Below are 71,150 nucleotides of genomic sequence, written 5' to 3'. Positions count from 1 at the left end.
ACATTAAGTTATGTCACCCGGGTGTGAATTAGCCACTCCCCTGAGCAAGATAATTGATGCCGATTTAAGTGCCAGCATGGACAGCGCGCAGTCTGCAGGAGAGCTTCTCCCAACAACATAGCTACTACCGCTCGCGGGGGCTGGAGTAGTTAAGCCAACAGCAAAGCTCTCTCCTGTCGGCTTAGCGCATCTACACAAGAGCATTACACTGCTGTAAGCTCTCTAGGGTAGCCGTAGCTGCAGGCACAGGGTCCGGAGGTGGAAAATCTGCCTGCTGCAATCTCTCCTCCACTGAGGGGCCAGTGCTGATGCAAATGCATGTGGCGTTAGTCAGGAGGAGAGGCAGGTAATGCATTGCTAATTCAGAGTATCCCCTCTGCCGTCCTGGCTCCAAAGAACGGTGGTGGGCATCGACAGCTGCAGTCTCCTGTGGAATCTCAGCTGGAGGACAGGCAATGGAGCACTGCCGCCCCCCGCCCCTCTTTGGAGGAATTCTCCACTCCTGCGACACATGGGGCCAGGCTGGCTCAGGGAGGTGTAACTGACACCTTCCTAAGCCAAGGTCAGTGAGCCGGGCCCTCAGGCTGCCGGTAACCTGATTCTCTTTACTCATACCCTAGTACTCATACGCTAGTCAAACTTCACTCCATTGGCTTCAGTGGAGTTACTCTGTCAGCACTGTGTGAGTGAGAGCAGAGTAGGCCCACCACCATGTCTGTCCCTTCCTAAGCAATTTGTCTAGCGTGCGGGTCATGCTCTAAGAACACCTGGGCTTAGAGGGATGAACTTTTCAGTCTGTTGCACAGATGCATTGTTTGTGCTGGGAGACGGGCAAGCGAGGGGGATCCTGGTGAAAATTCTCTGCAGAAATGGCAAATTCATAAATACGGACGGTTTGGCCCAGGATCAAAGTTTCTTCCCTAAAATCTGCCTTCGACTGAGGGAGAGACGGCATCTCACCTTCCCCAGCTCAACTCAGGAGAGGAAAGACTTTGTTCAGATGAAGTTTTAATTAATCCAATTTTAATTCCTCTGCCTGGAATTCTTCCTTGTTCTGGTGTGCCATGCACCCGCCCATAAAAGACCAGCTATTGACACGGGGGTGCATGTGGGGACGGAGTAGCTAAAATATCTGTGGTGTTTCCCTTTCTTAGAACAGGGAATATCCTCAGACCCACAGGAAGGGTAAGCCCCTGAGTGCACTACACACCTTTCAGTGCTGGTCTCCTCTCAGTTTATGGCATCACAACCCTGCAACAGCTGTAGCTCGGTTCACTCACAACACATATCAGTGCAGCTCAGAATTAATGGCCTGAACTTGGTCCCACTGCAGTAAATGAGAAAAGCCCAGGCTATTTCTGAGTAATTGTCAATATTCTTTCTTTTAGACCTGTGGCCAGGAGGCCAAATCAGAGGCGATGTTAAGATGGATTCTTTCCTTACATAGATAGAAAGCTCCTTGGGCCAGGGACCGTGTGTGTGTGTGTCTGTGTGTGTGTGGCCTAGTGCAACAGGGCCCCCACTCGCTGACTGGGCTCTGAGAAGGTAGCACAATACAAATGTCAATAGATATAGGTTAATGAAACTCACTTTACGTGGACCAAATGTTGCTCTCATTGCTGAGAATGGCAAAACTCCCCTTGACAGCAATGGGCCCAGGACTTAGCGTAGTGTGCAATGAATCCGTGTGCTACAGACAAGAGACATGCAATCAAATTCTGATCTCAATTCCACTGGGGTCATTCTGGTGTAGCATTTGGATTTACATTGGTATAACTAAGATAAAAATCTGTCCACCCCTCAATGAACAGATAAATGGCACACTCAGGGGAAGCCAGAGTTAGACCTTGCTCCTTCTGTGTTTGAAAAGAGACAGGGCTCCACCATTTGTCCCATAGTTCCCTTATCCTCACTTTGTGGCAACACCACAAGGTGATTTGACATACGCATGTACAACTGGAACATTACAACTTGGGCTGAATTTAAATGCTATGAGTTGGAAGTTTGTAGGCTACAAGTTGTAGCAAGAAAACCAGCCAAAGGGAGGGTGTAAGAAAATGGGTATGAACTGGCCATGAATGAATGTAAGATGGAAATTAGGAGAAGATTTCTAAGCATCAGAGGAGAGAAGTTCTGGAACAGCCTCCCAATAAGGCAAACCACCTAACTAATTTTAAGGTGGAGCTTGATAACTTTGTGAACAGGCCTATATGACAGGGCTGCCTGCAATAGCAGGGGACTGGACTCAGTGACCCAGGAGGTCCCTTCCAGTCCTGTATTCTGTGCTCCTTCGTCAAATGCTGCATGCCTTCTCTCTGCATTGACCCGTACATCTACACACTCACTCAGGGGCGGCTCCAGGCCCCAGCACGCCAAGCGCGTGCTTGGGGCGGCATGCCGCGGAGGGCGCTCTGCTGGTCGCCGGGAGGGCGGCAGGTGGTTCTGATGGACATCCCGCAGGCGTCCCTGCGGAGGGTCCGCTGGTCCCGCGGCTTCAGTGGAGCATCCACAGGCACGCCTGCAGGAGGTCCACCGGAGCCGCGGGACCGGCGACCGGCAGAGCACCCCCCGCGGCGTGCCGCCGTGCTTGGGGCAGCAAAATGGCTAGAGCCGCCCCTGCACTCACCTCAGCTTCTACTCACCTATAGGCTCATCAGTGCAGAAGCTGCACGGTTATTTATGTTACTGGGGTATTTGTCCCCAGGGATCTTAACATTCCTGCAAAGCTGTCGAAAACTCTCCATCGGTAATTACATGGAAACCAGTTAAGGAGCTGTTAAAAATGTCAGTGAGATTTTGCAACATCAAATATCAAATCACGTGCTTTAATATAATGAAATCACTTGCCTGCAGAGTGGATGATGTCATCAGTGACCTAAATAGTGATTGCCTACCACTCTATGGTGTAATACAGGAGCTTTTGGTGTACCCAGAAGGAAAAGGTCAATACATGGAGAGAGATGGACAGAGAAATTGCACATCCCCTCAACTTTCATTGTCCATCCTTTTCATTTGTTTGCCAGAAGCTGGAAATGAGCGACAGGGGATGGATCACTTGATAATTACCTGTTCTGTTCATTCCCTCTGGGGCACCTGGCATTGGCCACTGTCGGAAGACAGGATGCTGGGTTAGATGGACCATTGGTCTGACTCAGTAGGGCCGTTCTTATGTTCTTATTATGTTCATTCTCTTTTTTTATAAGGTGTCAAGTTAAACCCTCCATACTTAGCAAGAGCCTGCTTATGACAACTTTCCAATAAAACCGCATCCTTTCTCGCAGCACAGTGTCAGCTGCACAAAGGAAACACACAAGTGCAGTTCTGGGAATGCACAAGGGGAAAAGTCAGGTCTGGAAATACAATTAAGGGAGAAGCTGTAAATATATAAATAAATATAGTAGCTGTGCAAAAAGAGAGGAGAAAATGCACAAACTGATTCTTTTTTCACATGTCATTAGAGGTGGTTTGATGGGCTTTTAAAAAAGGCTGTTCACGGCAGGCTTGAGAATTCCTTGTAATTAGTGATGGTAAAGACCTGACAGCCTTTCCTCTTGCCAGTGCAGGATTATTCCCTAGGATATGTTTTTAATAGTTTGCCCAGTCCAGCAAGAAACGACTCATTCTAAAGGACGTCCACCATGTCCCTTGGGAGATTACTCCACAGGCTATCATCATTAGGACATTTTTCCAACCTCATTTTTCCTTTGCTCATTTCAACCCATAACTCTTAGTTATAGGATCAGGTGCCACCCTCAACAATTCTCTTCTATCCCCGGCGTCTCCACTGCTTCGCCATTTGCCCAAGGTTATCAGGCTCCTCTTCCACACTTAGCTGTTGGTTTGCTGGGCTGTAGGTATTTAGTTCAATAACCTTCGTGTGCCAAGCCTAGTGATTGGCATCTCTATATTTACACTCTGCTGAACAGGGTTGGCTTCTATTAAATGTAATTACTTTCTCCTGCCGCTTTCATGGAAAAGGTGTGGCTATGGAACAAGGATGGCTTCTAGTCAACTCTGCATGGAAAAGGTGCAGCAGCTAAACAAGGGCAGATACTAATCAAGGGTGACATAAACAAAGATATATATATATATAGTAGTTTATTAGTTTAGTATCCACCCTTGATTTAAAGCCACAGGGGAAGTAATTAAATTTAATAGAAGCCATGCTGTCTAAACAAAAATATATATGTGTCTGTGTATACACATACACACTCATATATACATGTTTTGGGAGGGTGTGTATATGTATATATAAATCAGTGAGTGCAATTAAGAAGTTCCTATCACTTTGAGAAATATTACTAAATGTACTGGCATTCCCTATTTTAAGTACAGCTAATCTCTCTCAAACCAGTAGAATCTTTTAAAAGCCAAGAAACCTTTTAAGCATTACAGTAGAACCTCAGAGTTACGAACACCTTGGGAATGGAGGTTGTGGGCGTGTCTACGCTACGCAGTTTTTAGTGACAAGGCTGTGTCGGCACAGCCTTGTCACTAAAAGTCAGCTTGTGTAAACGCTCTATGTTGTTACTTTGTCAGCACTTTTGCCGACAAAATACTTTCAGCCCCGCGAGTGGCGTTAACTTTGTCGGCAGGAGAGCGCTTTTTAAAGTACCTGTGAAGGCCAAAAGTTTGTTGACAATGTTGCAGTGTAGACAAGCCCTGTGTGTAACTCTGAAATGTTCAAAAATCTGAATAAAACATTCTGGTGGTTCTTTCAAAAGTTTACAACTGAATATTGACAATACAGCTTTGAAACTTTACTATGCAGAAGAAAAATGCTGCTTTCCTTTTTTTTTTTTTAAAGTAGTTTACATTTCACACAGTACTGTACTGTATTTGCTGCTGCTGCTGCTGCTTCTATTTTTTGGTCTCTGCTGCTGTCTGATTGTGAACTTCCGGTTCCAAATGAGGTGTGGGGTTGACTGGTCAGTTCCTAACTCTGGTGTTCATAATTCAGAGGTTCTACTGTACAATAATGGGTGTGTCTGTGTGTGTGTGTGTGTGTGTGTGTATGTATACTTACATATTACATGTACTTGTATATTTGTATAAAATAAAAACACATGCTTTTCTGTTTTATATATCTGTGATATATATATATCTATATCTCAATACCATAGCATCTTTGGATGTCTTTGAACTTTAAAGTTCACTCTGAATTTCCTGTTTGGGGAATAACCGTGATGTATATTTACCCTAAATTTCTGATATATACTCTCAAACTGAGTTTTTCTCTAGGAACTATAAGGGTGGCTGGTAGCACTGCCTATCATTAAGATTGCCTGACATGTCCTTCTACAAGACTCTGTTTTTATTTGCTTATAACTTTGCCAAACTTCAACCATTTGGCTGAAATTTTCCATTCTGTTTGTCTGCCATAGGGTGATTTTTTGTGGGGAGGGGATCATGCGTGGGGGGAATTTCAACTGAAAGGGTTCAGCCATTTCCAGAACTGAGGAAAAATACATTGTTTTGCCCAGGTTAAAAAAATTCTGGTGATCTTTTCTTTGAAAAGCTATCCCGCCCCTCCCCCCCCCCAATACTTTGCAACGGGGACTTGAGATTTGGCAGGAGATGGGCTTTGTTTCAGAGATGTGCCCTTAGCCACCCCTGTGAAAATATGTCCAAAATATCGGCTTTTGAAAAATCCTTCCAGGGCAGCCAGGGATTCTCTGATGTAAGGAGAATTCCCAGGGGGTGTAAAGCAGACCTAGCGTGCTCCGTGCCACCTGCTCTCCCCCACCCCCATAGGTGCGGGAGGTATTGCTGCACAGGTCTGAGTTGTAGCCAAGCCATGAGCAAGTAAAGCCAGAGTACACCAGGCTCCGGCAATCCCCAGCCAGCATCCCAGTTAGTAGAGGTCTGCCATGGCCAGCCTAGCTTAGAGCAGCCCTTAAGATGCTCTATGTTAGGAGTGGGCCAGTTCAACTCTTGATTAGGCTGAGTATCAGAGGAACAGAAAGGTGGCTTAGCCTTCTCCCTTGCCAACACCCTAGGTCCTGCACTGAGATCAGGTAAGCGGGACCAGAGGTGAGGCTCTAGATTTTGTGTACCAGGCCCAAGGGGAAGCATGCTTTTCGTCTTATGAACCCAAATTCATTTTATCTGGAAGCATAAAATCCCCCCTCACTCTTCTCTTCTGCAGACTAAACAATCCCAATTCCCTCAGCCTCTCCTCATAAGTCATGTGCTCCAGCCCCCTGATCATTTTTGTTGCCCTCTACTGGACTCTCTCCAATTTGTCCACATCCTTTCTGTAGTGGGGGGCCCAAAACTGGACGCAATACTCCAAATGTGGCCTCACCAGTGCCGAATAGAGGGGAATAATCACTTCCCTCGATCTGCTGGAAATGCTCCTACTAATGCAGCCCAATATGCCGTTAGCCTTCTTGGGAAGAAGGTCACACTGCTGACTCATATCCAGCTTCTTGTCCACTGTAATCCCCAGGTCCTTTTCTGCAGAACTGACGCTTAGCCAGTCAGTCCCCAGCCTGTAGCGGTGCATGGGATTCTTCCATCCTAACTGAAGGACTCTGAACTTGTCCTTGTCGAACCTCATCAGATTTCTTTTGGCCCAATCCTCCAATTTGTCTAGGTCACTATGGACCCTATCCCTACCCTCCAGCATATCTACCTCTCCCCACAGTTTAGTGTCATCCAGAACTTGCTGAGGGTGCAATCCATCCCATCATCCAGATCTTAATGAATATATTGAACAAAACCAGCCTCAAGACCAACCTGTGAGGGACTTTGCTTGATGCCGGCTGCCAACTAGACATTGAGCTGTTGATCACTACCCATCGAGACTGACAGTCTAGCCAGCTTTCTATCCATCTTATAGTCCATTCATCCAGCCCATTCTTTTTTAACTTGCTGGCAAGAATACTGTGAGGAACCATATCAAAAGCTTTGCTAAAGTTAAGATAGATCATGTTCACCGCTTTTCCCATATCAACAGAGCCAATTATCTCATCATAGAAGGCAATCAGGTTGGTCAGACATGACTTGCCCTTGGTGAATCCATAGTGACTGTTCCTCATCACCTTCCTCTCCTCTCCTGATTACCTTCCTCTCCTCCAAGTGTTTCAAAATGGATTCCTTGAGGATGCTTTTTCCAGGGTCTGAGGTGAGGCTGACCAGTCTGTAGTTCCCCGGATTCTCCTTCTTCCCTTTTTTAAAGATGGACACTATATTTGCCTTTTTCCAACTGTCCGGGACTTCCCCCAATCACCACAAGTTTTCAGAGCCAGCTCTCCTGGACTCCTGTCCCCCAACATATTAGCCTCCCAGGGATCCTGCCCATCAGTTCCCTGGGGAGTCAAAGTCTGCTTTTCTGAAGCACACAAAAATGAAGACTATATGTCAAGGTTGTAAGATATCTGGCATTTTAGAATAGAAATGTGCACGTTCCTACCATTAACTAACTAAAGGGTTTTAATAGAGGTATACTATTTAACCTTCCTTAGCAATCATCAAGTGTTCCATGACATCATCAGCATAAAATGACATCCATTCATGTGAAACTGGAACTTAAGCTGGTGTAATGGAATGATTTCCCATCCTTATTAGGGAACCAGCAATGTCATTTTTCATTCATGTGTGATACAGCCATGAAAACCTCCTCCTTTTAATGACTGGGTCTCGGTGGGAGGGAGACCCTACTGTATTGAAGACTTTGGGACAGATCTGGTTTTTACCTTGTTCAAAGAAAAAAAAAACTGTCAACATTATTGAAAAGAAACATTCTGATGTTTCCAAATCAGTCTTTGGGGAAATTCTATTCCACAAGCAATTTTTGAAATTTTGGCTTTTTGGAATTAAATTCCATATTCCAACCAGCTCTCATGAAAAGAGTCCCATTTGCTTCAGTAAGAGTTGGATCGGTTACCTAGAATTATGGCTCCTTTGCTCAGTCAAATTAACCTTTCTAGTCACAAAAAGACTGGCTATCTCTGCTGTAGCTGGAATTTTCAAAAGAAACTAAGGATTTAGGTGCCCAACTCTCAGTGAATTTCAATGGGGTTTAGGCACGAACCTCCCTTTGTTTGGTTCCTTTTTTAATCTGAATTTTGAATTCAGTCTGCCTTAGGAAGGAAATTGTTTTAGTCAGACGGAATATATTGTTCCTTGATAATGTGTTTTCCAACATTTGAAAAAATATGCAAAAGTAGAAAAGAGTCCAGTTGGTAGAAAAGAAATGAAATCTGCCCCATGTGTCACTGTAATTTATATACAGCCTTTGTAACTATTGTTTCCCATTTGAATATGCTATTTTTTCTCTTTTTCATCTGTTTAGTCCTCTATTCTCAGAGCTGTCTCTCTTACATTCTTCAGGGATGGAGTAAGATTATGAATTCCAATGAAGCACAGCTGAAAAGGGGTTAGACAGCAAACTAGCCTTTTATGGGACAAAAGAAATAAAACTTGAAGACAGCAGCTCAGTAGGGATATGAAGCAAGGTGAGTCACGGGACTAGGGTATAGACGGGAAACATTCTAACTGGCATCTCTGTCTCTCCTGGTGTGTCCGCAGTAAGACTGAGATGTGATTGTGTGCATTTGTCTGGTTTTCTTTTTAGCATGGGTGTGCATTCATGAGTGAAATGATACAGATAAATGGGGCTAGGAGAAATGCTGTATGTGCAGCCCCCCCTCACCACTCGAGTTTTAGAGAACATATAGTGTTGGAAGAATACAGAGACCGAGGGAAAAGAGGGTGTCAGATTCCACCATTCTGATTTGCCTCACTTTGTAGTTGGGTCAGTGTCTTCATGGGGTACAGGACAATGGAGAACCAGACTCACAAAGTAGAGAAGAAAGATCCCAGGGAAAATGTTTCTTTCCCTTTTCCTCTCTAATGATGTCAGTTTGTTCTCCTTGGTTGACAAAATAGTGGACAAAGGAGGCCTGGCTGATATAATTTGCTTGGACTTTCATTGATCTTCTGACAAAGTCCCTTACAAGAGATTATTAAGGATACTAAGTAGTCATGGCTGAGAGATAAGTACTGACTAATAGGCAGAATCAATTTTCAATATGGCTAAAGAATAACAGCGGGAGCCCCGAAGTTCTATGCTAGGACCACGGTTGTTTCACTTATTTATTAATAATGTGGGTGAGAGCGTGAATGGGAAGGTTGCAAAATCTGCAGATTTCGGTTACATGTATTTCAGTTAGTCATGCCTGGAAAAGACGGTGGGGGATGTCAGAGCGCTCCAGTCAAGCCATGGGAATGGGCTGTACTACGGCAGATGCAATTCGATGTGTGTGGAGTTTAATGAGTGCTATTCATCACATACGTGACTGGGTACGTTTTACTGGTTTTCACTCAATAATTTCCTTGTTGAAGTCCTCAGCCAGCGGTAGTGTGTGTGTGGGTGTGTGTGTGTGAGAGAGAGAGAGAGACGCAGAGGTTTTACTGGTATAGACCACTGCCCCTAATGCCTAAAGGGATAAGAGAATCAAATGTCGTCTCTTCTATATTTTGAAACAATTAAACCCTTTTCCAGCCCATTCACTCTGTTTTCATGGGATCCCATCCTGGAGCCCTATTCTCTCCTATTCTATCAGTAGTTCCTATTCAGGCCAATGGGAGCTGGGTCTGTGTAAGTGGGAGCGAAACTTGGCTCACTCTAACAGCAGTGTAAACAACTTATTTTATGTGAGGGGTTGGCTTGTGTGCCAAACCCAGGGGTCCCTTTATTTATGAATGTAATCCCTTAGCCCTCCCAAATAATAAAGACTTTCCAACACCCCCATTTGCCTTTGCCCAGGCCTAACTATGCTTACATACATTCTAAGGGAATGTCTACACTCCAGTGTAAGCCCAGGGTTCAAACTCAGGCTCAAGCCTAACTTCCCTTCTATCTACACACAAATTGTGCTAACTCAGGGCTCAGACCCAGGGTCCCAGGACCCCAGGGGCGGTGGAGGGTCCAAGCCTGAGTCTAGGGGGACCCAGGATTCAAGCTCTCTTGCTTTGCACTGTAGATGCAGCCCCACTGGGCTCATGTGGTTGGAGTCTGCCAGAAGTATCCCACAATCCTATGAGCTGACTTTTTTTGTTCCCTGGACCATCAAGTTTGGTGGACATTCAAGTTTTCCCACACTGCACCATGAAGAAAGGGCTAGAGCAGGCACATTTCAGGAAGATGCCAGGAAGTTAGAAAATTCTGCCATTCTCCCCCACTCTCCTATCCCATTTCAGAGGCTCCCTGTCCCTCCACTTTCACCATGCCAGTGGCTCTCTGTGCTCTCTCCTTCCCCCTGTGCCATGGTCCTCCATTCTCTTCTCCTCTCTCAAAGTCTCTGTCTGCCCCAGACAGTGGGCTCTTATTTTCTCCATGTCCCTCTCCCTGTATCAATGAGCCCCATTTCATTGCCCCCCACATTCCCACTTCCCCACAATGACCCTCTATTCCTATTCCCCTTATTCCTCCCTCTTCCCATGTCTGCGAGATAAAACATTAAACTGATTGGGAAGACAGGCAGAGCTCAGATGGGGGAGTGTTGTTAGCTGGAAGGTGTTAATTGCTTCCATCAACCAGTTCTTTGCTCCATAGACAATTACAGAGGTTGTTGAAGGGGCTGGGTCTGATATCCAGATGGAAGGGGCTCTAGTCATCCCTCCTTTGTCCCTTCCGGTGTTCCGATTTGCACCAGAAGCAATAGGGTGCTGTCCATTGCTGCCTAGAAGATTTCCTGCAATTGTGGAACTGATCGCATGCAGTGTTCAAAAGGTATCAGACAAACACAGAAATGCCACCGAGACGAGCGTAAGACTTCGCTTCATTTGGCCAACAAGAAGAGAAGCAACACTCCCTGCATGTCATCTTTATGGTAGTCCCAATTTCAGCCCCTTGTGTAAATGGACAAAATCCTGTTCATTTCAGTAAGGCTTATTTTTGTTCTTTATATCTTGGTTTAATCAATTTAGTATTAAATGACCAGTGCTCAGAATTTCTCCCCTATTTATCATCTGATCAAACTACTTGTGCTCTTACTACTGGCAGGTCACATCCCCCTTAAGTGGAATTCTTGCTAATCCCATCTAGATTAAGCATCAGTCATTACCACTTACATCCATTACATCCAATGCATTTCCCTTGACAGTATCTGCATTTGGTAGCTTCCTTGATTAGGCACATCCTGACCAAGTGGAGTTGATACCTGCTTTCCCATGCTGGGATCCAATGGAAGGATGGACCAAGTGGAGTTGATACCTGCTTTTCCAATGGAAGGATGGACTGGGCTGGAGGAGAACACTGGTTATTGAAAATGGGGTTGGAGAGTGATATTGCTCTATGCTGTCTGGGCCACATTCATCCTTGGATTTTATTGGCTTCCAGTGGTATCAGGGACTCAGCTATCACAATGATGGGCAGGATATAAAAACCCAAACTGGAGTGCATGGAGCCCCGGCAATGTAATGCCACTGAGGTGAGAAGTAGCGACGGCACAAACAGGCTGCAACCCACCATCCTCCCAGGGGTCAGCAGCGCAGTCCAAAAAGTGGGTGTCACTGCCTGTAGCGGGGTGGTCACCCCGCTCCTGCCCGGAGGGGTTAAAAACAGCCCTGGGGAGGGTTGTCGCTGGGGAAAGGCTGATTGGGGAAGCAGCCTCAGCTGGGGCAACGCCTGACCCAATCAGGGCCTAGCTGGCCCTTGTAAGAGGGCAGTGGGCCAGGAGCAGAGAGTCTCTCTCTGTCTCTAGAGGGAGAAGAGCCTGGCTGTTGGGAAGCTGATCCAAGTACCTAGAGTGGCACAGGGCTGGGGAAAGGCTGGACGAGCTGGGGAGCTCCAGCCTGGAAACCCCGCAGGTTGCAAAGGCAGGAAAGGTACTGGGGTTGCAGGGGGCAGCCCGAGGTAGGCAGAGGCAGCAGGTCCAAACCCCCCTTGCCAATGATGAGTGGCCATTACAGAATGCAGTCTGCCCCGGTGAGCGGGGGCTAGATGTGACCGGCAGTAGCCAAAGGCTGAGGTGAGGTGGAGATAGAGGGTTGGGGATTCCTGGGGGAGGGGAGACCGAGAGAGACTGTGGGGTACTGCAGGGGGCAGAATACTGCAGGGGGCAGTTATTCCCGTAGCTGAAGTTGTGTAACTTAGATCGACCCCCACCCCAATGTAGACCAGGCCTCAGTGTTAGTTTCTCAGAGATGTTAACATTTCCCAGTATTTAGCTACAGCATGTCGATCTATGGAGCATCCTACTACTGGTTTTGGACAATGATTTATGTGGCTGTATTCTGATCTCATCCTGGTTTTACACCCGACTAAGTTCTTTGACTTCAGTGAAATTGTTTCTGATTTACACCAGTGTGCATGGCAGCAAAATCAAGTGCTAAGACCTCTCCCACCACACGCCGTTGGAGCTGCCGTCCCAAATAACGGTATCTGTTTACACCAGGGTGTTTGGAAAGTACAGTGATGCACAGCTCATACTGCCATGTTTAAAACCTGCTCCCCCTGTCAGGAACATGCACAATAAGTACGAGGTGCCTCCCTGAAGCAGTACCCTGAAATAGCTCCACGTGTGCAGGACGTTCTAGGCATGTGAACCAGCTTCTTAGAAAACTTGACAGTGAATATTAAACAACCCCCTGAAGCTGTCAGGGCATCAGCCCAGAACCCAAGCAGCCGGACCACCTTGATGACGTGTGTCTCGGAGATGCAGATTTTTAATTAAAATCTTCTCATATAATAATAAGCGTTGTTTAGTCTATGGGATGTCTCACCTTTTAAAATTTCAGTTAGCTTTTCAGCAGAAAATGGGATGTAGTTTGTCTTTTTATGTATCTATTTGCACCTCATACACATTTTATGAGGGTTTGCAGCACTTTGTTAAATTGCTATAATATTGCAATCTCCGATGTTTATTCACACAGCACCTATTAAACTAATGGAACTAGCCAGAATGCCTTAGGTTTTTTCCCCTAAGACTGGTCATATATTTATTTTATTGCCAGATTAATGTTCTTGTAGATGAATCGGAGTGGACTCATTCAATTAAGCACAGATGTTTATTCCCTGAGGTGATGTCAGAGAGCATGTATGTTAGATATGTGCACATTTGTCAGGAGCAAACCAATGGTTAAAGGGATTCGACCACCGCTATGTCTCTCTTCTTCTGGGGCTGCAGCCAAAACTCTGCTTTCTGTTTAGAGATGCTGGCCTGAACTCAAACTCAGTCCTACAAGCAATTTACCTGGCCACGTCAATTGAGCTCCCATCAAAGCCCTGACTTAAAGAGTTAAATCTCCAGAACAGTGTTCCCTAGGACACAATTTAGGGCATAGCTCCATTAAAGATCTGCAGCTGGTGTACGTTGGCCAAGCTCCATTGAAGTCAATGGACCAGATGCTCAGCTGATGTAAATCAGTGCAGTTCCATTGATTGGTTGTAATTCCATTAATTTCAATGGAATTATAGTAGTTTACACCCGTTTGGAATTTGCCCAGGGAACCTGATTCTCCTCTTCTAACTCCTACCAGTCTTATCCTGTTGTTGCTCTGTTGAATCAGACTCTGATCTCAGCTACATCACGTAAATCCAGAGCGAACTCCACTGAAGTCTGTGAAGTTGCTACAAGCTAATGTCGCTATTGAAGCACTTAGCTCTGGAGTGGCCTTTCCAGCCAGTCTCAGCACATTCATAGTCTTGTCCCCTATGTTGCATACCAGCAATATGAGAGATCTGCTGCAGGTGTAATATTTCAGTGACATAGCTTATAATGGCTCCTTTTGGTCAGCCATGCTATCTCTCTTCTGTACATGGAGTTTCCCTGATGTGCAACATCCAGAACACATTAGTGCTGAAGCAGAAGAACTGGATTGCTTTGGAAAGCATTCAGCAAAGCGATGGAAAAGGGAAGGCTGGAGGAGATATACCTTCACCTTGCAATGATGGTGCACCAATTTTCCCTCCTTCCCATGGAAAGCCAGATTAAGATCTTTCTCCTCTGTTACATCTTGCTTTTTGGCTAGATGTCTTGTGTCTGTTCTTAGGCATCCCGTTATAAATCCAAAATAATGCCTTTGACGTCAATAGCCCACATCTGCAGCTGGTGTGAATCACTGGTGCTCCATTGACTCAGGTGATTACACCAGCTAAGGGGCTGGCCCAACAGAGTTATAATGGGTAAAAGTAATGGCCTAGCTCTTCAGATGGTGTAAATTGGCATCGTTACAGTGGCAGATCTGGCCCTGTGACTGTGAGATCAGACTCAGGAGTCAAGGTCACAAAGCCAATGATTTTGCATAGTCACCAAAGAAACATGTCCATAATACATACCAGGTTAATGTAACTGTTCATGACTATGTCCACACTTGTAACCTGCTAGCATGTTAACACTGTTGAGCCATATTCTGCTCTGACCTGGAATAACTCCATTGATTTCAGTAGTGTTGCTCTGGATTTTCATTAGTGCTGATGACATTTTGGCCCATTGTTCACAATTCTGAGGGCTACAGGGTCCACATGGACAATGCTGAAGCGACTAAATTTGGACCTGGGGTAAGCAAGGGCAGAACATGTGTGTCAGTCATAACTGACATTCGGTGGATGTGCAAAAGGACTGTAACTTCCATGCCAATGAGCCAGGAGATGAGGTATCAGAAAACGGTATTCACTGGGGGGTGTAGGAAGTGTATGTGTCTGAGCCAGAATCTCATTTATACTAGTGTTACTCCAGTACCTGTGTAACTCCACTGGCCAGAATGGAGTTACGATAGATTCTCACCATTGTGAGATCACTGGTGCAAATCAACATAGCTCCATTGAAGTGATTGAAGATGAGTATCTGGGGTGCTTTTTCTTACCCTTGGTTGCTGGGTGCGTTTCCTAGGCCGTGGCCTCGCTCAGTTTCTGCCCTGTCAGCCTGACTTTGGATGGCCCTGTTATCGACCGGCCATAGCATGTGACGGAGATAAGAGTGATTCACAGGTGCATGCAATCCAGCAAGCTACCAGTGTCAGTCCACTACGTACCTCCTGCCTGGGCACTATTCTATACATCACTAGTAACATGGAACCTCCACCTCTCCTCTTGCCATCAGCTTTTACTGCCCGGCTGTAATCACGGACTGCCTGTGAGTTGTTCAGCAAAGAGCACTCTCTCTCTCCTTCTCCTTTGTGTGTGGATGCTGTTAGTTCAGAGAGTGAAGGGAATGTGTTAATATCTCTGGAACCGGAGGGGGGATTTTTCATGGCAATTCACCTGAAAAAGCAGTTCTTGCTTCCAGAGTTTCTCTGATGACCATTTCTGCGCTTTTAAATTATTATTTTTTTCTCAGAAGAGGCTGGTACATACAAAGAAAAGTTGGACTCAAGCAGTCCCTGGCACCAGACTGTATTTTCCACAGCTTGTGCTTGGAATACAGCTAGCTCTTGTGTCCATATTCATTTGTTTATCCTTTCTCTTCCCCTCTTCCTCCTCTTCCCGGTCAGTTGTTAGAACCCTCTTTCCCTGATAAACATTACTTTTTTCAGGTAAGTCATTAAATCATTTCTGAAGAAATATTTAAAAAACCCAAATAAAATTAACTTTGTCCATTTGGATTCCTTAGCTGAGAAGAGACAAGATCAGACACCTGAGAGACCAAGGTACTTGTCAGATCCGCAAGGCAGCTGGCAAACACCAAGTCTGGGATCCTTTGCTGCTAGGAGAAGGGTTTTCAAAATAATTCTATCTGCTCATTAGTGCATAAGTATCATGGCCGTAAAAATATGCCAATCTTCTAGGGCTCCCGCTGTAAGAGGGGGGCCTCTCCAGAATGTTGTTCCAACTCTCTCGCTCTCTATCACTGCTACAATAGCCCTGATTGCCAATGATTCCCATGTCAAGGGGCGCATACCAGGAGCTACATACTCCAGCCACAGTTCCTGGATCTGGGACCGTTTATAGCTCATTGCTGTCTCTCTAGCTGCCACCTCTGCTCTAGGGTGACATAAGGGACTGATGCTGTGAGGTTCTGAGCTCCCTCTTCAAAATGTTTTGAGCTTTCAACATCCATTGATGTCAGTGGAGTCATTCCTGATTTGCACTGGCGAGTGTTCAGAATCAGGCCTTGCGCCTTTCTCATCTAGGCTGCTGGTTCAAATCTATCTCCGCCAGCAGTGACCAACAGTCATTACCATTAGGTAGCTAGCTGGTGTCTTCTGGAAGATCAGATGGAGATCCCAGCCCAGTTTCAGTGGGAAGTTGATCGTGTCGCACCCCCCAAATACCATTCTAGCTGGTACTGGGGTGGGGGTCCCTATCAGGGTGTGTCTATGGCACCAGGACACTCCAATCTGGCCCTGCTGCAGCACACATCCCTGTGCAAAGGAAGAAACCTACGGTGGAACTGCAACCAGCAAAGAGTTATTGCCGCTGGGAAGCAATCCTGCTTGGGAGTAAGAACAATGAAGAGAGTGGGGGCAATGCTGAGTCTACTGCAGTCGTGCTGCAAAAGAAATGTCAATGTAAAAATAGACTAATTCAGAAATAACCATCTTCCCTTGACTAGATCTCATGGCAGCGAAAGCCCCAAAGCAGAACAACGCCCGGAGCCAGGGGTTACTTCGAAACCACTTGTAATTCGTGGAAACCAATTTGCAAACTTTTGGGTGGTTTGGGAATAAGAAAAATCACTTTACAAATCATCGTCCACTGCAGGAAAAGCAATTGTCCTAGCCCCAGATTAAAAAAAAACATGCCGTGGGACTTTTTAAGCCTCCAGTCATGTGACAAATTAGAGGGACACCAAATAACATAATTTCAACACAGTCAAGCCGTGCACGCTCTGCCGGCGTGGCGATTATCCTCTCAGTTTACACAGATCTTTGCACTCCTGCGGTGCTTTAATAACATCACTTTCAAACCCTGACATTTTGGTAACAGGAGGAGCAGCGAGTGCTCACTGCACCTACAGCAATAAGTCACTGTCAGTTCCCGTCGCTGAGGTTTCTTTGCTTTCTAACTATGAAGCTGCCTGTGCAGCTTGAACTCCTTTCTCTGACACGGAATATTTCACCCGAAAGAGTAACTCAGAGAGTCATTAGCTACAGCACTTGCCTGCTTGAAGCTGTGGGAGCCTCTGCAGATTATCTTGTAAGAGAGAGGTTTGCATTTAAACCCAGGAAATGGGGAGAGCAGCCCCCTAAGGGTGGTCATAGCTCTACTGTATTGTTTGCATTACAGTAGTGCCTACAAGACCCCATCAAGGCTGGGGTTAAGCGCTGGACATACAGATAGTAAGAGACAGCCACTGCTCTGAAGAATTCACAATCTAAACAGCAAGTTGGGCAAAGGGGAAGAACGGAAGGATTATTATCCTCAATTTAGAGATGGGCAAATGAGGCAGGAAGAAGTTAAGAGACTTGCCCAGGGAATGCATTAGCAGAGTCGGGAACTGTACCCAGCTTCCCTGAATCTTTGTGCAGGGCCTTCCCCCAGGACTATCCCTCCATGCAGCCGGGGGTGCCTTGATTATAGAGGTGTAAATCAGGAATACACCCCTGACGTAAGTAGGGTTACTCAGCTGGAAATCAGCGTGAGTGTAGAACCAGGCTCCAGTTCTAATCCCTGCTTCAACCTGGATCCCATGGGGGTGAGAACATAAAAAGAATGAGGGGTGGAGGGATAAATAACGGAGCATTTTTAAATCTCCAGAGGGGTTTGTTTGTGGTTCAGTTTAAGTTTAGAATGACATTTGGGGGGGCTTATTTTTTTAGACCTGACTGCCCATCCCTACTGCCTATCTAACCAGCCCACCTGGGCTCCTGATTGTATCCAGTGAGGTGCTTACTCCCACTGAAATCAGTGGTCAAGCTACCACTAATGCCGATTACAGCAGTTTTGTGTGATGGTGTATCTGCCAGGGTGGAACATGGGACAGATTCTCCTCTCTGTTACTCCAGTGTAAGATCTACTGAGCCTTATTTTGATCTCATTCATACTGGTGTAAATCAGGAGTAACTCCACTGAAGTCAGTGAAGTGACACCAATGTAAAATCAGTGTAAGTGTGATGAGACATAGACTCATAGAATACTAGGGTTGGAAGGGCCCTCAGGAGGTCATCTCAGGGCCGCCCAAAGGGGGGGGGAGGGGGCAAGGAGGGGGGCAGGGCCCCCCCCCCCGGCCCAGCCCCCCCCCCCCTGAGGGGGGCCCCTTCTCCCCCTCGCGCCCGCCCCGGGCCCCCCCAGCCCCCCCTCCCCCCCCCGGCCTTCGGCTGGCGTCTCTCCGTCCTTCCTCTCCGGGACAGACCCTCTCCCCGCAAATTACCTGCCGGACGCGCGCGCGCGCAGCCCGCCGGGCCGGGCCGGTGGGTCGCGGTGGCGGGGGGTCCGGGACTCCGGCCCTGCCCCTGAGCCCCCGCCCCCGTGGGGGGCGGGGGGGCGCACTGGGGGCGCGGGCGGGGGGGTCGGGTGGGGGGGGTGGGCACTTTGGCGGGCGGGTCCGGAACGGACCCCCCGCCCGCCGCCGACCGCCAAAAGGGGGGGGCGCGCCGAAGACCCTGGGCCCCCGGAATCCTCTGGCCGGCCCTGGGTCATCTAGTCCAACCCCCTGCTCAAAGCAGGACCAACCCCGACTAAATCATCCCAGCCGGGGCTTTGTCAAGCCAGGCCTTAAAAACCTCCAAGGAAGGAGATTCCACCACCTCCCTAGGTAACCCATTCCAGTGCTTCACCACCCTCCTAGTGAAATAGTTTTTCCTAATATCCAATCTAAACCTCCCCCACTGCAACTTGAGACCATTGCTCCTTGTTCTGTCATCTGCCACCACTGAGAACAGCCGAGCTCCATCCTCTCAGGAACCCCATTCAGGTAGTTGAAGGCTGCTATCAAATCCCCCCTCACTCTTCTCTTCTGCAGACTAAACAAGCCCAGTTTCCTCAGACTCTCCTCATAAGTCATGTGCCCCAGCCCCCTGATCATTTTCATTGCCCTCTACTGGACTCTCTCCAATTTGTCCACATCCTTTCTGTAGTGGGGGGCCCAAAACTGGACGCAATACTCCAGATGCAGCCTCAGCAGTGCTGAATAGAGGGGAATAATCACTTCCTTTGATCTGCTGGCAGTGCTCCTACTAATACAGCCCAATTTGCTGTTGGCTTTCTTGGCAACAAGGGCACACTGCTGCCTCATGTCCAGCTTCTCGTCCACTGTAATCCCCAGGTCCTTTTCTGCAGAACTGCCACTTAGCCAGTCAGTCCCCAGCCTGTAACAGAGACCCATTGATTTACTTCAGTGTTACACCCAGTAACTCCAAACAGATTTGGTCCTATGAGCATATTGTGAGTAGGAGGAAGGAGACTGCCTGATCTGTGTACATATTTCCGAACTGCTAGCTCTCTGCTTGATCCTGTGTGCTGCCAAATGCCCCAGCAGTACAGTGCATGCTTGCTGCTCCCAGCAATACCACAGGGTGCTTAGCATTTTGCAGAATCCGGCCATAAATTAGGAATATTAAAGCATGTCAGAGAAGTGCCTATGTGCAAAATGGCCCCTTCTTGCTCAGCATGCCTGCTTCTCATGGGCCTTTGAGGGTCAACTCACTCTACAGACCAAAGCAAGGTTTCACTCCTGTCAGTCCTGCAGAGCTTATTTAGCTATGGACAGGGCCGGCTCCAGGATTTCTGCCGCCCCAAGCGGCCAAAAAAAAAAAAAAAAGAAGAAGAAGCCGATTGGTGGCACTTCGGTGGCAGCTCGATTGCGTCCCTTCACTGAGGGACCCGCTGCCGAAGACCTGGCTGGGCTGCCCCAATAGCGGACGGAGTGCCGCCCCTTTGCATTGGCCGCCCCAAAAACCTGCTTCCTTCGCTGGTGCCTGGAGCCGGCCCTGGCTATGGAAGCATGAGCTGGATTCTGTTCTGCCTTGTGCACCAGTGGCAGTGTTGTCAGCCAAGTTCTTTTCGAAGAATATCTATCTATCAATCTATCTATCTATCTATCTATATTACGAAGCACCTAAGAGCCCCAGTTGTGGAGCAGGACCCCCAGCGTGCTAGGTGCTGTACAAACAAGAACAACAAGAAGGTCCCTGCCCCAAGCAGCTTACATTCTAAGTATTACTAGTGTGGCTTGATCAGTCGTGTAGGTACTTCTATGACACCCATCGCAGCTGTAGCTGGGTGCAGTAGTATCTAAGATGGGATGGGGGGAATCCTAGACCCACAGCTGTATTTCCACATCCCAGCTTCCCAGTTTGCATTTGCAAAACTATCGGTTAGGAAAATCCATCATCTTCTTGGAAGTCACTGACGGAGAATAAGAAGTGAACCTCACAATGTTATTTTTCTGACTGCAGCTTTGCTATATGGCAAGGTTCTCCTTCTGTTCAGATTCCTGAATTGAGTCCATACGGGGCCATATGTCAGGTAGCATCTACACTACCATATTGCATGACAAGATGCAGTTTAAGAGCCTGGCCCTGCCCTTCCTGATATGCGGATTCTTTACTTACATGAATTGTTCCCTTGACGGCAACTTGCTTGAATATGGGCTGCAAGATTGGGTACACAATGCTTAGTCAGCATTATCTGCTCTCTGTTTCATTCCAATGGTGGATGGTTGGTTTTAAATATATCTTGGATGCCTAATAATTCCAATAAGAACTTTCTAAAAGAAGATCAGAAAAGCCGTCTGCAGTATTTAATCACTATGTTAATGCGACTGAGGTCATGCGGCTCAAACATTACAAATCATTTTCAGATGCCGTCAGCGTATTTTTTTGCGCTTGTCTAGGTCTTCCTGTGACCATTGCTTGGAGAGCCATGTACACACCCAGAGGATTTGCTGTTTGGGGAGGGCTCAAATATCAAAGTGGAAAAAAGCACTTTGAAACCTAAAAGCTGACCATAAAGCCCAGCACATCATTTTCAGCAGCAGAACATTATTGTTACTCTGCTGACAAACTTCTTTTGAGGGCAGCAGAGCTGTCCAGCACCATTTTAGATTTGTCTTGAAGCCGCACGTAACCAAAATAAATATATGGTTACATGAGAAACTCCATTACATTTTTGCGTCTGGGTTCCAAGCCTAATTGTAAAGTAAGCACAACGCCAGTACATCTGCACTTATGGAGGGCCAGATTCCTCCCCGGTGTAATCCAGTTGACTCACACCTGGGATAACTTTGGCCAAGAGTGTGGAAGGAAGAGGTGTACGCTTCTAGGGCCTTGTGTGAAATGTGCGTTCCTACATAAGGAAGTGAGCTGATGTGATGAATGAGAGCAGGACAGGTAGACAGATGCACATCAAGGGTGTACTCAGGCAAAGAGCGGCAGAGACAGTGTGAATACTGAACCCTGAGACGTCTGTGTCTTCATGGAAGTGTTACAGGGTTTAAGCAAAGGAAGGTATCTGCTGAATTTTAAAGATGATGTTATATGGTCTTTCGTGTACCACAGCTTGGTTTGAGTAACTGATGCCCAGAGGATTACATTCCCAGTGCTGATTACTAAGTACTTCTTTAGCTCTATAGTATTCTAGCTGCTGTATTTTATGTAGGCAGAGATGATAGCAATACCTACAGTTAAGATTGCCTAACACTTCTTATCATAATACCATGTTGTCAGTGGGTTTGTAACTTTGCTAAACTTTAACGGTTTGGGCTGAAATGTTTCATGCCAGGTGTCTGTCTCAGGCTAATTTTCTTTGTTTTGAAAGTTTCAGCAAAACTGGTTCCGCCATTTTGCAGAACAAGGTTAGGGGGAAATATGTTTTCTCCTTGTGGTAAAAAAAAATTGTGCAAGAATTTCACTGAGAAACTTTAGCAAGGCAGGTCTTTTGGAGTAGGGGGTTTGATGTTTGGCAAAGAGGCCACCCTTTTGCCTTCCCCAAGAAAATCCACCAAATCTGGCTAATTTATGAGCTACTGAAAATCTCAGTTCACAGAGATTTAGCAGAGACTTGTTAGAATTGACCAGCTAAATTCTCCAAATTATGCTCCATTCTGGGACTGTGAGGACTGAGCAAGCTTTTCTGTGGGGCTGCGGTGATGGTGGACACAGAAACAGAGCAAGGTGTCTGGCTCAGCTTTGCTGTCCTGGTGCTCAGGCAGTGTGGAGGAGAAGCAGCAAACCTCCTGGCTGGAATGCAGAGGGATGAGGATCACGGGGAAGAGCACAGGTGGTGGGAGAGCAGCAGAGATCGTGCCAGAGACAAGCTGCATGGGAGGACTAGGGGCAGTGGAGTAGAGGAGATGTACTTCTGTAGTGGGGGAGGAACAGGGACAGAGGGAGAATGGGGACAAGCTCTGGGGTTTATGAGACTTGCTGTTTTAGTCGAACAAAGACAGTGAGCTCAATACACAAGTAATGAATGAAATTCTGTGGCTTGTGTTATCCAGAAGGTCCGACTAGATGATCTAATGGTTCCATCTGGCCTAAAAATCTTTGACTCTCTGCAAGGGGCAAAGGCAGAAGGGGGCAGGCAGGGGAAGAAGAGTTTATAACCACTAGAATATTTTCCCTTCAAGTGGCAGAGTCTGTGCTCTGGATCTAAAGGTGCCAATCTTGCTGATGTTGCATATGCAACTCATAGAATCATAGAATATCAGGGTTGGAAGAGACCTCAGGAGGTCATCTAGTCCAACCCCCTGCTCAAAGCAGGACCAACACCAACTAAATCACCCAAGCCAAGGTTTCTCAAGCCGGGCCTTAAAAACCTCTAAGGAAGGAGATTCCACCACCTCCCTAGGGAACCCATTCCAGTGCTTCACCACCCTCCTAGTGAAATAGTGTTTCCTAATATCCAACCAAGATCTCCCCCACTGCAACCCATGTGGAACTCACTATGGTTACACATGATTCCACATTTTTTTTCAGTGTTTTCCCCCCCACCCAAAAAAACCCTTGGAAATTGCACCCAATAAGCATGCATTGAAAGAACATTCTTAATGTTGCAAAGTCAAGCATTCAAAAATTAGGAAATGCCAGAATTAAGGTCGCCTGCATCCCTTTGTGATTAAGCTTTATGACCCAGATTGTAATTACATGATCACATACTATTTTTTCCACGTGACCCCTGCCTCACTCAGTGCACAGAAAGGACCTGCTCTGGGGATGAATCAGGGTTATGCAGAGAAGGGACTGTTGTCTGTAGGACCCAGTCTCAATTGTTGCTGATGCAGGACGGTTTGTAGGCAATGACATAGGGGATTGCTGGAAGAGAATTACCTTGTTTCTTAGTTGACTGGTGCCCTGGTAAATTGGATTCTATCCCTGCCTCTACCATAGAGTTCCTGTGTGTTGCTGGGCAAATCACTTAACCCAAAATGTTCACAGGTGGTAACTCACTAACTGAGTGCCTCATTTTCCGGGTGCCTGACTTGAGACCCGGGGTCTGATTTGCTGAGCGCTCACAGCTGCAACCGATGTCAACGGGAGCTGTGCTCTGAGCAAATAAAGTGCTCTAATGCGAACTACTCTGAAATATCAGGCCATAGGTGTCTCAGATTGGGCACCCCAAGTTAGTGGAGACTTTTGACCTTAGTCTCTCTGTGCCTCCCCATCAAGACCACTCAGACGCTATAGCAATTAGCACGAGAGACAAGCTCACGAGGAAATGGATATTTCTCTCTTCAGAGCAGAGTTTGAATAGTGTGCAATAAATAAGGTCTGGGGCCACGCTTTGAATGATGGGGATAAAAATAAATATTCTCTAGCTAACTATAAGAAGTTAGCACAGGCCATCGTGTGCACTGAAAGAGGCCAGGGCTCTCTGGAAGAACTACGGTGTGATCATGTAACTGAAGACTGTACCATAATGTGTGCACACAAGGGGCTGTATTACAGATGAACAGGCAGCTCTTAATTCCGGCACTTCCTACTTTTGAGAGTTTGACTGTGAAACTTCAGCATTCTTTTAATGTAACTTTTTTGTAGGTCATTATGAGCAGAGCAGCTTTCATCACAAAGCACTTTACAGACCGTAGCCTGATCCTGGTCCCACAGAACTCAAAAGGTAAAGACTAGCCTTGACCTGGGTGGGAGAAGGATTGGCCCTCTACGGGATATAAGGTACCATCCATTGCTGGAATTAGGTACTTGTACAGAGAGACAGTAAAAACAACAAGGAGTCCTTGTGGCACCTTAGAGTCTAACAAATTTATTTGGGCATAAGCTTTCGTGGGCTAAAACCCACTTCATCAGATGCATGGAGTAGAAAATACAGTATGGAGGTATAAATACACAGCATATGAAAAGATGTGGTTGCTTTACCGAGTGGGGGGTCAGTGCTAACGAGCCAATTCAATTAAGGTAGAAGTGGGCTATTCTCAACAGTTGACAAAAAAGGAGGAAAAATCACTTTTGTGGTACTAATGAGTTCAATGTAATCAAGGTGGCCCATTTCAAACAGTTGACAAGAAGGTGTGAGTATCAGCGGGGGCGGGGGGATTCGTTTTTGTAGTGTTGTAGTGTTCACAGTGAGCACTCATTGGGGTTCAAGACAGCTGTTCAGGTCAATCATGTTCTGCCCCTCTCTATCTACTATTTGTGAACATCCATGACAATAGTACTTTTGTTTGGAGAATGATTGTTCTTTGTGGGTGAAATTCACCCCTATGCAAAGAGCCAGCCTAAGGCCTATGTGAAATTTCAGTCCCACTTGAGCCCTACAAGTCCTTGTGCTGAACCTCGGCACAGGGATGAGTTTCATGATGTACAAATACCCATCTGTGCATGCAAAGCAGCTATTCCTGCATAAACCACAGGATCCGTTATTTGCTATTGGTTACTTGTCATTCCTCATTCTTTATATTTCTCTTTAAACCTCTGGGCCATGCAACCAGTGAAAAGAAAGAATCTTACATAGCATTGGCTACACTTAAAATGTTGCCAGCATTGTTCTTCCCGTATAGCTACACCGACAAACCCTTCTAATGTAGAGGCAGCTCGTACTGCCAAAAAGGTCCTTTTGCCAGTATAGTTTACGCCGGTTCCCTGAGAGAAATAAGTGATAAGTGCATCCTCACGAGGGCTTTTCCTGTCACTGCTGTGTCAGGAAAAAAGCACCAACCAAAACCCAAATGAAAACAAAACAAAAACACACACCACCCCTAACTAATCTAACGATGCCAGCCAAACTTTTACATGTAGACCAGGCTTGTGACTTAGATGTCTAATCACATAACAGAAACAATGAACAATTGTAAGGAGCAAATAAATTCACAATGTTCCAATGCTGAAGATAAAAGGTCTCAGTTCATCAGATAATTTCATTTGTAATGAAGATCCAATTAGTGCTAGATGAGATGCAGCCACCTCTAGGGGGAGTTAATTGGCTGATTAACGTTTGCAAAGAAAATTGAAGATGAGGAGCATTATGCAATTTATCATTTTTGTTGTTGCTCTTTGTTATAATGCAGCAGCTGTTTAGCAGATTACAGCATCACTACACAATGGTTTAATTATGATGGGGCATCATCACTGAATGGGTATGTTTCTAGTGGGGTCCCACGGGGATATGTTCTTGGCTCTACGCTATTGGACAATTTTATTAATGCCTTGGAAGAAAATATAAAATCCTTACTGAAAAAGTTTGCAGATGACACAAAAATTGGAGGAGTAGGAAATACTGAAGAGAACAGGTCATTGATGCAAGGCTATCTGGATCACTTGGTAAACTGGGCGCAAGAAAATAATGCACATTTTAATATGGTTAAATGTATAATACATCTAGGAACAAAGAATGTAGACCATACTTACACAATGGGAGACTCTACCCTGGGAAGCAGTGACTCTGGAAACGATTGAAAAAGAGAGTAGATAATCAGCTGATCATGAGCTCCTGCTCTGGCCAAAAAGGCTAATGCGATACTTGGATGCATGAACAGGGGAAACTTGAGTACGAGCAGAGAGGTTATTTTACCTTTGTATTTGACACTGGTGTGAGCTGCTGGAATCCTGTGTCAGGTTTTGGTATCCACAGTTCAAGAAGGATGTTGATAAATTGCAGAGGGTTCAGAGAAGAGCCATGAGAATGATTAAAGGATTAGAAAACCTGCCTTACAGTGATAGACTTAAAGAGCTGAATCGATTTCACTTAATAAAGAGAGATTAGGGGGTGACTTGATCACAGTCTATAAGAATCTACACGGGGAACAAATATTTTATAATGGGCTCTTCAGTCTAGCAGAGGAAGGTCTAATATGATCCAATGGCTGAAGTTGAAGCTAGACAAACTCAGACTGGAAATTAGGTGTAAATTTGTACCAGTGAGAGTAATTAACCATTGGAACAGCTTACCAAGGGTTGTGGTGGATTCTCCATGACTGACAATTTTTAAATCAAGACTGGCTGTTTTTCTAAAAGCCCTGCTCTAGGAATTATGTTGGGGCAGTTCTCTGGCCTGTGTAGGACATCAGACTAGATGATCACAGTAGTTCCTCCTGGCCTTCAAATCTATGAATCTCCAGATTAGTAAGTGAAGAAAATGTTGGTGTCCATTTGAAGTAACAGGAATGTTGGAATTTGGCCAGAATACCAGAGCAAATTTATTAAGTGTCATGGGATCTTTAATAATCACAAGTGGCCAAAGGCTTTGGTTTTACATCTCAGCTATAAACACAGCAGGTGTGTTTTTGAAGTAACTTCTATGGGTTAAATTGGGAGTAACTCTCCTGAAGCCAGGGCATTTGTACCAGAGCAAAACAAACATAAATAAGATCAGAATCAGGCCCCGCAGCCCCAACTCCACAGCACCATACTGAGGATTGGTTCAATATTGACTAAGAGGGAAGAATGTGGCCTGCTCGTTATTATTATTTATTACTATTATTGTAGTAGTGTCTAGCGGCCACCAATCAAGGAACAGGGCTCTGTTGTGCTCGGCGCTGTACATACATATATAACAAAAAGATGGTCTCTGGTTCCATTTCCTCCAGCACCAAGCGTTGGTTGGAGACTCCCATCCAGGCCCATCTGGACTCCCTTTATTAGTATTGACGGGGTCCAAGCCCAGAGTAGGATGACTAAGGGTAATCATGTGCCCCAGTCCTTTTTCGCCAGACCTTTGCCATCACACTCTGCCTCATCATAGTAAAACCAAAGTGAATTCCACTTTCTTAATTCTGTGGATGTGACTAAAAAGCTGTGAGGGGGTGTAGAAGAGGGTAGGAGCCCAGCCCTGTGAGGAAAGGTACTGCCTGGAACTGCAAAAGCTGTGAGGTCAGTGTGGAGCGCTGATGATTTTTTCACATAACCACATATCTTTCATTTTGGCAGTTCTGTGCCACAAAGCTAAACTCTAACCTTGCATTCAATTTCATGCTTCTATAGCCACATTTGTAATTAGCTTTAAGAGGAAAGTATGTGTTTCACTGCAAAGGCATATACTTTGCTACACTTTGGCGGGTCAGTGGCTCCTTAAAAATGTTTGGCTGGATGGATCGAAAAGAGTTTATTTCAGGTAATGAACAACATCAGCACAAATGGCTACACTGGACAAAAGAGTCAGTGTAAAAAAAAAATGGACCCCCTTGTTTTTTTCCTTACCTAAACCTGGAAGACTAAGCTGGTTCAATCCATGTCATCTTACATTTAGTCAGAAACCTGCTCACAGTTACATGTCTCAGTGGACTGGGAATAGGCTCTACTACCTTTCATTTCTAGGTTGCCAGTTTGACTCCACACCAGGTTGATAGAGACTAAAAATTGCCACCATGTGATGGTTTTTTTGGTGATCCATTTGAAATGAGCTGGTGTACTGTCTGTCCAGGCCCTAGAGGACAACTGTCCATATCACAGAAGCCACCATAGAATCATAGAATCTCAGGGTTGGAAGGGACTTCAGGAGGTCATCTAGTCCAACCCCCTGCTCAAAGCAGGACCAAACCCAACTAAATCATCCCAGCCAGGGCTTTGTCAAGCCTGACCTTAAAAACCTCTAAGGAAGGAGATTCCACCACATCCCTAGGTAACCCATTCCAGTGCTTCACCACCCTACTAGTGAAAAAGTTTTTCCTAATGTCCAGCCATCACCATGGGTAAAGCTCTTGGTTGTCTTGGCAGTGGGGCCACGGATTTGGGCATGTAGGATAGACTGTATTTTTCACTCCAAGACATGTCCTTTCCCCCCATAGTTGGGGAGGTCAGAGGAAAGCCTGCCTTGCAATCAACTCTCCTGGATTATTTATTTTCAATTAAGGTCCCCAGGATGCTTCTGATTTGGCTTCTCCCACAAGTACTTAATTTAGACAAAATGGCATTTTAGACATTGGAAACTATTAATAGAAAGTCTCTTATTGACTTTGATTTTGTAAATTAACTTCACTTTGTGGGTTTTGCCCTTTCATAGTCTGTGTAGCTGCAAGGAGTCACCTTAAGTGGAAGTGACACAACAGAAAGCTACGTTTGACAGCTCGCAGGTTTAATAATAGAGATCCTAGGATGATTCTTTCCCTCTGGAGCAAAATGTATCTTTATTCAGAAAACATGTGTGCACATTGTTAATGCACAATGTATGCATTACGTCTTTTTCGGGGGTGGGGTGTGTGTAAAGAGACATTCTTATAGTCATCTGCTCTCTGGCAATATCCACACACAGGAAAAAAAAAAGAGGTGATTTAACAATGATTAGTCCCATTCTGTACCAGTTCAGGACCTGAAAGTGTTTCCATCCTTCCAACTCGGATTTCGAGGTTTGATATAACCCAGCCATACTTACTTGCACGTTTGTAACTGAAAACGATAGTGACTATATTAAAATATTAAAGAGTCCTGTGGCACCTTATAGATTAACAGACGTATTGGAGCAGGAGCTTTCGTGGGTGAATACCCACTTCGTCGGATGCATGTAGTGGAAATTTCTAGGGGCAGGTGTATATATATGCAAGCAAGAAGCAGGCTAGAGATAACGAGGTTAGTTCAATCAGGGAGGATGAGGCCCTCTTCTAGCAGTTGAGGTGTAAAAACCAAGGGAGGTGAAACTGCTTTTGTAGTTGGCTAGCCATTCACAGTCTTTGTTTAATCCTGACCTGATTGAACTAACCTCGTTATCTCTAGCCTGCTTCTTGCTTGCATATATATACCTGCCCCTGGAAATTTCCACTACATGCATCTGACGAAGCGGGTATTCACCCACGAAAGCTCATGCTCCAATACATCTGTTAGTCTATAAGGTGCCACAGGACTCTTTGCTGCTTTTTACAGATCCAGACTAACACGGTTACCCCTCTGATACTATATTAAAATATTGCAGCTTCTCTGATCATGAGTTCATGATGTGGTCACCTGGCTTTGGAGCTTTAAAAAATACACGAATGGGTAGAACACCATGTTTTACTAAACCGAAGAAGGCACCATACTTTAAACAATCCAAAATGGCTGACACAGCATACAAAGGTGTAATAAAAGCAATATTCAATGTTCCCCTCCAACAACAACAGCATCATACAATGCTGGGCTAGATTCTATTCTTAGATACATTTATGTAAGTCTGGTGTGATTCCACTCCACTTTGGCGTTGCTCTGGCTTTACGTTGTTATAACTGAGATCAGAATCTGGCCAGCTGACTTCTGAGGTCAAAGAACCACCTGCTAGGCTCTCAGCTGATGTAAATCAGTGCAGTGCCATTAACTTCTGCAGAGCTACAATGACTGATGCCAGCTGAGGATCTAGCCCAAGGTGTTTAGTTCCTTGGCATCAAGTATAATAATCCTCAGACCTGCTTAAAATGGGGCTTTCTTTTTTCATGAACATTTTAGAGAAAAACAGAGATTTTTGCTTTCATTGGGATTTTTTGTGAAAAATTTCAGTTTTCACCCCCCCAAAAAATTCAGATCATTTTGGTGGGAAAAATCCCACTTTCTCTAACTTTTTAAATTTCCCCGACTTTTTTTCCACTGGAAACCCCTATTTTTGATGTCAGATGTTTTAGCAAACATTGTGACCAGCTCTAACAACCACAGTGAACTAAATCCTGATGTTCTTACTCCATCCTTACTCAAGTAACATTTCCATTGAGTACAAATTGACAGCCTATGGCCCAATCTGAGAAAATGTTCTATGCCTTTGGCAGTATTTCACAGTGATTATGACTGCTGGGTAGCAGGGACTCTGAAAAAGATTTGGGACTCATGGTGGATAACCAGCTGAACATGAGCTCCCAGTGTGATGCTGTGGCCAAAGGGGCTACTGCAACCCTGGGATGTATAAACATTGGAATCTCAAGTAGGAACAGAGAGGTTATTTTTCTTCTGTTTTTGGCAGTGATGCGACCTCTGCTGGAATCCTGTGTCCAGTTCTGGTGCCCACAATTCAAGAAGGATGTTGATAAATTGGAGAGGGTTTGGAGAAGAGCCACGAGAATGATTAAAGGATTAGAAAACCTACCTTAGAGTGAGAGACTCAAGGAGCTCAATCGATTGAGCTTAAAAAAGAGAAGGTTAAGGGGTGACTTGATTACAATCTGTAAGTATCTACCTGGGGAGCAAATATTTAATAATGGGCCCTTTGGTCCAGCAGAGACAGGTCTAACCCGATTCAGTGGCTGGAAGTTGAAGCTAGACACATTCAGACTGCAAATAAGGTGTAAATTTTAAATGATGAGCATAATTAACCCTTGGAACAATTTACCAAGGGTTGTGGTGGATTCTCCATCACAGATGATTTGAAAATCTAGATTGGATGTTTTTTTCTAAACGATCTGCTCTAGAAACTATTTGGGGAAGGTCTATGGCCTGTGCTCCTCATGGGGTCAGACTAGTAATCACATTGGTCCCTTCTGATCATGCAATCTGTGAAAAGCAGGCACTATACAGACTGAGTTATAAACTGCAGACTTCTACAGCTTTGGAGCCATGTCATTCCATGGCGATTTATGCAAAATGCCCATTGACTTTGGTGGAGTTCAATCTGCGGGATGATGGGTGAAGCTCCTTGTTGTAAGGAGGGTGTCTTCCTCTGAGATTGTGCCACGCCTGGGACTCCACTCCTGACTAGAGCCTCTGCTTGCTACTAAACTGCAAACAATAAATCAACATGAATGGATCCCCAGGAGAATACATCATTGGAATTCGCCCTGTGATGGACTGAACCACACCGATGTACCCTGTCGTCACGTCACAAGCTGGTGATAGCAGGAAAGCTGCTTGAATGAAGTTGCCTGTTCTGGAGTGCCAGCAATGTCGCAAATGCATCGTAGTGGAGAGCTCCATTTTTTCCATGAAGCTGCTCATTCTGATTCTGCAACACTTACTCACCTGGTGAGCACTTACTTACAGGAGTAGGCCCGCTGAAGCCAGTTAAAATCAGTGAGTAAATCTGCTTAGAAATCATGGTCCAGTGCTTTGTGTGTAGAGACTAGAATTCGTCTTAAACTTTGACATGCTCATGTTTGTTCCAGACAAATGAGCAGAATTCTAGTTAATATTGTTCTTTCCACAGTAACACTGAAGTAATAATAACGTACCCGAAACACAATCAGGCAGCCCCTTTAAGAGCAGGTCCTGCGAGCCCCGGCATAATTGGAGAATTGGCCCTTTAAGAGTGGGGCACACTGGGAAATGTAGTCTCCAGGAGAGATTGTTGGTAGTCATATGACTGCGGGAGAGGTTAGTTGATTGGCCAAGATGATTATATAACTAGCAGCCTGCTGTTCAGGGGAGGGGTAGGGGAGTGGAGGTGCTGGTCTCAGGTTGGTCTGCCCATGGTAGCAGGCTTGGGAAGACAGCTGGTGGAACAGAGCAGGAAGGAGAAGGGCTCTAGGGTCTGGACAGAGAAAGACCCCAAGGAGGGATCAGAAGGAAGTTGTATGGGTGTCGTATGGTGCTGAAGGGAGATAATGCTTGTACTTATTTATGGAGCCCGGTGGGGACTTGCAGCCAGGGTAGAATCGAGTCTCCCTTCTGTGGCCCTGCACCCACAGGGCAAATGAGCTGCTGAGCCCAGGATGGGGCTAGAAGAGAAACTGTAGTCCAGTGAGGGAGAATCCATTGTGTGACCCTGGGAGGCTGCAGCTGGGGCAAGCAGGGGAGGGAGGGGAGCTATTGTTTCCATTTGGTTTGATTTGTTAAGTATGGAAGGGGCGGACTCTTGTGTCTTAGCAGGGGGGCTAAGGCATCCCAGTGAGCCACCAGCCCTGGGGGCTGGAGGAGCACAAGGTGAAGACTATGGGTCAGTTGGAAGGGGGGTGGCATGATCATCTGGGTAGCTGCTGCATCATGCCTCAGGTGCAAGTCCCCACCGGGCTCCATAAATAAGTACAAGCATTATCTCCCTTCAACACCGTACAACATCCATGAAGGTCATGAACGGTGCCACCCTGAAACACCCCAAACAAATCCACAAGTCAGGCTGATGAAGGGCTAGACTGCACCACCTCAGGCAGACGATCCCTAGCATAGTCCCATTTTGAGTAAACTCGCACCAACATGAGCAAGTGTCTGTCGGGACAAAATTCTCCCACAGCCCTGGCTGGTGAAAGCCAGTCATCTTTAAGCAGATTTAATCATTGACTTCAGCTGAGGAAGCTTAAATACCCAGGATGCACCTGCTTTTTTAGTAAATGGAAAAGAGGTTTGTGGGATGCTGAGTGGCCAACCCTCCAATGGCAGCACATGGTAGACAATGTTGAATATAAGTGTTTACACTGAGGTAACTTTGCAGTGCATTGTTGTATGTGGTATTTAGGGCCCAGTCCAACCCCCTCTGACTTCAATGAACTTTGATTGGACCCTTGGGCCCCTATTAACATGAATTCCTGACACACCCCTGGTGAAAAGTCACCTCCAGGGCTTAATTTTTTGGTCGCCATCAAGTATTAGAAGAAAATAGAACAGCTCAAACCAGTGTCTCTCAACCCTTTGATGTCAGATGTTTTAGCAAACATTGTGACCAGCTCTAACAACCACAGTGAACTAAATCCTGATGTTCTTACTCCATCCTTACTCAAGTAACATTTCCATTGAGTACAAATTGACAGCATATGGCCCAATCTGAGAAAATGTTCTATGCCTTTGGCAGTATTTCACAGTGATTATGACTGCTGGGTAGCAGGGACTCTGAAAAAGATTTGGGAGTCATGGTGGATATTTGCATTTAAGATAAAAGAGACCGGTCTATGGCTCTAGGTGCTCTAACATAGTTATACAGAAATACAATGAGATGAAATTCCACCAGCATTAAAATCAGCAGTTCCACAGGAGCTCAGTCAGCCAGTCTCCTACTCTCTTCATCATCTAGGAAGAGTGCCCTCAGCCTTCTCCAGCTGCCCTGTCTAATAGCTGTCTTTTGCAGCATGCCCAGAAAGTCACCAGATTTAGGCTATGATTTAGTTGGGGATTGGTTGATTTAGGTGGGATTGATCCTGCTTTGAGCAGGGGGTTGGACTAGATGACCTCCTGAGGTCCCTTCCAACCCAGATATTCTATGATTCTATGTTGGATCCATGGGTGTGGGAGGGAGGTTTTGGAGCCTACAGGGTGAAGACCCTGCCAGCTGCTCCCTCTCTTTCATAACACGGGGATCTAGCTTGAGCTGCCTGGCTGACTCGGGCTGTGGTAGTGTGGCCTGGCAAGAGAGGTGGTCCCTAGGTAGGCTGGGGCCAGAGCACTTAGGGCTTTATAAACCTTAAATTCCACCCGGAGACCAATGCCGACCCCAGAGCACAGGTGTCACGTGCTCCCAGCAAGATGCTCTGCTCCGTAAGCAAGTTGCTGTGTCCTGTGACAGCTTCACTCTCTGAATGGTTTTAAGATGTAGCAGCCCCATGTAGAGCACATTGCATCGTCTAATCGTAAGGTCACAAAAGCAGGGATAACAGTGGCACACTCCACATCCGAAAGGAAGGGCTGCAGCTTTCGAACTAGACGTGGCTGGAAAGAAAGTTATTTTGCAACAGACATTTCCAGTTGTATGGTTTCTATCAGTTCTACCACATTTTGCTGTCCTCCTTGCCTGGAGAGGGAGTTATGTTTTTCTTCACAGCTAGTTAAAATATTGTCCATTTCTTCTTTTATAATCATCTTCATAAGGGCAGATGGTGAGCCAGTAGTTTTAGTTCTGGGGCAACCAAGTTTTCAGAACACTTTTGCAAGCCAAACACATAAGAAGAAGCTACTTATAAAATTTCTTCTTGTTACCTACTGAGTTTTGGTAGGGTTATTGCAAAATCAAAGCAACAACAGTGACAAAAAGACACTCTATTGGTCAGCTTCTTTTGTCAAATAAACAAGGGGTCTGCAAATGTTCATACAATGGATTCTCCACAAGCAGGAATTTTATGCTTCTTAAAGATTGGGACAAAGAGTACTTTGCATTGTATGAACCATTCTGCAAATGGAAGAAGGAGGACAGGCAATAAAGAAGATGACAGACTCACATTTGCCTGGTATTTCAGGCAACTAAATGGGCACCATGGCTTTGCCTATAAAAAATGGCCCTCTGCTTTCACAGCTGGTACTCTGCTGCAGTTGCGATAATGAAGATAACAGTTCATACCCGTGAAAGACCTAAGTCCTTATGACAGATGTACAAAACAGCCTGCCTTTCTATATACCCCTCAGTGAATTTACAACAGCAATAACCAGCTAATAAAAATGCACTATTTGTATTTTTTCTCTCTAAAGTACATATTGCCCTTCTACATTCATTCCTGTAGTCCCATGAATTACTGTTGTTTAAAGATGTTCCAGGACATCATGTTTTCTCTATTATTGGTTGCAATACTAAGAGCTCAGAGGAAAGGTAATGATACCAAAGATTATTCCTCTCCCAGGAATGTCTCGGATTCTTTTTTTTAAAAACCTAGACCTTTAATTACAACCTAATCAGCTCGGTCCAAACAATAAATATAACAAATGTGAGGCAAGAGTGTGTGTGTGAGTGTGTGTGAGTGAGAGGGAGAGAAAGGTTTAGGGCAAGGATCAGTGGAAAATCTTTAGAAATGATGTAAGTGAAAGCAAAGGCAGGGATTGGAGTGTGGAGCCTACAGCAGAGACTATAAAAACTCTGAAAGAAAGCTAAGCATTAGGGATAAGTTAGGGTGGGAGATCCTAGCAAGATCCATCAAAGTTGGGGTTGCTTGTATCCAAGGCAAGGTAAGATAAGCGAGGAACTGGGCTGTGTGTGTGTGTGGGGGGGGGGGTGTCTGGGATTTTTGTGTGTCTGCTGCTTTGTTTACAGAAACTCTTTCAATATTTGCTTTCTTTGTTAAGTATATGAACACTGAACATTTTGAAATTAACAAGCAAGCACAAAATACACACATACACATGTCTGATGGGAAAAGTGCAATTCCTCTTGGCATTTTGGGGTACAACAGTAAGAAGCACATCTCCCAGTAATTTGGGTACTGGAAATAAACTAATAATAGAAGATAGAAACATATTTCCGTTAGCTAACGAGTTAGCATGTAAACAAGTGTCAAACAGCGCATCCCTATTAAAGAGGCTTTTTGCTTTTATGCTTGTGCAGTGCTTAGAAGATGTAAAGTGCTCTCTAGATGCTAGGTAATAGTGGTATTTTACTTGTTTTTCTTTGATTTTTCCCTTTTGCGTGTTATGTTCTACTCAGAATAAATCAAATGCATTTTATGGCTCTAAAGGAATTAAAGAGCCAATCTAGTTAAATAGCGCGATTGATTGCTTTGCTTTAATAAATAACGGATTTTTAGTGACATGTTTACATGGATGTTACCTGTAACATGTTTTAAGGCACAAGATGAAGAAATTAGACCAGGGAAAGCTCTTAGCCAGCAAGTTCTTTATTCTTTTCCTTTTGTAAAGCTCCTAAGTCTACAGAAGAGCATTAAGGATCAAGGGACATCCTAATATCAATGATGGGCCAGATTTGGAGTAACTCAGGTTTGCATTGTTGTAACTGAAAACATAGTCTGGCCCAGTGATTGTAATTGTGCTTTCTTCGTACTGGGCTCAAAATCTCTCTCACTCTCTCTGCCTCCGTAACTGGGGTCACTTAGTGTGTAAATGTAAAGAACTTTCAGGTCTGCACTCTGGAGGCTGCTGAGGCAACAGGGGGAGTTTTCTTGGGGAGCCAACATGGGCTTTGTTCACTGGGGTTCAAATCTCTGCAGTTCTTAAAACACAGGAGCGTGCACTACCGGCTTATTTGGCTGTTCACTTTAGAAGCAGCATCCTCTCTAATGGGTAGAACATAGGGTTGAGAATCAGGAGGATTATTCATGATGCTGGGGCGAGTTAACTTAACTTCTCTGGACCTCAATTTCCCATCTATATGATGGAGATGATCCTGCTGGCCTTTCTTTGTAGAGCACTTTGAAGTCTATGGATAAAAAAAACCCACTGTGAAATAAATTAACAAGATTATATAAGTGCAAAGTTTTACTGTTTGGAGCAATGGTGTTTATCAATACTCCTGGTAAAATCCTGCCCTGCTGATTTCAGATGGATCAGGATTTGTATAACTCGAACTTCGTCTAACTGCTAAGTGTATCTCTGAGTTCTAGGACTGTTATTTTACTGAGCAAGTTCAAAACATGCTTCAACTGTCTACAGATTGCTTGTCATATGATTGTAACTCACCTTTATATTCTTCTGAGTTTGCCCAAAGAAATAGATCACCTACAATTTCAACCTACAATAATCTTCACTCAGATATCAATTTTTTCTTCACCAATAATCAGTTTTGATCTTTGTTCACAAGGGTAATATATGTCTGTCATCCATTACATCACAGCTAATATTTGAGCCATTTATCTTACCATTGTAATGACATTCCTCTCTTTTTCAGAGCTGATCTTGAGAGCTTTATCTATATAATTATGGAAGTATATTTTAACTGGTTGTAATGGGCACTATTCTCCTCTCAAATAACATAGTCTGCACTTATCTGTACACAGAACTTCCACTTATGTCCCTCCATTGTTAAGAAAAGAGAAATTTCCTCTGCACCTGTGAATAAAAACCTAGTCTATATCCCTGTACATTTCACCTCTGTATATTTCCTCTTTCTGTTGTTTTAAAGGTTTGTTTTCTTTATTTTTAAATGCTGAAGGCATGCAAGCCTGTGACACTGAAGAACTGTTAGTTCTTATCCTGAAAAGCAAACAAAACTTTTTAAAAAAGAAGTCTTAAAATGTAAATGTAACTGTGATTAGAAACATTTAGAAAAGTTGGCCTGCTTATTTGGTAAATATATAAATGATTTAGGAGCTGAGCATTTGTTGGCAATGGATAACAGTCTAATAAAGTTTTGTTTTCCATAGTGCATACCAAGAATGCTATAAAGTTATTTCAATTATCTTGCTTAGCAAAGGTGCAAATCGGTGCTTCTCATTAATGGTTCTTTTCCTGTATGTTGTAAAAAATCTGCTTATTTAGCACTTTTTCCTAGGTGGATTTTGTCAGTCATTTGTGGCTGATACATTTGGTGTCCAAGCATGATTGCCTTCAGACAAAGTGCTTTTCATTTGCTGTTATTAAATGTTTGTTTGTGGCGGGTGATAGTCAGGTACAGATTGTTCTTAGCTTTGCAAGCTGTCCAAATTGTGTAACTCCTGCTAATTCCCAGGAAAACATTCCTAGAATATCCCGCATGGACTATTTGGGCTGTACAAAATATTCAAATGAGCAAACAGTGACCATGCCTGATTATCCTCTTCCTACTGCTTTTGCATCTGTGTAACTCCATGGACTGCAGCTGAGTAACTCCCGATTTATGCTGGTGTGAGTTCAGATGTTCACACGGGGGCGGGAGGGTCTAGTCTCCTCTTAAAAACTCCTCTTAAAAATACATCTTGTAGCACTGATGAGAATTTGACATTCTGAGATTCAGCCCTTACTCACATGAGTAGCCCTACTGAAGTAAAGCAGCTTCTCTCGTTTGTATAACTGGAGGATCAGGCCCTTTACACAGGCAAGTCCCCTAGCGAAGAGAAGCAAAGAGAATGCCTGTTGCTATTATAGGAATATCCACAGTACAGCGGGAACTGAGCCTTCCAGCCCAGGGAGACTGACACCTGCGAGCTCCACTCAAGCTAGTGCACTAAAAATAACAGAGCTTGTATTCAGGTGGATAGCTGGTGCCACAAAATCCAGGCTGCTATTTTTGGTGTGATGATAGACTTCCAGTTGAAGTCTATGAGAATTTTGCCTGAGTAAAGACAGCCAGAGCAATCATCTACATGCACGTGTTCTCACTGCATCTCCTTCTTTCCAAAGTTTAAACGCAAGAAAACATTTAAGCACAATTTAACATAGATCAAAATAGCAGGGAAATAATTGCCAAGATGGCAAGATAACACAGGCAATAAGGATAAAGCACTGGCAACTGTGTTGTTAGAGTGAAGGTATACATCAAAGTTAAGATTTTCAAAAATGATTAATGATTTTGGGTGCTCATCTTCAGACACCTTGAAGGAGCCTGATTTTCAGAAATTGCTGAGTACTCGCCCTCTGAAAATCAAGCCCCCAGATGGACCCCCAACATCACTCATCACTTTTGGATTCTTGGCCAAAGTTCATCAATTTTAAATATGAGATTTGGAAGATCCTAGTAGATTTAAGTAGACGAAGCCTGCCATGAGCTATTTCCCTACATTCTCAGGGGTCTGAGCAGTCATTGCACTAACCAGATTAATAGTAAAAGGCAGTTTGAAATGATCATAGAGAAAGCTAATTCTGACTGCATCATATATATAATAAAAGAATTGATGTGGATTTCCAAAACTTAAAAATCAAAACTTACTTCAGCAAATGCATTATTAACAACAGAGAGTATCTGGCTTTAACTGTTTATAATTTATGGAATGCATTTTCCAGTAAGTCCCATACTTCAATGTCTTTTTATAATGGACTGCTTTCTGCAGAGTGTGTCATATCTCATCTGTGGGATGAGAACAAAAGAGCAATGCTAAGCTATTTGTGTGCTGGATTCAGCAGTGGTATTTTTCCCCTTCCTTGTACGTTTTCATGGTATTACTGATAATTCCACTTGCATTTAAGCAAGGCTCCCTAGAACTTTCTGAAATCACTGACATTTCTGATATGGGAGTATCTTGGCTTTTATGGTAATGAATGCACTTGAGGGCACAGTCCTGCTTCAACGGAAATCCGTGTGAGTTTGCCCATTGACCTCAATGGGAGCAGGATTTTTCCCAGATCCTCCAGTGCATCTGTTAGTAGCTCATATCCTTGTTTCAGATAAAATACTCTGCCATCTGCATCTTAAGGACAATGGGTAAGACTCTCAGTGGAGAGACTCACAAAACGATACATTTAACTAGCACAGGTAGTAACAGACCACTTTTGATGGCACTTGAATAATTGCAAAATAGTACAATAAGAACATAACATAATAACATAAGAACAGCCGTACCAGGTCAGACTAAAGGTCCATCTAGCCCAGTATCCTGTCTACCAGGTGCCCCAGAGGACATGGACCTAACAGGCAATGATCAAGTGATCTCTCTCCTGCCTTCCATCTCCACCCTCTGACAAACAGAGGCTAGGGACACCATTCCTTACCCATCCTGGCTAATAGCCATTAATGGACTTAACCTCCATGAACCAATGAGCTGGTTGCTGAGCATGCACACCACTGCCCTCTACAGGATGGAATTACAATTGCTAAGGGTGATGTCAGAGGCCCTGTGTGACTAACGGTAATGGAGATTCTCCTTTACCTTTAATAGTAGAGGCCTATGCTTCTAGAGTGGGAAGATCTGAGTTTTCATGCTGTTGCAATGAAGAACCTAATGTCTATGATGCGCAGTCCATGACAGTCCGTGACCCTGATCCTTCCTCTGAACACCATACACGCACATCCCGGCAAAGCCCCATTGACTTCAGGGGCCTGCCTGCTCCTATTCACTGCAAGAGTAAGGTCTACGTTTCTGGAGGAGTGCGGAGCTGTTACAATATTGCTATTAAAATTTGCGTGAGAGAGTAATCAATGCACAATGGCAGGAGAGTGAAAGATTGTGCTGCAGTGTATGAAGTCTTGCCTCAGTTCTGTTGCTAACTGTCAAGCAGGAAAAATAAACCGCTTGTGATTTATGCTGAGAGTAATCTTCAGAGTGGTGTGAAATATGATCGTTTGAATCGGAAAGAACAATGATGGCTGTTCACATTTTTGATAGGGAATGGTTTTGAATTCTGCGATGAATTACACTGTCTGGTTTTTGCTCAGCCATCTTGGCTTGGGGATGTTGTTTCGCTTTTGTTAAAAGAAAAAAGAAAAACATATCTGCAGAGCCCTAGGGTCTGATGTTAGGGAGTTACCACGCTATGGATGGTCAAGAGCTCTACTTTGGTTTGGCCTTCTGTTGGAAAGGCGCTTCGAATGGTACGTGCAGAAGTTGCTGCTGTTTATCCTGTCTTGATATGGCAGAAAAATGTTCTTTCTTTTATCTGTTTTAATTGGAACACCAACAAAGATGCTGAATTACACCAGGAATTTAAGCTTTGCTGTGTTTTGAGCTAAAATATGGGTGAAACCCATAAATATGTCGAAATTTCAGACATGCAATTTTATCTGTTGAAAGCTGGACAGTATTTTATTTATTTCAGATAACACAGATTCTGAGACATGCATTCACATGGAGTAGCACCTTACCTCCTCATGTAGACCCAGTGAATTCAGTGGGAGTATTTGTCGAGTAAGTGCTACTTAGCATGAGTAAAGCTATTGGAATCTAGCCCACAACAAGGAGGACAAATCCTGCCAGGAGCTGTGTTGCAGTCATAAGTTTACTCAGAGCAGTTCAGATCTAACTTCACGTCTCTTTGGGAGTAGGGAGGTAGAACACTAGCGTTCAACACCTACCCGAGATTAAGCTTGAGTCACGATGTAAGTAGAAGGGGAACAGATATCTACAAAATCCAAGTGACAAAGAAACTGAGTGGAATTGTTCAGGCAACTTCGGAATATACAATAGCTGAACAACAGAAGAAAGAGAAGTAACTAGTGTAAATAGCTAAACTCCAGGAATATGGTTAAAAGTGGTGGGTCAAATTCATGTCTGACATACACAAATGTAACACCTCTGACTGTGGTGAGTTCAGCTGACGCCATCATCAATGGCTTTGACTTTGCTTTCAGTGGCAAAAATGATTTAGGGCAAAATCACTCACAGAAGGGAAAATCCTGCTTCCTTCTCCCACCTCAGCGGGCCCAAAATTCAGGGGAACCAATATCCTTCTCTGCGGCAGGAGAGGACAGCGTTTAGGGGAGCAGCACGCTCGTTGTCCTCATACAGAAGGGTTCAGAAGCCAGGGCTGAGGAGTGGTGGGGTTAAGATGGTCTCAGGCTGGCCCTGATTTTGCTCCCATTTAAGTCAATGAGACCGTACTTTTGCAACTGACTTCAATGAGACCAGAAGCAGGACCTTAGTCCCTACAATTTCCTCTCCTTCTAATTTTGCCGGAGTTGAGTTCCAGCTGGTTAATCAAATGTCTTTTGTGATGCAGGTGCCATAGTGTTTATTTTTATTAGTGCACCAGATGCCGTTTTTAGCTCTTTGGTCTCTGGGATGAATGAAAACCAGCACAGACATTAAACCATATGAAACGGGTGTATTTAACCTCACCATTTATTTTTACTTCCCCATATCCAAATAATCAGGATGTGGTTCTCTGCAAGGTGATAGATGGCGACTTTTCCTTTCAATGCACAGCCAAGTACAAAAATACACATTATAAAGCACCACAACGGGGAGGGTGGGGACCATGGTCCACATGCTCAATTGCTGTAAATTGGTGTAGCTCTGTTAGCTTCTGGATCACTGCTCAGAATGAGTGGACACATCAGTCTCACCTTATTCATTCTTTTGTCTCTCTCCTTTAACTCCTCTGGAATTATTCTGGTTTATATCAGCCATTTCCTAAACCTTATGGACAAAAGAAAAGGGTATGAAACCAGATAACAAAAGTACATGTAAAAATAATTAAAATTAACACCATTTTTATACCTTCCTCTACAGCGTCTGCTACTAGCGAATGTCAGTACAAGGGTAATAGCCAAGGTGGCTTGTTGTTCTGATCACTTAAGGGAAAGCCCATGTGAGAAGCAAAGAAATTAGGTTGACCAGATGTCCTGATTTTATAGGCACAGTCCCGATTTTTGGGTCTTTTTCTTTTATAGGCTCCTATTACCCCTCACTCCCTGTCCCAAATTTTCACACTTGCTGTCTGGTCACCCTAAGAGAAATGAAGACACGTGTTATAGCTGGACTTTGAAACCAGGAGTCCAAGCACTTTGCTTCATCTCTCTTGTAGTGTGGGAAACAAGAGCAAAGTCAAACATTTCTGCTGGGTATATTCTGCCCGATCTCGTGAGAGATCTGCGAAAGTGAGGATAAAACAACTCTCGTACATCATCAGAATGTATTTACACAGCCAGCTCCAGCAGGAGAGTCAACAGAGAGTGGCAGAGTCAGAGCTGAATTATGCTCTCTGGGGCTGGGCATGGAAAGAAGATTAACAAGCAGATTAGCAGATTTCTTCTGGGGCTGGAGGCCGCAACCCAACTCCCGTTCAAATCAATGGCAAGATTTCCAGCCAGGTCGGTGTGAGCTGGATCGGCTCCTGAGCATCAAGGAAGGCAGAATTGGGCACTAAGCTATGAGTCAGGGGCTGCTCCTGGCTCTGCTGAGTGACCTGGGCAAGTCATCATTCCCCTCTATTCGGCATTGGTGAGGCCTCATCTGTGTCCAGTTTTGGGCCCCACACTACAAGAAGGATGTGGAAAAATTGGAAAGAGTCCAGTGGAGGGCAAAAAAAATGATCAGGGGGCTGGAGCACATGACTTATGAGGAGAGGCTGAGGGAACTGGGATTGTTTAGTCTGCAGAAGAGAAGAATGAGGGGGGATTTGATAGCTGCTTTCAACTACCTGAAAGGGGGTTCCAAAGAGAATGGATCTAGACTGTTCTCAGTGGTACCAGATGATAGAACAAGGAGCAATGGTCTCAAGTTGCAGTGGGGGAGGTTTAGGTTGGATATTAGGGAAAACATTTTCACTAGGAGGGTGGTGAAGCACTGGAATGGGTTACCTAGGGAGGTGGTGGAATCTCCATCCTTAGAGGTTTTTAAGGCCCAGCTTGACAAAGCCCTGGCTGGGATGATTTAGTTGGGGTTGGTCCTGCTTTGAGATTCTATGATTCTATGATTCTAAGTCATTTCCCCTCCATGTGTCTGGTCTGTTTGAGGCTGGCTCATCTTTGTCCTTGTAACTGCTCACTGCTGCCCTTGTCACGTGCCCTTCCTCCTCTGAGCGTGTCGGTGGGGAGTGATTCAATAGGTTGTTCTGCTTTGCAGATGCTGCAGGTTCGGTTTGGGGTGGTGCGCTCTGTCCTGGCGCTTACTCTGCTGCGGTGGCACACCGGCACTGCTGCCCTCGCTGAGGCAGCTCCACAGGTAAGAGGCTATTCCTGACACTGCCGCATGCACCTTCCCTTCCTAGGGAGCTCGAAGGCAGGGACAGCTGGAGAGGCAGGTATCTCCTGAGGATGGGGATGAGATGGGCAGCGGGCTCTAAGGGTAGTGTTCGAGTTAGACTGTGACGGTACCATGTGCCGAGTGTAAAGGGTGGCACAGAGCTGTGCTGCCCCAGGAGCAGAAGAGAGGATGACGTGTGAACCAGAGTGACAGTATCTCCCCCACCACTCACTCGCTGTGGGGAGGAAGAGTAGGGTACTTCATCCCACCCCATGGAGTAACTTCTCCTCTCCCCTCTTTGCACCACCTATTCTGGCCAGGGATTAGGGGAGAAGGATGCAAGACTGGCACCCTCTCTGCCCCATCCGTGACCACTTATTCGCAGTGGGGAGTATTGGATGGTGATCTGAGGAAGATGGGGATCTGTTTATCAAGAGACAAACAGGTGAAATTCATCAGATAAAAATTGTGACGATTTACCCAGCTCCATGGAGACTGAGTAGAGTAAACGGGCAAATACTTTGCTCAAATGATGGATTCCCTGACATCTTTCCAGGAGCCCAAGTATTGCACCACGCTGTTCTTTAGCAGGTGCAGCCTGTGCAGGCCAAAGAGCCACATACCATCCTGCTGATTTATTTGAGTGGACTCCAGCTGGATCAAGAAGGAGCATTGGATGGAGACCTATCGTCCTGCCATGCTTCACCTGCCCATGAAAGCTGTGGGATTCTGTGGGCCACACCATAAAACATGAATGGGGCACATCTGACCCAGAGGCCACACTTTGGGCACTCTTTAGTGGAGAAATTAAAATACACTAGGGCTGGTAGGGAAATGTTTTTATTTCCCATAGAAAACCAAAATTTTAGTCCAGAAATCAAAAACTGAAAAAATGAGAGCCAAAACCCAACAGATATTGATTCAGACATGGCACCCCAGTGTATCAGGGGAATTGTAGTTTGAGTGCTGCTGGCCATCAGTCTCTTCTGTAGGCTGGACTCTCTGGTCAGACTACATTTCCCATGATGCATCATGATCTGCCCTCTTGCTGTGCCACTGCAATGCAACATGGGAGCTGCAGTCTAGCCGGAAGACCAGCACAGAGGAGAATAGATTCATGAGACACCCAAAAAACTCCCATCAGGGTCTGAAACAGCATTCCTAAATCAATATGTTCTGTCTTGGAGTATTCCTTTCTTTGACAAAGTCGAATTTCTCTGCAGAAAGCTGACCCCTTGATAACAAAATTTGTTCAGTCAAAAAAACAATTTTGATGGAAAAATTGCAACCAGCCCTAAAAGCCATCAGGAGTTTATAATTTTGAACAGGTCTCAGCTTCCAAGGATTTTGCCTTAATATCTGGCAAGATCTTCTGTTAAAGTGGGCTATATATGAAGGGTTTTAAATGGTGAAAGCTTTCAAGTTTCCTTGAAAGATTTTTTATCTTCCTTAAAGTCTCATCAGACTAGTGTTCACATGTGCAAAAGAGTTTCCTAAATGAACTATTCTTAAACCCTCAAACAACCTAATAAACACATCCTACCTGTGATCTATGTGGAGTGCATACAGTTCACATAGCTCTACATGTAGATGGACTTGCAGAATTTCCCTGATGTCTTGTTAAGATCAAGGGAAGCCCATTCGTTCCAGATTACACACTTTACAAATATTGCAGTATAATGCAGCGATTCAGGGGCATCCTTTCTATCCTTAGCAGTGGGTTCCATTTCCTCATCCAATCCATGACCATCCAACCTAATGAGATATTTGTAAACTCCATTTCTTTAATGATTTCTGACTGGCTCCCTGAATACACACAGCGGAAACACAAAAGGAAGGCGGTTAGGTAATTCATCTGCATTTTTCAAACATAGGCCGCATGAATGTGGATATTCTTACAGTAACTACAGAAGAAATTCTGCTACTATCTTACCTTTATATCTGAATCTGAATCATTCCTGGGATATCAGACCAAGATATCCCAGGAACCATGAACAAGACTGCCTCGTCCCCGGCTTTCAGGCTGTTTGCTGGGATGGCTCCCTTGTTGTGTTTCTAACTTCACTCCTCACAAGGACAAGTTGTTGGCCTATCACTCAATCCCTGACCTAGGGGACCAATGGCAGCCTTTCTTCTGGTCCCTATCGTTGGACCTGTATGGCTTGGGTAGCCCTACCAAGAGTTAAAGTTCCCACCAGCATAGCTGTCAGCCTTCCCACCGTGTCAAGGTGCTGTCCTCTGAGAAGGAGACATGTATTGCCTTTGAAATGCTGCCTCCCTTGGAACTGAGCATATTCACGCAACAGAATAAAACCAGTGTCTAGGTCAGGAACTGAAGAAAAAGACTGTGTCCAACTGAAAGTGAATGGGGAATTTGAAGTAGGCAGAGAATAATCACCTACATTATCGTTGAGCAAAGGCACTGAGGCAAACATCCTTAATCTGCCGAAAAGTGCCACAGATTCTTTAATGGCCAAAAGTGGTCAAGGCATCAGCTTTACATCTGTTTTTTTAAAAGACTAACCGTGGAGCAATGTTTTTTGCTTCTTACAAAGCAGAGCAAATTGTTTCATTGTCTGTTTTTATGTCTTCGGTATTGACAGAGGCCAGTCAGTATTTGTCAGCTACCCAATGTGCATAAATATAGTCTAGTAAGGGTGTTAACCTTAATGTCATAAGAACATAAGAACAACCATATTGGGTGAGACGAATGGTTCATCCAGCCCAGTATCTTGTCTTCCGACAGTGGCAAATGCCAGGTGTTTCAAAGGGAATGAACAGAACAGGGCAATCATCAAGTGTCCTAAATGAAGTTCAAAAAACATCCTGCCTATCCAAATTCCCTGTAAGTTTCAAGAGGATACCCTGTTCTTTATTTCCTGTCCTAAACGTGCATAAGGCTGCCATGCCATGTCCTACCTCTGAATTGGTAGCATTTCAGTGCTAGGTGAAATGATTTTGATATATTCTTTGCATAACAATTTGTCAAACTTGTGAAGTGATTTGGGATGAAAAATACTGTATAGGTATGTATAGGCCGGACCTGTGGACGGGGCAGGTAAACAAACCGGCCCAGCCCGCCAGGGGCTTTCCCTACACAAGCGGCAACCCCCATTTGAGAAACCCTGTCATAAACCAAAAATCAGTTTCCTGAAAATATCAGAGTTTTGAAGCTGTTTTCATTTCAAAGAGTTTGAAAATAAAAATTTAATTTTCCCTCCAAAATTCATAGAATTATTTAATTGAAATTCAAAAAAATACTGAATACATTATTAAAAATGTTATTGAAATGATTATGGAAAGTTTTTGTTTACCAAGAACCCAGGTTTCAGTAAATAAAAAATGTTGATAACCATTTTGAATAACATTTTAGAGAAAAATTTCAATTAAAAAGTCACGCAATTTTTTGTGAAAAATGAAGAATTTCAACAATGTCAACAACCTTATATTAAAAAAATTCCTCTTGGAAAAGTGGCCAATTTTCAAGAAGAAATCTTATTCCAACGATTTACTTCAGCTTTAGTATTTGTTGGTTCTAATGTATTTATGGGCTGTACCAACCACTGTACTGACTGAAATTCTTTACCTGAACCAGAAATATCGAGCAAACCCATCCCCTCTTCTTTTGCAGCCCTTTGACTCTTCCATAGTATTAGGCATGGAAGCACATTCCGCATCCAGCGAAGAGAAGTCAGCCACTGACCTGGCAGCTAAGCTGCTGCTTCTTGATGAGCTAGTGTCTCTGGAAAATGACGTGATTGAGACCAAGAAGAAAAGAAGTTTCCCAGGGTTTGGGTCTCCTCTCGACAGACTTTCTGCTAGTTCGGTAGATCTGAAAGGCAAGCAGAGGTAAGCTGAGTGATCGGATGGTATAGTGATGAGCACTATAAAGAATATTGATAGATAGACCTTCCAAACGCAAGCTACTCATTTTCATTAGCTAGCTAGTTCTGTGGTCGGCGGTGGGTAATTCATTTGTCAGTATATTGAAGTCACTGCAGACTACTCGTCTTCTCAATGTTGCTGCAAGATTTATGGTAAGTAATGCACTCTGCAGCTGATTTATCCCTGTAGCCCTAATCAACCTACAAGAGACATCCAGGTAAACGTATTCCTCCAGCGCATCCTTTTCCATGCATGTTAATGGCCCTTCAGTTTAAAAGGCTATTTAGGCAGTAAAACTGTTCAAGGAATATATACTGTCTGGGGTTTAAAAGTGAATGGGGGGAGGGGGAATGTTTCCAAGTACTGATGGCTGGTGAGAGGGCAACTTACACAGCAAATCTTGACCAACACTGTAGTGCGCATACAAGTCATGGACAGTACATGATAGGATGGCATCTTGAGTAAGGCCTTTAGGATCCTGGTCTATTGGTTTCACTGAGACTGGGTCTGAGCAAAGCCCTGTACAATGTACCTATCCTACAACACACCTGGTAATATTCAGGCCTGATATCTTGACTGTTCACCTAAGAGGAGATGGGGCTTTATGTCGGAACGAGCCAAGGAGATGAGAACTAAGAAGGCAAAGGAGATGCATGTGGCTGCTGGGCAAGACTTGCAGGGTGTCTGATGTTCATTGTAACGGAAAGTGCTCACTGAGATCGCGCTCTTTCGCCTCCCCTGCTATTTGCTGCTGGTGACCATCTTCCCCCACTTTTCAGCCCCAATCCAGCAAAGCACTTAGTGACGTGCTTAAAGTTAGGCATTCGCTTAAGTGATTTGCTGGAGAGGGGCCTTCGTATGGATGGGTGAACAAAGTTAAGATCAAATAAAACCTGATCCAGGCCTTCGCCCAAAACTCACCACAAACCTGGAACCAGAATTTTTACTGAGGTCTGTAAAAGTTTGGCTGACCATGTTTAATTTGGAAGTGAAAAATATTCACTAGAGCTAGCCAACATTTTCCAAAATTGTTTTTTCCAAAGACATTTTTGCAATTAACCAGCTTTAATACTAGCTCTGCACTTCTAGGCTCTGGCCAGTAGGGGGTGAGAGGTGAAATGATTAAAACCTCAGGCAGGGTTTTTTGCCTTACAGCTCACTATGAACTCAAAATGGGCCCATTTCTGTGAAAAAAAAATAACTGCGGTAAGTGCGTGGGGTTTTTAAGCCAAATTTGGCTGTTTTGGGGAGCAAAAATGAACCCTTTTTTTCAAAAGAAGCCATGGAAATTCATATTTTAGATGTAAAAATATTGATTTGATCTAAATTACAGAGAAAGCAAAATATCTGAGGAAGGGAAGCAGGAAGTTTGAGAAATGGGCCAATATTTATCGTGACATTTCTCAAATCAAAACCAGTTTCATCCAGGTCTAGCTGAACTCAGAAGTGCCAGAGTATCACCAAATATCTCCTTTCATGACATTTCCAGCCCCGGTTTCACCCTCGAGGGTTTCATTGCTCGGAGGAACAGACAAGCTTTTGGTTCCTGAGTGAACCAAATGTTGACGCCATTTGAGTTTCTCTGATCACTACGTTTTACACAGCTACTGTTCTACACAGCATCCTCAGAGCACCCTATACAATGACCACACTAGTGTATAGACCAAGGGAATGCTGTTTGGTCGTATAGACCAAATGCGAAATGTTTCTTAGCGTATATACTAGGGCACGTGTAAACCAATGCCAGAGTCTCTGCCTTCTCCATGGGATGACAGCCTGCTACTGTAACACCTTTAGCTCCAGGTGTTAGAGATCCTGAATGTAATGGCTTGAAAAGCTCTCAAATGCTGAAAAAGACTTTACGGCCTGCTGTGATATACGCTCACATAGAAGAAACTTACAGCAGAGATTCGGTGAAATCTTAGCCCCACTGAAGTCAATGGCAAAGTGGTCATTCACTTCATCCTGGATTTCACCTATTCTTTGTTAACGTTAAGAAGCTTTGGAAAGCATAGACAAAAGCAAGAGAGGATGAGCTTTTAGATGAGATTTGAAGCAATGGAGACTCCAGTAAGCATCACAAAGGCACAAATAATGTTTTTAAACAAAATTCCTTTTGATTTTCCTTCCCAATACCAAGGCCTGCTTGGCCGACAGGTGAAGATGCACAGAAGCTCTGCAGACAGACGCTTTGCAGGATGGGCTAAAAATCCCTGTTATTGCTGCAGATGGCCACAAGAGGGATCAGCTCAACCATAAAACACCTTAACTTTGTTCCAAGGAATCATAGACTCCGAGACTTTCAGGTCAGAAGGGACCATTATGATCATCTAGTCCGACCTACTGCACAACGCAGGCCACAGAATCTCACCCACCCACTCCTGTAACAAATCCCTAACCTATGTCTGAGCTACTGAAGTCCTCAAATTGTGGTTTAAAGACGCCAAGCTGCAGAGAATCCTCCAGCAAGTGACCTGTGCCCCATGCTGCAGAGGAAGGTGAAAAACCTCCAGGGCCTCTGCCAATCTGCCCTGGAGGAAAATTCCTTCCTGACCCCAAATATGGCGATCAGTTAAACCCTGAGCATGTGGGCAAGACTCACCAGCCAGCACCTAGGAAAGAATTCTCTGCAGTAACTCAGATCCCACCCCGTCTAACATCCCATCACAGGCCAGTGGGCATACTTACCTGCTGATAATCAAAGATCAATTAAGTGCCAAAATTAGGCTATCCCATCATACCATCCCCTCCATAAACTTATCAAGCTTAGTCTTGAAGCCAGATATGTCTTTTGCCTCCACTGCTCCCCTTGGAAGCTGTTCCAGAACTTCACTTCTCTGATGGTTAGAAACCTTCATCTAATTTCAAGTCTAAACTTCCTGATGGCCAGATTATATCCATTTGTTCTTGTGTCCACATTGGCACTGAGCTTAAATAATTCCTCTCCCTCCCTGGTATTTATCCCTCTGATATATTTATAAAGAGCAATCATATCCCCCCTCAACCTTCGTTTGGTTAGGCTAAACAAGCCAAGCTCTTTAAGACCTGGTCTACACTGGGGTGGGGGTGGGGGGTCGAACTAAAGTACGCAACTTCAGCTACGCGAATAGCATAGCTGAAGTTGAACTACCTTAGTTCGAACTACTTACCCGTCCTCAAGGCGCGGGATCGACGTCCGCGGCTCCCCCGTCGACTCCGCCACCGCCATTCGCAGTGGTAGAGTTCCGGAGTCGACAGGAGCGCGTTCGGAGTTCGATATATCGCGTCTAGATGAGACGCGATATATCGAACTCCGAGAAGTCGATTGCTACCCGCCAATCCGGGCGGGTAGTATGGACGTACCCTAAGTCTCCTTTCATAAGACAGGTTTTCCATTCCTCGGATCATCCTAGTAGCCCTTCTTTGAACCTGCTTTCGATGGGAAACATCAGGCCCAAAATAAAGAATTCTGGGGCCCTGACCACTATGGAAATTGGGGGACTCCCCAGATTCCTTAAATTGTTACTGCCCCTTACGTACCCAGCCCCATACAGACCCCCTAAATGCCCCCACCTCACATCTATTCCAACAACCCTCCACCAGCCCCCACTGATCCCGAGAGCTCCCCCACGCACGTCCCAGCAGCCCTGACGTACATTCCGCTGACTGCAGCCCCCAACACTGCAGCCTGACCAGCCACAGCCCCTAGCATCCCCCATTCACCACCAACATCCCATTCCCCAACCCCACTGCCCCCCAGCACTTGCCCCATATCCCTCACACCCATTTTCCCCAGGACCCTCCTGGCCACTCACCGGCACATCCCCACAACTCAGCACTCCACTCTGGGCGACAGTGGCTCCTCATTATCCCAGCCACCCAGGTCTGCTGGTTCCCATCGCCCACCTCTACGCTCCCTGACATGATGGAGGGGCAGCCAGGCCAAATCTGAGTGAGTGCCATTGTGAGCTGGGGCACAGCGTCATAGCACTGCTTGGTTTGGGGGGGTTTCTGGTGGCTGGGGGCTCCTCGGAGATGGGTCCCTCTGCAAGTGCACTGAGTGCACCTTGGTTAGGCCGGGCCTGGGACCTATGTGACAGTCTGGGTTTTGAGTTCCAGTTTTACAGTGAATTTAGCGATGCTGAAAGGCAGCAGACTGACAGCTCTGGAAAATTAAGTTCTCCTTATATCCAACCAAACACAGAGAGAGAGCAGAAGTGCACCCTGCCCTGATGCCTCTGCTTCCCTCGCAGGGAAAAAAGGTGTGTTCTTAACACAAGTTAGCTAACACGAAGTAAAACCCTGGTGAAGACCAGGGCAACTGGCAGTTTTCACACGTTTTAGCAGGATGAGTTAAAGACTTTGGGGGATCCTATGGTTTACCGTGATCCACTAACTCTTGTGAAAACTTCAAACTGCCCAATCTTCACTGCCAAAACTTCACTGCCCAATTTTACACTGGTAGCTACCTGGAGTTAAGGACATGCCTTGTTTCCTAGTGAAGACAAGGCCCAACAGAGTGAAGAGAGTTCATTTTCCAGTCCTCCATCTCTTTGTAAAGTTTCTCCAAGGACAAAAATTAGGATTAGTCCCCAGGTGGGAATTCACTAGGTGTTTGCAGAAACATCATGGTTTTTATTGCAAAGTGGCGGTGCTTTTATGGGTGAAATGCGAGTTCCTCCACTCTCAAAAACCTTGCTCAGTTTTTCATGAAACGTTGTTTTGTTTTTCCTGCCCACATGGCCGTATTGGTCAGGGTGAAAGACACAAGGGAAGGTTTAGCGAGGAATATCTCACCTTTTGGTTCTGTTTGTTTAAAACCAATGACTGAAATCTCATGCTCATGTTTGCGGCTATTGAGTTGTCTAAACCTTGCATTGCAAACAACCATTTTTAGAAAGGAAACTGGAAAACAGCTATTAAGTCTCCTCTATTTCATCTCTTCTACCCCTGCAGGATGCTTCCCCCCTGTACCTTCCCCCTTCGCCCCCCCATGATTTGTGGACTCTATTCAAAATGTCCAGAACAATGGAGCACCCTCACCATGTGCACTTCATTTCAGAGAGCATCCTGCAAGCTAATGTTTGAAAGCTAGTGAAGTGACTTCACAGAATGATTTTAAAAAAACCTAAGTCACAGCCAGGAAAGCCTTTGCCCCAGGACAGGCAGGGCAAGGGGAGAAGTGACCTTAGACTACTGCTGAACCACCCAGCTTCTGGGCTGCTGAAATGGCCTCTGGCATAAGTTAGAGCAGCCCCCAGGGCTGCCTATGGATTTGACTGCTGCTCAAACCTCTATGGCTACTCTCCTCCTGCCCCTGGCATTAACCCAACGCTCCTTCTGCACCGGGGGAATTCATCCATGGCCTGTCGATGTGCATGTCCTGCCCCATGGCTGCCACAGTGTTGTCTGGGTGGACAGGATCAGCTCCTTAGTGTTTATCACAAGAAAGTAACACACAATACTCTGCAATACTCAGCACGTAGAGCCCTGCCCCCCTGGGGCTCAGCCCGGATCTGGGCCCCCAGAGCTTGGAGTCGGACCTTGCCTAAGGCATCTGCCCCTCTTTACAGCCCTCCCCTTGAGCCCATCTTCTAGGGGAGTGTGGAGCTGAGTTTGAGTTAACCCTTTGTTCACCCTGGCACACAGCTGTGGCTTGCAGTCAGGCTGATTTCCTGGGATTCACCCTCTATTTCCCATCCCACTCCTCTTAGTCACCCCCTCCCTCTCTTCCCTGTGGCCTCCCTCACTAATTCCTCTCTGGCCTTGATTTTCAGACCCTTTAGGGACTTGGCTCCACCTCCATCTACCGTCCCGTCCCATAACCTTTCTGGGCTTGGCCACCCCCTACGGTAGGGGAGGGAACATGGTGGAAGAGCTGGGCATCTGCAGAGTTTAGGGAAAGGGCAAGTGGTCTGCATGGGAGCCCCGGACGCAGTCGAACGGAGCAGAGCTTGGCTCCGACTTAGGCTCAGATCCTGCCCTTTGTTTCGAATGAATTACATTGGCGGCGGGGAGGAGGTGCTTTCGGTGCGAAGGCCCCCCTGGAGTTATCCTTAGTAAGCTACTGCCTGAGCGCAGAGCCGAGCTGCTGCTCTTTGAGTTGAGGACGGAGGAACGTGTCTGAGGAGATTTCAAAGGGCCTGGAACTCTGTGGGTTTGAAACATAACCGCGGATCCAGCCCTCTTTCCTCGAAAGGCCTGGGATTTTACTGACACTGGCCCTGTAACATTCTCCGCCTCGCCTGCGGGCCAAAGGAACGCTCCTGTGGATTCCCCGGGGCTGCCAAAGATGGTTGGAGCAAGACGCGGTGCATGGCAGCAAGTGCTGCTCCTTGCTAACGGCGCTGGCCCGGCTGTGCAGCCAGCAGCCTCCCAGTGGGAGGAGAGGCCCGGCAGGGTCAGCAGGAAAAGCTGACAACCTTGCAACTGTTCACTGGAGGTGTGAGAGAGGCAAGAGGAAGCGGGGAAGGGAGAGTGAGTTCAGAGGAGACAGGGAGTGGGCCTGGGGGAAGCCAGGGGCAGGGCTGGGTGCAGACTGGGAACCTGGAGACCAGGAAGCGAAATCGGTTTCGTTTTACAGGCTTGTTTCATGAGCAACATAAAAAGAGGGGGATCGGTTCAGCACTGCCATGCGGCCCTCTGCCCCACCTGGGCTGGTGCAAAGGGCCATATGGGAGGCCTCCATCCCCACAGAATGACCCCAGCCTGTGGGGCTACTACAGCAGGTACAGAGACCCCTCTCCAGCATCTTTGCTGCAGCCCTGGTGCAAGGGACACTGGGAGCAGAGGAGGGAGGGGGCAGATCAGGAGCGGGAGGAGGAAGAGGAGAAGAAGGCGTAATGGGAGTGTACTTACCCCAGGTCATGGAGGATGGAACATCAGTTGTGCCAACACAACATCTGTTGCTTCTTTGGCACTAGGAGACGAGTCCGTCCTTCTCAATATTTTCCTGCTGGTTCCAACATTTGGAGGAACTATTCAGTTTTGCTGTGACACATTGGCAAGGTCAGATTTGCTGCAGTGACTCAGACTGATGGTTCATTGTCTTTGGTGTTTTTGTCTCTGACAGTGGACAATTCTGAGTGCTTCAGAGGAAGGTATAAAGCCCCACCAAATACCTGACTGTGCACCATTGTACTTTGGAGGAGGACAGGCCTGAAAACTAAGGTTTCCCAGCCCTTGTAACTTAATATTTGATATTTGCCTTAATAATATCCTGCAGCAATGAGTTCCATGGGTGAATGAAACTTTGCATAAATACTATTCCCGGTTACATTTTAAAAATCTTTTTTCTCTTCTTTGAATAGTAGATGAACAACTACCAAATGGGGATAATGGACCAAATTCAGCCTTTCTGTAAACAGCTGCAACTCTATGCTCCCAGCAGGGATAGTTTTCTTATAGAGGCTGCAGTTTATGAAATGCAAAACACCTTATTTTGAGTAACTGTCCAGAACCTCCAGCTTTAACAACAGAGCTGCCCTGACCAAACCCTATTGCCAAGACAGGTGTGAAATGGAGGAAGCAAAGATGCAAGCACTTTTAGGTTACTCCTGTGAAGTATCCTTACCAGTTTTTGCCCTGTTCTTTTGTGCAGGAAGGTGGTGGAGTTGCCCAAGCGACGATTTGGAATTCCTCTAGACCGAATCGGAACGAACCGTCTCGCCAGCACCAGAGGTTAGCAGAGGGTGCAAGTAAGTCAGGTTCACCAAAGCAATGTTCAGGCGCCTGGGATGCAGTGCTGCTCTCGGTTACAGACCTGCAAGCTCATGTGATGTCAGTGGATTTGGAGGTCAAATCTGTGGAAAGATGGTTTCATGTCATCAGGAGGGGGGACCTGGTAACAGTCTTCAAATATGTTACGGTCTGTTATAAAGGGGACTGTGGTCAATTGTTCTCCATGTCCACTGGAGTTAGGACAAGAAGTAATGGATTTAATCAGTAGCAAGGGAAATGTAGGTTGGATATTAGGAAAAACTTTCTAGCTCTAAGGGTAGTTAAGCTTTGGAACAGGCTCCCAAGGGAGGTTGTGGAATCCCCGTCATTGGAGGTTTTTAAGAACAGGTCGAACAAACACCTGTCAGGGGCGATCCAGGTTTACCTGGTCCTGCCCCAGCGCAGAGGGCTGGGCTAGATGTCTTCTTGAGGTCCCTTCCAGCCTGACATTCCTATGATTCTACATAACATTGCTTTAGCTCTGTGTATTTAGCTTTCATGCCAAAAGAAGTTAGGAATTTATAACCCCCACAACAAATCCAATACACCTAACTTTGCTTGTCTTTCATAGACCTTTTTAGAGTATCTTTGTCTGGGGCTTTGAGTTTCTGACTAGGACAATGTAACTTTCACTGCTTTTTTTTTCTGCAGGTGCATCTATGCTGGATGATTGATGCTGTATCGGGAATGTCACAGAGATATGGAAGATGCTTCAGAGAGTGTCTTGTCATTGATTAATGATTCAACATTTAAGGAATTGACCTGCTGCAAAATCTATTTCACATTGTATTTTACAAACAGTAACAGATTCAATCCATCAGATCAGAACATTCTCACAGTGACGTTTTGGTCTGACAATAAAAGGGAACAGAAAATGAGTGTATATAATTTCACTGCATGACCATTTTTTTTAACTCATAAAAGTTTCTTATCCTAGCAAGGACTATTAGAATCTTTGAAGAAAAATAAAACTTTTAGAGATGCCAACAGCACTCCAGAAAGGCAGAATTGCTTTGTAAATTTCACTCAAGAGGATTGGTTATTTGTTTCATGTGGCTAAGAGAAAGATTTACTGGTTAAGGGGACAAATCCAGCTTTTATTCAGTCCTTATTCAGGCAAAACTTTTACTGATGTCAGCAGGAGTTTACTGAATAAAGCCTGTGTAAATACCTTAGGATTTAGCCTGATGCTTGTAACAATCTTTCCCTTACCTCTCTTGTATCTATGTCATGAATCTTTTCATCTGACAGACACTGAAACTTGGTGAGGCTGTTACTTCCATTACACCTCTGAGCTGATTAGTTCCTTTCACTCCTTCTTGTACATACGTGGGATGAACTGGAGGTGCCCTCCAAGTAGGAGGTGACATGGCCACTGAGCCATCTTCATAGAGCACCTGGCTTTAGCTCCCTGAAGTGTTTAGGACAAGGAGATTTCACCCCCTCTTCCTTCTCTCACCCTGCAAAACATGACTGGGGTCAGAGATGTGGCTCAATTCCAGTGTTTGGATTTGCATCCAGATCTGATTTTTCCTGAAGCTGGGGGTGTTCAGTGCTGGAATTTGGGTCCAGCCCATTACAAAGAAAGGGGAGTCAGCTGGATAGCTCAGATCAGGATCCAAACTCCAAGGGTGATTTGTACCAATCTGTCATCAGGAATAATCATATAGTGTCATCCAGGAAAGGAACTATGTCAGGATGGGACCATAGGAGGCTGGGCCATACCAGGCTCTTTCTTTTAAGTGTGACTGAAGCAAGGCAGCAAGCAGCAATGTGCCACAAAACCCAGTTTTAGGCAGGTGGGCTGTGGCCTATGTGGAGTAGTGAATTAAGCATCCACCTTCTGATCTCATGTACTACGCAGAGGAGGGAGACTGGCCACCAGTGGAAAGTTGGCTGAGTAGGGAGGAATCCGGACAACTCCCCAAGAGGAACTAATGTTTCCTGACAGTTCCTATCCTCCCTCCCCCTCCGCTCCCCGTGACTGGAACTGAAGCTGGTTGAAAACAAGGAATTTTCACAGAAATCTTTATTTTTGTCAACATTTCTAGTTTAGAAAACTTCTCGATTCTTACAAAGCTGTGGCCTCATAGGATTTCATAGCTGTAGCTTGTCACAAATCTGTACTCCAAGGCACTTTGGCCTTCACAGCCACATAGTTCTGCTGTTTGTTGTATCTGCCTTTGAATGCACCGTGAGATGGCACACACCAATTTTCTCTGTCAGATAGGAAAAGATGGGTTTGGTTGTCAGTTCTCTGCCTTTTTTTAAATATATATATATATATACAGCTATTATCTTTTAACCACTGATTTTGTAGCATAGTGACAAACGATCACAGCCCCAGACTGAAATCTGCAATGTTACAGAAAGAAAGAAGGGCTGGGCTGTGCCTGAGACATGACAAGTCGCCTCATTCGTTTACTCCCGTTTTTCTGGGGTCTGCTGAAATTTGTGTTGAATTCTGCTTATTTCTTTAAACGTGCAGTCTGAGGGGGACTCTCTCCCGGTTACACACCTGGGGAGGCTCAGACTGGAGAAATCCAGAGCTAATGCATTATGTTGGGATGCTAAAACTACGTTACAATAAAATGTACTGCGTAACTATTGGTCAGCGTTAGCCCTTTTCTCTGTTCTAACCACAGATAAATATTGCAGTCTACAGGCATGTACAGAAATATCTCCACCATGCAGGAGAACATTAAACTTGGGGAAGGACTGTTGGATGTTGGTAATAGCAGAGAACTGGGAGTCAGGACTCCTGGGTTCTCTTCCAAACTGCCACTGGACTGCTTGTTTTACTGTGGCCAAATCATGTAGCCTCTCTTTTCTCAGTTCATCCACCAATGCCTAACTCGAAAGGGTGTTCTGAGGCTTAAATTTGTTTGCAAAGCACTTTTTAAATCAATGGATGAAAAGTCCTATTTAAATACGAAGCATTAGGAGGCCTGTGAAAGATCTGTGTTAAAACTGGATAGAAAAGAGTAAGCCTGGGCACCACTGCGGTTCTCACAGCCGAATCATGCTGGCCAAGGTTTTTGTACATAGCATGGAGGTTAGCAAACATGAGGTGATGATACTGTGACATGTACTGTGTAGCAACTTTACCTGTTTTCCTCTGTTCACAAAACCATTCAGATGGGGTGTCTGCTAATAAATCAACACAAGTGACCATCTTGTGAAAATATGTTTACATTGTCTTATGTGTGGTCCCTGAGTATCAGGATTCTCAGAGCAGCAAATCAGCTCATATTATTGCCACGGACAAAGTGTGGTTATGGTGGGGAAAAAATGGCTGTCCAAGTGGCGCCTGAGTGAGGGGGTAAAGATTTCTCTTCTCCAAGTTGCAGAGGAAAGTGCAAGAAACTTCATTTAGGGACTAACTTGCCCCGGAGGATGTTTCTACTTAACCCAAGGCTTGGTGGTTGGTTTATACTTTCTTACTCAGTCTCACTGTTCCTTGTGGCAGGATGCTGTCCTGGCAGCCTGACAGCAGCAAGGCATGGAGCTGCAAAGGGGACGGCAGGACCACAGCCTGTCATTCGAGAGAAGTAGGAAGCGGGACAAGCTGCCTCCTATACACCACAGCCTCAGTCTGATGACTAAGACACGTCAAGCCCCTCGGCCTTCTCAGCCAGCTGCCATGAATGCTGGAGCCCAAGCCCCATAGCCTGCCCCATGTGAACTTGAGAGGCTGCCCTTAAAGGGTCAGCAATGAACTCGATGCAAGAATCACTGGGTGGGGTTCTCTGGCCTGTGCGATGCAGGAAATCAGAGTAGATGATCCTAACGGGTCCTTCTGGCCTTAAAAATCTAGGAATCCAGTAACATTTATCGCACCACGGTATCTCATATTGATCACTGCAGCTACCTGAGTACAGGGAAGTACTGCAGTACCTCAGATGCTGCCATGTGGGTACCCACCAACTGTGTAATAGCTACAAACATCTGATTCCCTTTGCAGACTCTCTATTCCTCCTGCTGCTGTGGACACGGCCGGGCTGCAGAACCTAGCTGGCGTTTGCTACCCTGGCCATTAGAAAACCTGGCTCGTCACTGGTGAAACTGCACTCAGTTGATCTGAAAGCCAGTGAGAGGCATAAGTATAGAGCCCTGAACAGGTCCCCAAACTATTGTGACTACACTACTCTTTTAAGAGAGCTATTGCTCTCCAGAATGGGCTGTAGTGATTCCTGTCTCTCTGGCTTTTGTGATAGTAGAGAACAACACACGAGGGCACGTTTACACAGAGGCACTGAGTATGTATCCATAATCTGCAGGAGAGTCCAAGTCCCAAAGAGTTAACTTTAGCAGCACAATGTACTTTGGGGGTGATCAAATTGAGCTAACGTATGCAAAGTGCTAATCTATGCCAATGGCCTACATTCGATGTGTGCCAGCTTCGGCATCATAGCAAGCTGTGTAGGTCCCCTGTTCTTGAAGAGCATCCAAGCTATTGATGTAAACATGCACCTTCTGCCAGAGCCCAGGCAGCTGATGTAGGATAATAATTGGTGCTTTGTGGGGAAGTGGTGTTTTTGAAGAACGTGCACCAGGCAACCTGCAGTGAAATACTACGGCTAGACAGGCCTGGAGACACATGTCCAATTATAGCCCAAATCATTTCACTCATCCACACTGCAAAGCCAAATTCTATTCTTCTATCTCTTATTGGGAATCCAACGTTACCTCTATTGGCTTCAGCAGAGTGATCCTGGACTTACACTTGGGAATATGGCCCAGGAACTGGCTGTATTTCATTTGCAAATAACTAAAAAAATATTTTCTTCCTTGGTTAGTTGAAGAAGTGCCCCTGTCTGATGAATGCCCGCAGAACCCCCGGGCAGCAGTATGACATTGTGTGAATTCTATGCATGTGGGTTTAGTTAGGGGGTAGAGGGTGTAGCCGGGATGGTCACTTGCTCCTGCCTTTAAAAGACTTAAATCAGCCTGGGGAGAGGCTGTGGCAGGGAAGGAAAAGTGGGGCTGATTGGAGAAAGCAGCCTCAGCTAGGGGCCATGCCCCAATCAGGCCGAGGCTGGCGTAATGAGGGCCCAGCTGGCCCTTATAAGAGGGCTGGGGCCAGATGCCAGAGACAGACTCTCTCTAGCTTTGAGAGGGAGGGACCTGGCTGCAGGGAGCTGAGAGAAGGTACCTGGTGTGGAGCAGGGCTGGGGGAAGGCCAAGGGAGCTGGGGAGCTCCGGCCTGGAAACCCCCCAGGCTGCGGCCTAGTGGAAGGCCAATTAGGTACTGGGGCTTGCAGGGGGCAGCCCACAGGCAGGCAGAGGCAGCAGGTCCAATCCCCCCTTGCCTATGATGAGTGGCTTTTACACTGCAGTCTGCCGCAGTGAGCAGGGGCTAGATGGTGACCGGCAGTAGCCCACAACTGAGGCAAGGTGGGGATAGAGGGTTGGGGAGACCCTGAGACTGCGGGGGTATTGCCAGGGGGCAGCATCCCAAAGACAAGTGGCACCTGGTCCTGGGAGGAACTTGGGGAGCCAGCAGCAGTGGGACACCAGCCTGCAGAGGATGCTCCGGAGGCTGGAGACGCTAATTCGCAGAGACGACCAGCAGGAGGCGCCACAGCAGTGAGTCACGCACCGTCAGAGAGGGTGAAGCACGGGAGAAGTCCACCCTTGGGAGTCAGAACCCTAGGTAGGCTGGAACTCAAAGAGGTTGGACCAGTGGCTTAGCACAAGTGCACTTCCGTGTTGGAGATGAAGCCCTGATTCCCAAAACTGGTCAAAGGAAGCAGCTGCTACTTTTGTCACTGTTGAATACTAGGCTAGATAAACCTTTGGTCTATTCCATTGTGGCTATTTCTATGCTCAATTTAAATCAGTGAGAGTTCTGTGCGAGTCTGGAAGGAAGAACAGACCTGGGCCATGCTAATGAAGGAGACAGAAAACATCAGGGGACTCTGAAATATAAATCAGCATTTTACCTTTATTTGACTTATATCCTAAAGGAGCCGGTATTCTGGCCCTTTTCTCCTCTGAAGTAAAGACTGGCGGATACACGCTGTGCACACCGACAGGACACAAAGAGCGACAACACTGCAAAGCTGTGGCAGCAAGCCAGCCAAATCCCCACAATGCACTCAGCCCGCTATTATTCACCTTGTCAGTTAAAGGGCAAACACACCCCCTCCCAGCTCCCGGCCTGCCCCCACCACAGGAGATGGGTGGTGCCGTTGTCCTGGGCCCAGGTTTAGAAGGGGAATGGGACCACGGATACCACAATGAATAGCAGCTGCAAAGAGTGGTGCCTACAGGGCATTCCCCTCCCACACTCAGGGGGACTAGGCAAGGGGGAGGCACTAGGAGGACCGGGAGAAAAGAGGAGGCGAGGAAAAGTTGAGGGTTAAGACCAAACCGGTGATAGACTGAAAGGAGACAGGGCAGGCAGATGCTATAACAAATGGAGGGGGAGGGAAGTATGAGGGAAGAAGGGGTGAAACGTGGGCATTTCCCAGTCTTGTCCGAATTCCCGTCGATCCTGGCTGCGGCCCTGCCTAGCTCCTCACTGGGAAAAGCACCCAAGGGAGCAGCACGATGAAGGTACAGAAGATACGTTAACACCGGGACACCACAGCGAGGCGATTCAGGGCCGTCCTTCTCTCTCTCTTCCAGTCCCAGCGGGGCTTCACACGCAATATTTCCAAAAGCAGGCTAGGGAGGCCCAGGAGAGAAAGCGAGATGTTAGGTGCAAGCTCATGTAAAACGCGACTGGCAGTAGGCAGCAGTGCTGCATTCTTGGCAGGGAGAATGGACGGAATGACATCTTAGATCTCGGCCACCTCTAATTCACTGTATTCTTGGTTAATTTCCATGTCCTTCCTCACTATCTCTCAGCCACACAAACAATTGCTCCTTGTTTTGCCCATACGCAGGAGAGCAGTGACCTCAACAAAGGGGGCATGTTTTCACGTTCAGCTTGTGTAATGTGGGCAGACTCATGCAGACAAAGGGGTTTCTGCAGAACGGAGAGCCAAGATGTACCAAATTACCCCATACCCCCTCCAGAATGAAAAGGGACGACTGCTGCAAGGCTGCTTGAAGTTTCCAAATGGATTTTAGAAGCACTTAAAGGATCCCTGCAGTGGTTCCAGTTGCTAAAATCCCCTTACACACGAGGACCTTTAACAGAGCTATTCCTTACAGCCTGGGGTCCCCAGTTCCTTTATGAACCAACAAGCTCTTAAAAGCTTCTGATTTCCCACCAAAAGGGACCAAAATAGGACCATTTCGGGATGCTGCCAAAGCCCCTTAGAGTATCAGAAGAAAATGACAATGTGGACAGAAAGCAGCCAGTCAGCTCAGGCTAGAGGGAGATCCTGCTGCTAGTGCAGTCAACGAGGCTGATTAACTAGCAGGCAACGGCTGGTCACAATGGATGGCTGAGCTCTGCTGACCTTGGGGTTCTCAGCAGATCTGCTATAGCCTATAGAGAGAGCGCCCTAAAGGGGCAGGCGGGCTGCAGGCAGCTCGATCCCAGAGGCTGCTCTAAAATCAAAACCCACCGCGTTTGTCAGGGTGTGATGGCAGCAGGCCCGCCTCGGCATAGGCCTCCTCAGAGCCTTCCCCAGCCACAAGCTGCTCCTTTAACTTCTCCAGCTGTTTGGAACAAGCACAAGGTTAGATTAACCTCTCCTGACCCACCCCCAGCCTTCTTCCGCAAGCCACCCCCCCACCTGTCACTGCATAGAGTGCCACGGCCTTATTCCTCTTGCCACTGTGGCTTTGATGTCCTCCTCTCACTTTCCTTGCTCGTTTCCCGTTCACTTTCCCTTCTGGCAGCAGTGAACCTGTAGCACTGGTTTCTCTGCGACAGGGCTTCCATGTTAACGGCCATTGTTTCCCGCTTCTAGAGGCGAGGGCCATCCGCAGCACGGAGATTCTGTGCTTCTGCTCTGCCAACGTAGCTCCCAGGAAACCAGATCCTAATATCCCAGATCTCTGGGGAAGGTCCCATTGGAATCAGGGCACTGTGCTGGGGCCCATCTCGATCCCAGCTGCAGCTAGGTGTGATATAGTGACACATTGCAGAGGCCGGTTGGACTGAGAGTCAGGAGACCTGGGTTCTAGTCCCAGCTCTCCCATGACCTGCCATGTGATCATGGGTGAGTCACTTCCACTCCCCGGGCCTCAGTTTCCCCTCACACGCTTACTATCCTGTCGTGGGCTGGCTGGCCCTTTGAGGCAAGCTGGGCGCAGGCTTTCCCATGAGTTACCAGCTATCCCTAAGCCTCACCAATGAACTTGCAACATAAGGGTGGCTCTGTGACCACAGCTGGTTGCAATGGGCTTAATTAGCTGTAGAGGTGAAGCCAGGCGAGGGCTAGTTAAATAAAGCTGGGAACTCAGCAGAGGGAGGAAGACCCAGGAGGGAGGAACAAGCAGGAGAGCCTGAGGAAATCAGGCTGAGTTTCCCCATGGAGCAGGGTAGGTTCCTGTGGGGGGATCCCTGAGATGTGGCCTAAAAGGAGCAGGGAGACCCTCAGAGGTAAACATGCTGGCATGCCTGGTGAAGGGAAGCAGCGGGACAGTCCTGCTGGGCAAGAAGCAGGGGTCAGGAGATGCAGAGAACTTCCGTGGCTCCCGAGAGGGCCGGAAGAGCTGCTAGTCCGGGCATTTGATTTGGACTTGAAGTTGGATGGATCTTTTGTTACCCTGGAAGGGGAGTGAACTGTCATGTGACCTGGCCAGAGGGCCGAGCCACAGAAAACAGAGAGGGAGAGAGGAGAAGACACCAGCTGAGACTAGCCATCGCAGCCACGGGACCGGCCACCAAGGGGTAAGAGACCAAGTTCCCTGCACTGCTATGTCCCTAGAGGTGAGGGCACACACTCACACCGGCCTTGTCTGCTTAGACCCTCCGCTCTCTGGTGCAGGGACTGTCCCCATGGGGTGGTGGATCCCCAGCAAAATGGAGACATGCTCCTGGAGTCGGCCTCTAAGTGCTACTGTGACACAAACCAGCATAATAAAGGACCTGGGGAAATTCAGACTGGGAGTAGGACTCTGTGCTGTGGTCCTGTCTCTAATCTGAACCAGTCCCCCCCTCCCCCCCCCCATAGCTCCTTGGTGTGACCCAGTGATGGGATTAAACACGACAAAGCAGCAACGCCTGCCTCCGTAGCTAGCCCCTTCTGCCTCTTCCCGGGGAAGGGTTTCCCTCTCCCCAGCGTGCCTTTCCGGATGCTGGCCCTGTAAATATGGCAGAGCTAGGTCACTGCTGCAACCTAACCAATGTTATTTCCTATCTTGCTCCCAGTGCAAAGCTGATGGTGGATTCTCCATCACTGGCCACTTTTCTATCACGACTGGATGTTTTTCTAAAATATCTGCTCTAGGAGTTACTTGGGGGAAGTCCTTGGGCCTGTGCTATGCAAGCGGATCACAAGGGTCCCTTCTGGCTTGGCAGTCTATGAATGTATTCCTTCCAGCTGATGAGCATTTTAAACCCCTGCTGTGCTTTCCTCTTCCTCTTCCCGAGGAGACGGCCCGTTCTCACACTGGGGCTCTGAAATTGATGAAAAACAGGCCAGGGATCGCAACGTACCCACTAGTTCAGTCTGGGTATTATTGACCCACTACTGGCTTTTGTCTGGTTCACTCTGCATCAATGCATGCGCCCCTCACCTGTTCAAGTTCTTCAAATTTCTTTGCCAGCTCCAAGTCTGGAAGAAAGAACACAGGTAGTGTAAATATTGGTACTGCTTCCTGAAACCCCCAGGAGAAGGAATGTCCTCATTCACCCTTTATAAGTGCAAGGCCTCTTTACCATTGAATTCCTACTTAGCCCTGAAAATATGGGTTAGTTGAAAACCCAACAGAAGAGCTGGCATTTCCTACAAGTTCTATAGACTTTCCCTTAATGCTAAATAATAAAGGGGACAGGTTGTCATGTTTGTTTTGTAACTTATACAACATACCTGATGGGTACAAATATAACAGCTAAAATAAGGGCATGTACTGGCCAGTGCCAACTCAGCAGCTCCCCATCACCTTGGTTGGGCAAAAGCCAGAACAAATGGGCCTAGTCCCATGCCCTGAATGGCAGTAACTCAGGCTAAAGGAACAGGGGAATTATGTATCTATGATTAAGTGACAAAGCAGGAGAGAACCAATGCAGTCGCCATTACGGTTATGCTGGCGAGTTGGTGGCTCCCAGCAGGCGTGTCTTTGACTATTGGCAATCACAGACCTTGCTGTGGCAGAGCCACATCTAACCACCCTTCACTCAGGATCAGTGTAAGTGTGAGGGGGTGTCCACCCCCCAGGACTGGAAGGAGTTAAGGTGCCCAGGTAGGCCTGTTAACTCCATAGGCTGCACCTGGCGGGAGAGCCAGGGAGCAGGGAGCTGATTGCAGGCAGGTTCAGCTGGGCAGGAACAGGTGGGGCCTATCAAGCCAGGAAGCTGGCAATAGACAAGGGCTGCCGCTGGGAAAGGGTCAGTCACTCCCTGGGAAGAGGGAGGAGCGTTTGAGCAAGGAGGGGAACCAGGAGTTGTTGGACGCAGTCCAGGAAAGGAGCAGTGAGGGCTGGGAGAGGAAAGCCCAGGATTACTGGACTGGAGTCCAGAGCAGTGGGTGAGCCCAGGTTCTCCCACCAGCCAGCCGGGTGTGGCATACACCAGGCAAGGGGCAGTGAATGGGAAGACTGCCTGGGTCACTGTGGGAGGGGCAGAGAACAGAAGGGGGCATGCTGAGTGCCCCGGCCGGAGGGCTGAGTCACAAAGAGGACGCTGTGGTGCCTGGGACAAGAGAGGATGCTGCAGTGCCTGGTGTGATGTCATGTGACCCCGGAAGGGTCGTCGACCTTGAGAGCTAATCCCCAGAGTGACCAGGAGGAGGCGCCAGACAAGCCATGAGTGATGCGCCCCGGGACAGTAAGACGCAATTAAGCACCTTGATGGAGCAACATAGCTAACACGATAGAAAACACTGCCCAAGGGGTGAGGCTACGTGCAAGGCCAGGCAGAAGCTGAGTTATGTGGGCAGAGGTGGTTTCCGGGGTATTCAGTGCAAACCCGGCAGCTGTGTGGGGCCCGTCTACAGAGCCTTTGCCAGTACAGCTACGCCAGCAAAGCCCGCTACAGGAGACGCAGCTTGTGCCAGTGAAAGGAGTTCTGCTGGCCTAGCTCTCCCACCTCCCCAAATGACATTAGATATGCTGCCAAAATCACTCTTCTCTTGGTACAGCTGCATCTACACTAAGGGGTTTTTCCCACTCCTTGATGACCTGGCGATGTCAGCAGAACTGCGAGAAGCAGAAAAGTGGCCAGAAAGCCAGGAGCCACCCAGAGAAGCGCTGGTAACATGGCCTTGAGAGGAAGCCAAGAGACAGAGCTTCTTTTGGGCAGAGTGCTGGCTGGAAAGATGCATGGACCCGTGAGCCCGGAAACTATCTGCTGCTGTTTGTTCTTGCTGCATTCGGGGAAACAGGCCTTTGTACAGTCTTTGTAAATAAACAGGATTGCACCAAAGAAACACCTGTCTCCACCATCAATTTCTCCCCCAATGGAGACAACCTGCAAGACTCCGAATATTGGCTAACTGCTTGGGCCAAAAGGGGCACCAGTATGCATAAAGCCAATACAGCATCTCAGTCTTGATTTAAAAGACAGCATGGTCCAGTGGACAGGCTGGGAAGCAAGAGAGCTGGCTTCTGTTCCTGGCTCTGCCTCCTGTGGCACCTTGGACAAATCCCTTCAAGGTTCTGTGACCCGCTTTTCACAGCAGCAAAACAGAGATTGCAAAAGCACTTGAGATCTAGGGTTGAAAACTGCTACCTAAGTGCTTGCAGTTGTTACTGCAGACACATCCACTTCTTGCGGCATTTCTGGCGTCTGCTTTGGCTACAGTCCCACAAGCCAGCGGGCTGGCCAAGGGCTGCGGCATCCCAAAAATGAACAGCAGCTGACACTGGAACAGATGGTCTCAGGGGAGACTAAAAAAGGCTAATTTACTGACGACACTTTGCCTTGGTGTAAACCCTCTGCCTATGCTTCCCTTGGAGATTAATTGTTAGCAGTTTCCCGGCATAAAATGAAGCCTGCCTCTAAGAGTAATAACTAACCCATAAGCCTGTTCTTTCTTGAATGAGTCCTATTTGTAAGCTGAATTCCTTCATTAGCAGAAGAACTTGACTGATTTGCTTTGCAGGATTATCCAGCCATTCAGAACTACGGCTGCCTCACTGAGTTTAGCAGAGGGAAGGGTGGAGACCGTTGCAGTCCTTGGGGCATTTTGTCACTGCTTGTCCCTGTGCTCTCCTGTTTTCATCAGAATTGTCACTGTGAAGAGAACACAGCACAGTCCTGCTCTGAAGACCTACACTGCCAGTGAGAACCCTCCATTGACTTCAATGGGCTTTGGGCTGGGCCCTCAGTGAGCAAATGTTATCTCATTGATTTGAATGACGCTCCCTCCTTTTGTGCCAGGAGAAGTCTCACGATACCCTGCCACGTTCTGGGGCTGGGATCCTGCTGAAATCGACAGGAAGGCCTGGAGCCCTTAGAATTGCACTCTCTGGTTTTTGGTCACGTCCGATCTCGCGGCTGGGATAACCTCCCACGTGATAGCACAGCGCCTCCAGTCCCCACCAAACCAGAGCTGCAAAGGGATGGAGCAGCAAGAAAAATCCCATTGACTGAACTTTTCCCAACTTTAACAATGTCAGGTTCTGATGGGCGTTCCCCCTGGTTCTTAGCTCATCCAGAGAACCCGGCTGAGCCCGATCACCTCTTTGCTCTCTGTAAAGGATATAAATGATGATCAGCTATTTGTATGCGCTCTTGTTGAAGACATTGCATAAGTTTTAACGTTCCAGCCAGACTCTGAGCTGCCTCTGAGGGCCCCTAGCTGCAGTGTGTGTGTGTGTGTGTGTGTGTGTGTGTGTGTGTGTGTGTGTGTGTGTGTGTGTGTGTGTGTGTGTGTGTGTGTGTGTGTGGCTTCCCTCCCTCTGACCCTGGGCTTGCGCTGAGCTGGACCCGTCTGCTGGCACAGTATAGAACTCTTTCCAGCAGCCAGGGATTACTGGGGTGCAGGGACGCTTCCGTCAGTCTTCCTTGTCACTAGCCATGCCACTTGTGTCTGCTACGGGGATGTGGGGACTGGAGAAGCTTCTATGACAATTCAATACCACCTGTGAATTCCCCTGTGCTGCGGGAGCCTCCGGGGGCCAGCTAAGATGGCTTTAGGTCAGACTTGCAATGGAAAAGCAGCATCAAGTAGCCCCAGTGTACCAGACGGTCTGATCCACTGGGTGTAGGTCCCAATCCTACAAGGTGCTGAGCGGTCTCCACTCCCATAGCAATCCGTGGTAATTCGGGGGCTCAGCCCTTAAGCATCAGGTCCTTAGTATTCAAATATACAAAGCTGCCTCCAGGGATCTGGGATGGGAAGCTGGAGCCGGGATCGATGAGTGTGTCACGCGCCCCTTCACTTACTGCTATTCGCTGGTTGCCTCCAGCCGAGGTTTTTGTTAAGCAGCAGCGTCAGCAGGACATCTTGGTGATTGGTGTCTCCTCTCTCCGGAAACCCTTGGTTTTCTGCAGCACATAAAACACCTCTCTCAGGCTGTGATGCCAGGATGAATGGGTTTCCCGGCACAAGAACGGAGGAGGGAAATATCTCGCTGCCGCATAATGGGAGGTTGGGAGGGATGGGGGGGTGGGAAAGGGAGATGTACTGGGGGGGTCTCCCATGGGTGGGTGGGGTTGCAATCCTCACCCTCAGCCCTAGCAGAGCTGCTTTGTGGCTGCTTCCGCTTATAACAGGGTCCTGGTCAACGTGGCCCCTCCCTGTTACGCAATGGGGAGTCAGAGAGTTGCATTGCCTAGTCCATCATCAATCCACTGGGGACTCCCTCTCCGTCTCCGCCCTCCCCCAGCTGCTCCCACAGAATCGCACTGGAGCTGGAGAGGAGCTGGGAGTCTGTGCAGCCGGTCTCCCCGAGACCAATCCCTGGTGCACACTTACTGGAGTTCCCCCCAGCCTAGAGGTAAGAGCCCCCACCTCTGGGCTAACTCCCCTGCTGTGCTTGAGATAAAGGTGATAAAAAGCCTTTGTGTTCACCCTGGCTAGAGCCAGCCACGGGGTAGGCTGGCCTCAGAGCTACTCTAAGTCACGCCTGTCCACCCATGGGGCCACGGACTGGTCCAGCGCCAGGCAGGGCCACCCTCTATGGATGTCCAAGACATACCTTCATTTCCCTGGGAAAGCCCCCTGTGCTGACTCTAGGCCACCCGGGGATTCCCTGTACACAAGGGGAATCCTCCCAGAACCTGTTAAATCAACTGTCTGCTGCCAGAAGGGGACTGGGCCCTCTGTGAAACCTCCAGACAGAGCGTTCTCTGTATCGTTCCCTTAGGGAGAGTGGGGAGTCACTGCTCCCTGGAAAGATCGCTCCCCAAACCCCATGGATCCACCAGTATCTGATCACCAGACAGTCACCATAGTCCAGGGCCATATGCACCAAGACTCTGTAGTGCTGCAGAGACCAGGAGCTCCCAGCTCAGCCCAGCCGGTCTCTTATATAGCCTGAAGTGAGGGGTAGGGCACACAGTGAGCGTTAACTTTTGTGAGGCAAGCAGGGGGGGAAATGCATGAGAGTGCCCAGGCTCCCATCCCATTTCAGATCCCAAAGCTCCTGTAGAGACCATAGACAGGCAAGAATGGTGCCCGAGGAACAGGATTCTTCTCTTCCTGATCCTCCAGGCTTCCGTTCCCTCCACACATGGAGGTGAGGGGCAATCATTTCACCCAAGTGGCTTCACCCTTATCTAACCCTGATGAGGTTAAAGCAAAACATACGCACACAGGGGGCAACACGTTGTTATTATTATGGCTGATCTCATGGAATGTAGTGGAGGCTTAGGGGGTGTGGGATATCTCTTTAGACACAGCGGCATAAACCTGGAGGAGCTGGGGAGCTGAGGCGCTGTGCCTACTCTGATGATCATAAATGCTGGCCAAATTCATCCCTGGCGTGGTACCTAGACTGGTGTCACTGGGCCTGATCCTGATCTCAGTTACAAGCCAGAATTAACGCCCTGGAATTTAGCGGCATCACAAGAGGGATGCGTTTATCATGGTGAGTTTAAAGATGATTTGGGTTATGATGGTTTTGAAATGTTGGTGGTTAGGCATGTTGGAGTTTGCTTTAGAAAAAAAATATAAATGCACAATCAAAATAAAAGGCATTATTATTAAACCAACCAGGCAATATTATTAAACCGACCGGGCAACAGAGGAGGAAAAATCAATTTAAAAGCAATGTTATTTTCCAGCTTTTATTGGGCTGCTCCTATTTCCCGCTCAAAGGCTCTGTAACAAAGATTAATGACACCATTTCCCTGCAGAATAAGTGCGAGCCAAGATGCACTCAAGTTACTTAAAGAAGAACATGTAAAAAAGAAGCCTCCTTGGATAAAAGGTCTAGTACTGACACCTAGGAGCTGTCAGATCTCGTACGCTCTGTGCCAGGACCATCACTGGATAATACCAGGGCATTTTTTTTCCTAAGAGACTTTCTTTATCAATAGCAAGAGAGATTCTCATGAGACACGTTCCTTCTGATGTGCCACAGTCACTGTTAAATGTGATGTATTATACAACCAGAAATGGACATAGGGATGGTTGTAGGTCACACTAATATAATGAGGCCTCTCAGTAGCTCACTGGTTGGTCAAATGTTTAGTATAGTGAGGTAGTAATGGGTAACCTTATTTCCTTCCCATGTGAAAATCAGTGCTGTAGGGTTGGGCCAAGCAGAAAGGAAATCCCCCAACCAACCAACCAACCAACCAGCAGAGAGAAGTACCTACCTGTGTCATCTAGGCTGAGTTTCAGCTTACCTTGTAGTGCAAGAGGTTTTCCATGTGCAGACGGTATCAACGGCATTATAGAGAAAACAGTTAGGAGCCCAAGGCAGAGCTGGATCGAACAGATTTTGTCCATGTTCCCGCCACCCAAAAGAACTCTTCCTTCACGCTCGATGGAGGACTTCAGTGTAACCCGGCTCCAGAGGAGCTCACTTTTAAAAGCCAGCGAATGTGCAATGATTACAAATGGTCTTTGGAGGAGGGGGAGAAAAAAAATCTTCTGAAATATAATTCAAACTGTCAATATGATTCACTCCTTGGATAATGGACAGATCAACCCAGGAACAGACGTCATAAGGAACCCGGTCAATATGTCTCTTATCTGACCAATC

At 46.4% G+C, this 71,150-nt stretch overlaps 2 protein-coding genes and 1 long non-coding RNA gene across 3 annotated transcripts; 1 reads left to right on the top strand and 2 right to left on the bottom strand.

Moving 5' to 3' along the window:
- Nucleotides 1–34,962: 34,962 nt before the first annotated feature.
- Nucleotides 34,963–55,970, top strand: OSTN (osteocrin). Its single transcript, XM_039489267.1, has 5 exons — nt 34,963–35,025; nt 43,224–43,322; nt 46,975–47,192; nt 54,808–54,904; nt 55,578–55,970. Exons 2-4 carry the CDS (start codon nt 43,224–43,226, stop codon nt 54,890–54,892), a joined length of 402 nt encoding a protein of 133 aa, XP_039345201.1. The 5' UTR covers nt 34,963–35,025; the 3' UTR covers nt 54,893–54,904; nt 55,578–55,970.
- LOC120372286 lies at nt 44,896–51,124 on the bottom strand. The gene is made up of 3 exons (XR_005584835.1): nt 51,023–51,124; nt 46,930–47,175; nt 44,896–45,149 (listed from the first exon to the last, which is right to left on the bottom strand). It is a non-coding gene; the product is annotated as an uncharacterized LOC120372286 (long non-coding RNA).
- A 5,258-nt stretch (nt 55,971–61,228) lies between the features above and the next one.
- UTS2B (urotensin 2B) lies at nt 61,229–70,894 on the bottom strand. Its single transcript, XM_039488716.1, has 5 exons — nt 70,762–70,894; nt 68,383–68,484; nt 64,572–64,609; nt 62,450–62,543; nt 61,229–61,598 (listed from the first exon to the last, which is right to left on the bottom strand). Exons 1-5 carry the CDS (start codon nt 70,892–70,894, stop codon nt 61,573–61,575), a joined length of 393 nt encoding a protein of 130 aa, XP_039344650.1. The 3' UTR covers nt 61,229–61,572.
- Between the last annotated feature and the right edge of the window lie 256 nt (nt 70,895–71,150).

The sequence above is a fragment of the Mauremys reevesii genome, linkage group 9 (genome assembly GCF_016161935.1).
Source record: "Mauremys reevesii isolate NIE-2019 linkage group 9, ASM1616193v1, whole genome shotgun sequence".
Taxonomy (NCBI): Eukaryota; Metazoa; Chordata; order Testudines; family Geoemydidae; genus Mauremys; species Mauremys reevesii.
The sequence above is the reverse complement of the archived record's forward strand: the minus strand, read 5'-3'. Positions and strand labels throughout refer to the sequence as shown.

Coding starts and splice junctions, on each gene's coding strand:
- UTS2B (XM_039488716.1), bottom strand. CDS start 70,894: ATGGACAAAATCTGTTCGATCCAGCTCTGCCTTGGGCTCCTAACTGTT. Junction 64,610..68,382: donor GAGGCAACCAGCGAATAGCA/GTAAGTGAAGGG, acceptor TCTTTCTTCCAG/ACTTGGAGCTGGCAAAGAAA. Junction 61,599..62,449: donor ATCACACCCTGACAAACGCG/GTGGGTTTTGAT, acceptor GGGCCTCCCTAG/CCTGCTTTTGGAAATATTGC.
- OSTN (XM_039489267.1), top strand. CDS start 43,224: ATGCTGCAGGTTCGGTTTGGGGTGGTGCGCTCTGTCCTGGCGCTTACT. Junction 43,323..46,974: donor TCGCTGAGGCAGCTCCACAG/GTAAGAGGCTAT, acceptor CTTCTTTTGCAG/CCCTTTGACTCTTCCATAGT. Junction 47,193..54,807: donor GATCTGAAAGGCAAGCAGAG/GTAAGCTGAGTG, acceptor TCTTTTGTGCAG/GAAGGTGGTGGAGTTGCCCA.